The sequence below is a fragment of the Parasteatoda tepidariorum genome, chromosome 9, assembly GCF_982258835.1.
Source record: "Parasteatoda tepidariorum strain Cologne lab strain chromosome 9, Ptep-v5.0, whole genome shotgun sequence".
Lineage (NCBI taxonomy): Eukaryota > Metazoa > Arthropoda > Arachnida > Araneae > Theridiidae > Parasteatoda > Parasteatoda tepidariorum.
In genome coordinates this window covers 100,805,700-100,859,458 of record NC_141763.1, presented here as the reverse complement: position 1 = coordinate 100,859,458, position 53,759 = coordinate 100,805,700, and the positions used below count along the sequence as shown (strand labels likewise).

At 30.0% G+C, this 53,759-nt stretch overlaps 2 protein-coding genes across 3 annotated transcripts; both read right to left on the bottom strand.

Moving 5' to 3' along the window:
* Positions 1 to 6,636: 6,636 nt before the first annotated feature.
* On the bottom strand, positions 6,637 to 24,977 carry LOC107454280 (SPRY domain-containing SOCS box protein 3). Of its 2 annotated transcripts, XM_087152507.1 has the most exons (4): positions 24,726 to 24,977; positions 16,077 to 16,269; positions 9,589 to 9,831; positions 6,637 to 7,769 (listed from the first exon to the last, which is right to left on the bottom strand). In XM_087152507.1, exons 2-4 carry the CDS (start codon positions 16,099 to 16,101, stop codon positions 7,192 to 7,194), a joined length of 846 nt encoding a protein of 281 aa, XP_087008633.1. In that variant the 5' UTR covers positions 16,102 to 16,269; positions 24,726 to 24,977; the 3' UTR covers positions 6,637 to 7,191. The 2 variants fall into 2 exon arrangements, with proteins under 2 accessions (XP_087008633.1, XP_015926901.1); XM_016071415.4 differs by lacking the exons at positions 16,077 to 16,269; positions 24,726 to 24,977 and adding an exon at positions 11,552 to 12,095.
* Positions 24,978 to 34,061: 9,084 nt separating this feature from the next.
* LOC107454267 (ninjurin-2-like) lies at positions 34,062 to 52,770 on the bottom strand. The gene is made up of 4 exons (XM_016071393.4): positions 52,669 to 52,770; positions 42,289 to 42,450; positions 39,165 to 39,344; positions 34,062 to 34,459 (listed from the first exon to the last, which is right to left on the bottom strand). Exons 2-4 carry the CDS (start codon positions 42,433 to 42,435, stop codon positions 34,202 to 34,204), a joined length of 585 nt encoding a protein of 194 aa, XP_015926879.1. The 5' UTR covers positions 42,436 to 42,450; positions 52,669 to 52,770; the 3' UTR covers positions 34,062 to 34,201.
* Between the last annotated feature and the right edge of the window lie 989 nt (positions 52,771 to 53,759).

Genomic DNA, 53,759 nt, shown 5'->3' with positions numbered 1-53,759 from the left:
ATTGGGAAAAGAAAATCTTTACTGCTTGGCGAATTTTTTGGAATTAAAAGCAGAGGCTGTAGGTGTAGGGTTGTAGATCTTAGTTGCGCGCTGCACTACTTGTCAGCACGTGTTAAAATTTTCACTGCCGAAAGATTTTCCTCGTGCACGTTTTGTGTTGAATATTCGGCATGCATTTTTAAAGTAATTTCGTTAATCACATTTTTTAAGTAAGCATGAAGTTCTTAACAGAAAGAGATGACATTAGCGATCTAGAAAAAGACTGCAAGAATAAGTTTCGTTTTGAATGGTTAATTAAAAAAGACATTTTGGAAGAAGAAATCAACGTGTGGTGCCGCAAGATTGATACACCAGGTACATGTTTCTGTATTGCGTGCAATACATCAATCAAATATCACAATGAAGGGTTTAAATCCTTGATGAATCATTCTGGAACAGTTGGGCATAAGAAATGTCGTCAATCTGTTAAAAATTCCCAGATTTTAAATTCCCTTTATCCTGGATCAGAAAATCTGACTCATACTGATGAATCACGTACTGTTGATTTGGTCACTCGAAAATCTAGGGCTGAAGCTCTTGTTCTATCATTTTTGGCTGAACATTCAATTCCTTTTTCTTTAGCTCCACAAATTGTGGAGTTAACTAAAACGTTATCACGTGATACGATGGCCTTAAATGCATTAGACATCAGTAGAACAACAGCATCATATAAGCTAAAATATGGACTTGCGAAAACAATTAAAGAAAATCAGTATGAAGTTTTAAAGAATTCTTTTTTTTCTCTCAACATTGATGAAAGCACTAATAGAGCCTCTGAGAGTATTTTAGCTGTACTCGTTAGATACTTTGCTGAGGACCAGCACAAAGTGATTTTGCGACATTTAGCTTCAATTAAATTGCCTGCTTGTAATGCAGAATGCATTTATAATTCTATTGTTTCAATTTTCAGGGAAAATGGAGTGCCATTTTCAAATTTAATAAGTGAATTAATGGATTCCTGCAATACAATGCGTGGGGAAAAAAATGGTGTTGAAACGAAAATTAGATCATCAATGCTCCACATTTGTTGGACATAGATGGAGAAACATGCCATATTGCGAACAATTGCTCAAAACAATTTACTGGGCCATTTTTGAAGCATTTGGAAATTTTATGTGACAATATATATTTTGATCTGAAGAGTGCTGATAAAAGGGAATTATTTTTCCAAATTTGTTCATTTCTTCAGATGAAGTTACTGAAACCTTTAAATAGACCTGACCACAGATGGCTCTATATGCTTCAAGTGCTTGAACGTCTACAATATTTATGGGATGCTCTTTTAATATTTTATTTTTCGTGGGTTGGATTGGACAGAAAATTGTATGAAAGTGATATTAAGGAAGTTTTTTCTAGAAGACAACTTTCTAATGAAGAAATTAAAAGTCTTCAAGATATTCAATTACAACTGGAAAAGAAGCATCTCACTGATGATGGAAGAAATAGAAAAAAAAGAATCATTCAAAGACTTTTTGTTGAGCAGAGAAAGACATTATTACAAATTGGTATTTATCAAGCTGTTTTTCCCCATTTTAATAAATATGTTAAATTATTTCAATCAAATGAATGTCTATTACATGAACTACATGTTCAAATGTTTAATCTGACTAAGCAGTTCTTTGCTTTTTTTTTGAAGCATGAGCTTTTGTGCAACATTAAATGTTATCAGGATGTCTTAAAAATCGACCCCACAGATTCTAAAAATTATTTGCCTGACAGACTCATTTTCTCTGGAATGAATGCTGCAGATACCAGTAAGAAAACAGATTCTACTATTCAGGACTTCTTAAAGGTGTTGAAAAAAAGTTACTCTAACTGCGCATCTTATATGCAGAAGAAGTTACCGTTGAGTAATCATTTGTTAATTAAATTATCTGCTCTCAATCCTGTTCTGAGAGGAGAAACTACAACTTTTCTGGCACTGATGAAGCTGGCAGAATTTTTGCCAAATGTTATTTCAAAGCAAGAACTACTTAAGCTGGACTTAGAACTAAGGCAGTATCAGACTGATGATTCTTTGGCTTTTTTTGAAAGCAAGTCTATGATGGAGTATTGGTCAAAAGTGATTGAACTTAAAGAAGACAATGTAAAAAAATATCCTATTCTTTCAAAGATGATTAAAGCTCTTTTAACATGTTTTCACGGACCATCAGTTGAGAGTACCTTTAATTTGATGGGTGACATCATGTCTGAAAATAGAACTTCTCTTAATATTGAATCCATAGATTCTATTCAAACAACAAAATATTATCTTTCCTCTCTTAATGCCAGTACTTGTGAGGTTTTTGGCTCTAAAGATCCTGCTCATGAACCACTAAACCGTGAATTTGCTCATAATTTGATCTACAGTTGGTCGAATTACCAGCAGTCTCTTGCAAAAACTGTCCCTAATGCTACTACTATTCATGTATCTGAGAGCCATGTGGATTCTCCACCTTCCTGCACTGCTAAATCTTCTCCAGTTCAAAGTAAAAAGCACTGTGATTCTCAAAAAGAAGACAGAAAAAGAAAATTGGCTCTTGACTCTCAGAAAGAACATTTGTCTAAGACTAAACAAACAAAACTTTCATCTTTCTTTAAGAGATAGATATTAATTTAGAAATTTGATGTTTTTGTTTTTTATTTTGAATAGAATATTTAATTTTTACTTTAAATTAATTTTGAAATTTAAATTATCTGTCAGTTTGATTGCATAATATAATTAATCCATTTAATGAAATTTATGAACAGTTTTATAAATGATTAAAAATTATATGCATATTTTTGTTACAATTGAAATGTAGTTGTGTCAAGGGGATTGTAAACATGTAACTATTTAGAAATACATTGAGAACAAAATCTTAATTTCTAACTATTATTTAATAAATTTTATTAATTAATTTTAACATGCAGTTCCAATTATGTCTTTAAAACTGTATGTATTTCACTTATTATGTTTAAATTGGTTGAGTTTTTGCATATAAAGTTTTCAGGGTTTTTTACTTCATGTCACAATCACCCCTGGAAGAAGGGCTCATATGCGGGGAAGGGGACACGGAGGTTCCCTTAAGGGTCAGGATTGAAAATTATGTGCCCTTTTTTTAGGAGTTATAAAGTAGTTAAACAAAAGCTATATTATTTTTAAGAGCCATGTTTTGAGGCTTTGCTTGATTATTTGTTTATGAAAACGAAATGTCATATTTATGCTTGCCGCTTTTAGGTAATTATTTTGTTATTTATATTTTCTATTAAGCAAGTATCTCTTTAAACTTGATCAAAAACATTTTTAAAAGTTAATTTAAAATAATTGATCAGAAAATAGTTCATTTTCAATAACAAGTTAAGTGTTTTGAATTTTATGATATTGATTCATACAAGTTGCATTTTAAAATATTTAAAAAAATAATTAAGATCATATTTAATGTAATAATAAATTTAGAAAGTGATATTTTTTTGGTTTAATGCCTGGGGTATGTAATTTCTAAATTTGTTTTGTGAATATCTGCAAAACTTCTCAATTTTTTTTCGAAAAATATCAAGGAAATTAGGTTTTTCTAGAGAGTGGCAGTACTGAATATATTTTTATATACTTCTTATAAAATAAATACTTAGATAATTAAAAAACTATCTGATTTTCTCTATTTCAAATTCACAAGGAATGTGAAGGAAGTCAACTATAAAATTTTAACAATAGTAAGTGGAGAATTCTATGTTTGTTTAGATTACCCAATAATCCAAAATTTAAATGTTTTTACTCTATTGGTTGAGAAACACTTTTTAAATTTAAGGAACACAATTTCAAAAATTTATGTTTTTATTATTTATAAAAAAATACATCACTGTTGCAAAAAAGGAGACAATAAATAAAGGTGAAATGTCTTGTTGAACAAAAATTATACTATAATACAACAATTTTCATATTCTCTAAAACAAATAGAATAAATATGTACAGATATTCAATAGAAAAACATGTAAAATAAGTAACAAATATTTCATATCCATAGAAATTCAAATAAATAGATTTAATAAAGAATTCTATGACTAGACTTAATTTATTTAAATAATAATTATTAAAATTGCATTATTTTTTTTATAAAAATTTAATTTTTAGTTCTATTACTTATTTTTTATTTGATATTAAGTAAAAATGTTTCTATTTTCAAATATTTTGATTAATACCTCTGGTTCTTTAATTAAAAATTATTTATTTATTTCCTTCTGTGTAATAATCTTATATAGTATATGTATAATGATGAGTGTGCTTGGTTAATAGCCTGACCTGCCTATCTCTAGGTCAATTCTTTATGTGTTGATTTTAAATTCGCCGCACTTATGAAATAAGAAGCATCTAAAAAAAATGGTACGAACTAACCTCGATACTGTTTTGAGGCTAGATAAGCAACACTAATGACAAACTTTATATATAATTTGGCATCTGAACTTTCTATATATTAAGTAGATATGCAATAAATAGACAATCAATATACAAAAAATTTTCTATTTACACAGAGTACAAGGTACGAATACCTTTTTCTTTTGACTAGAAATACTCATCCAAAGAATACATATCATGTATTTTTTTTCTATATATATATTAATATAACATCTTAATTACATACATGTGTGATTTTACACAATTAGTGAGAAAAAATAGGTTAGGTTTAGGTTTTTACATTCGAACCATACGCAAAAATTATAAAATTGCATTGCAAATTTTTGCCTTGAAGCATCAAAACGTGACAATATCTATTTAAAAATAACTATCTCATTATCATTCTATTTACATCGATGTTGTATATATACACATTTATTTCAAGATTCATTTTGACAAAATGCTCAAAACACATGTCATTATTTTAGATTTTATTCAGATATATATATCTGAATGTGTAATGGTTTAATTAAAATAGTATGAGTCACGGTGCTAAATTTTATAACTTTATGTAATATGTTATAAAATTTAGCAAATTTAGATGTTGTATATATACACATTTATTTCAAGATTCATTTTGACAAAATACTCAAAGCACATGTCATTATTTTAGATTTTTATCTGCTATATATATATATGAATGTGTGATGGTTTCATTAAAATAGTATGAGTCACGGTGCTAAATTTTATAACAATTTACTCAATGTTTCTCAACAAATTAATGAGTAAGAACAGACACCTAAATTGGTTTCACTTAAAATTATGGCATATCACGAATAATAGTTTTCATCAGTATAAAGAACACTATCCATGCCAATATAGACACCAGATTGAGTGAATTAATTTTAGCACTGACAAGGTACCTGTGATCTTTGAGTTTCATTGGTTTTAGTCAACATGATATCACTCGCAGACATTACCTATCTCATAGGTAGCCAAGCTCTCGTTTAGAGTCCCATCTGAGACATTTCAGTATTAACCTCAGCGGAGCATGTTATGGGATGAAGCTTGTCTTGAACTCTGCAGATTACACTCCGTTGCAAATTAAGAAAAGACTATTGTGGTATAAGATTTTTAGTAATCATTCGCAACTGCATATAGTTCAGTTTCATTTCGTTATACAAATATGCTTTCAAAACAATGTAAAAGCTTTTAAATGTTAAACACGTCAGGTGGAAATTTGATTCGTGCTTACTTTTACAATATATATCATAGAATTATTTAAAAGGGTTACAGTTTCATAGTCTTATTGAAATCCCAGATTTGGCGACCTATTTCGATAAATAAGAGAGTACATTTCTTCTTGAGAAGGAAACAACTATATGATGTTGCAAGAGCATTGGATTTGATTTCACTACTAGAAATTACGCGTCTTGCCCTGTCCTTAATAAATCAAATGAAAGATAAAGAGTTTTTACTTTTGTTTTGCTGTAGAAGAAAATCGTCTGCAAGAAAGAATATTTTTTATTCTTTCGTCAGTTTCATTCAATGGAAAGGCGTATATTTGCTAAGATTTTTAAATATCATTTTCATTAATTCTTATTACTTTCTAGTTATTATTCAAGTTTTGTTATCCTCATTTCACACGATTTGAAAAAAGCAATCAAAAATAAAATAGGCTGTGCAATGTCGTTTCAAGAGTTGGCGATATCGATATTCGTTTGCGTTAGCAACTTGGTATCCATCTGGCGTGCACTTAAATGCAAATAGGATCTCTCCTTAGGGTTAATAGTTTTTTCTAAACTTGCAACAGAATATAGCTTTCTTTAAATTGCTTGATCTATTGACACTTTCTCTATTGTATATTATAAAAGTTTTTTCCCCGATTATTCTCAGTCTTGTTAATCTATTATGTGAACTAGTTGATGAAGCCGTTGGTCTTTTAAAAAAAAATTTTTTTGTTGAATTACTGATTGCGATGTGCATAAGCTTTCCTTAAAATTAAAGAATACCAATTATTACCGATTCTTGTAGCTAAATATTTATAAGCTTTTTTTTAAAAATACAGTGAGTTTTATAAGTAAATACTCATGTTTTTCATACGTGAATAAATTATTTTTTTAATTCTTTGGTTGAAAAAATTTTTTTATCACAACTGTTCACCTATTTGGAATAACCATAATTGATTAGGTCAGGATTATTATTTTAAGCAGTTATTTTCTACTTTATAAAAATCTTTCATATTATTTTATTTTGAAATGATACAGTAAAAACTTGAATACACACTTAATTTTAGTTTCTATACATTGACATAAAGTATGCATTTATATCTTTAACTAATATTTCTGACGTTAACAGTCATGTTAGACTAAATTTACTCAATTTTGCTAAAGAAAAAAAAGTGATATAGTAAATGTAAGAGTAGTTCCTATTGTACTTAGCTTAGTGAAAAGTACTTCTGATACATTCATTAATGAACTACACACACATAAAAACTGATGTATAGCAAGCTGTAAGTCAGTCATAATTTAAGAAAGAAACATTTTAAAACAAACATAAAAAAACTAAGTAATATATATGAAAGAAAACATCACATTGAGGTAGTTGAGATCATTTGGGAAGCTGATTGCCAAAACATTTTCTTAATCATTTTGACAAAATACTGATACAACATGTTTATAAATAAATATTTGTCCTTAGAAGTTTCGAATAGGACTAAATTGTAACGTTCAGCCATAACTCTCATTTTTTTCCCTATAAACTATCAAGGATGCACTTAAAAATTCACATAAAAAACCTCACTAGTAATAATTTTCAGCAGTGTACGGAACACTATCCATGCCAACATATCTACAGGTTCTAGACCTCGTACAATAATTGTTACGCTTCCGAGGTACTGGTGGTTTCTCCGGTTTATCCATAGGGGGTAATTCTTGCACACCTTCGGTTAAGTATGATTTTATAGATTTTGGCAAACACAATTCACTAACGTCATTCACTTCATTGAGAAGGGTAAGGATGGCTGATCGGCACCTATCCTGGAGATTGCCAAATTCTCTTTTGGTGTCTCCCAAAGACATCTCAGTCTTTGCTGCGGTAGAACATATGATGGGGTAGAGTTCGTCCTGCACCAGGTGGAGATCGTTGAATGCCACCCCTAGACAACAGCCATCTTTGTAATAGGAGAGTGTTCCTGTTATCCCATCGAAAAGAATGCCAACCCTTGTGGATTCGTTCTCTCGAAATGGCTTGGTGTATTGACGCCATTTTCCGTCGTGCCATAGAAGGCCTTTGTGCGACAATCCCCACCCCTCTTCATCTTCTCCCAACAAGTTGATGAAGGCGTTGGTGTGCAGCTTTGCTTTCTTTGTTCCAATACCTGGAAGATTTAAAAAGCATCTTAAAAATTGCTTATGAACAGAAAATTTATTGTGAGACGTGGTAGCTCAGGGGATAGAGCAATCGTCTCCCAATGAGGTCACCCGGGTTCGAGTCAAGCGATTCCCCACTCGGCTCGCATCGCGACCATAGTGCTAACGTAAAATATCCTCAGTGGTAAACGAATCATGGGTTAGTCACCCTTGCTGCCAGGTTAACTTTGGGAGATTTTCGGTTTTCCTTTCCATGTAACGTGCAAATGCAAGTTAATTCTATCAAAACGTCCTCCACGAAGTCAAAATTTCTCTCAATACTTGATCTAGGAATTCCCTTGTTTTCTGGATTGGGTTCAAAAGTACAAGACTACGGAGTCGTAAACTCAAAATTGGATCGAGTGTTCAAAGACGGTTATAAAATTTAATTTGTTGTTTTAGAGTTTATATCCATGTTCGTTACCGTGAACTCATGTTTGTAATGCATTATTTGAACCTTCTTTGACCTAATGCTCGCATTTTTTGATAATCAGTTTATTTCTACAATATATAAATGACAATTTTTCGTCACGCGAATGGACATGTGTTTGTGCGGCGTAACTGTAATATATAGTTTTTTTCTCCCTCTTTGCGTACAAATGAATTTCTATTAAAGAGTTTACTGTTTAAATAAGACTAATAGCTTTATAGCTATTACCATGCAGAAAAAGAACAACGGTTTTAATTAGTGCAACTATTTGATTTACAAACAGTTTCGATTGAGGGAAAATGTTATTGCTTTAAGAATACCCTTTACACAGAAATGGTACATTTTGGAGAACTACATGAGCTTATTTAATAAGTATCAAATTAATATTGTAGAGTAAATGTTCAGTTCATTTTATTCGGTAAAATGTGCTCGATTGAACCTAATGATAGGCTAAAATTTGTAAAAAAATTTTATTCGAACACATTTCAATGAATAAAAGGAAATCATTTCAAAATTATTTATTAGGTACTCAACAAATTTTTTTCATATATTAATAATAAAAAAAAAATTATAAACCCCCCCCCTTTTAACCAAAACAATTTTACAATAAAATGGAAGATCACATATAAATGGCAAATTTTTTTACTTATTTTATTCATTGAGTATTAATTTTTATGTTATAACCCGAATAATAGATAATATCGAATATGTACTGAGAACAAAACAGATTATTATACAATTTGCTAAAAATTTCCCCTGCTATGAAAATTCGCTGTCTTAGTTTATTGATACAATTTTCATAACTTATAATTATATTGATGTACTTAGTTTACTACAGAACAAAAAAATTAATTACAAAATGAATTCAGTCTTAGTATAAAAAGTCATATTTTATTTATTTATTTGCTGACTGAATTTTTTTTTAGCATCAATATCATTAATAATGTTTGTAGTTCATTCTCGAATTATTCTCTATATGCCGATCGCTTGCCAAATATCACTTTTGTGTCTTTTTAACTCAAATTAAGTTGTTTTGTGTTTTAGCACATAGCTTTCAACAAAACCGATAAATTTGTCATCATTTTTAAAAGCATCAAACAAGGTTCGCTTCATATTGCCGATAAATCAAAAAAAAAAAAAAATCACGATCATTTTGCCTACACGATTTTTTTCGCAGACGGCAACTTTTTTTAAAACAACTGCAGGCCACGCATTGATCACAAATAAACACGGAATAAGTTTTTTTTTAAGAAAGAAAGTGCAAAAATTAATGCCAAAATTAAATAAAATTTTATGTAACATATTTAGTTTGTTAATTTCCAGTATTTTGGAATAAAAATAGTAAGATGTGTACATACCAAACATCATACTGGTTCCGAAAATCCTTTGACTGATATTAATTTCCCAATAGTACCGTCCTCCATTTAATATTCTTGTGCCTCTTACTCCAGCTGTACCATTGCTCCAATTAGGGTGAAATTGAGCGGTCTTGAAATTATCACCGTACAAAAGAACTTCATGTGATTTATCTTTCTTATTCCAAGTCCAATAATCACTACAAAAATTACTTAAGACAGGAGGTTCTTCTGTAATCGACATGGCTGTAAAAAGAAATTATATAAGCATTATTCAAACATTAAGAATAAACAATAATGCTTTTTAACATTATGATATAAGTTAATTTCTTATTCGAAATGTATTGTACTTTAATAGCTTCATTAATTTTTAAAATAAGGTGTTATACCTATAGTGATTTGCCATTTTAATTCGTATAAATTATTTTCTATAACAAAACTATTTTTTTAAAATAGAGTAGAAAGTGGAAACACTACTTATTACTAAAAAATATCAGAAACAGTAGCTAAGAAATTGTTCTCATATGCTTACCTGGTTCAAGCTAAATAATTTCCGAAAAGTTTAAATTCAAAAACAAACCATTAACAGTTATTATAAGTAATTCACCATCAATAGCAATTATAGTAAATATATATATTTTTTTTAAATTCGAGCAATAGTTCTATGATAAGAATTACACAGAAGAAATACCAGTAATAAATTCTACTCTAGTAAAAAATGAAAACAATTATTTCTAACATCGTCTGAAATTTTCAATGTAAGAAATAAAGATAAAAAACGGTATTTTGTTAACAGAAAACAGGGTAAAAAAAATAGTAATGCAAGTTATATGAACACTTTATTACTTTATTAAATAATTTTTAAAATTCTGTTTTCAACAATCGTGATAATCGACAACACGTATGATACGCATGTCATGAATAAAGAAGAATGTCTACAAAAAGATATCAAAGTCAATGATTTTTGTCAAACGATTTTTTTCTCTACTTTTTTATGGAAACAAAATCGTCTGTACTGGATTTCTTAATGAAAAATAACTCCCACTCAGATTTTTGGAGGGCAGACAGACAATGATAATTTTAAGATTTAGTTGCACTTAAATCTCATATCGTTATTATTAGCTATTACTGCAACTTTAAATTTCCCAAAATGGCGGAAATTTCCCTCACAAAAAAAAAAGTCATCTGCTTTTTGTTCTATAATTTGAGAAAGAGAGAAGTTTGAAGAAAGACGACAGTATCAATAACAACATCTTAAATATTTACGACTTCAATAACTCAAAAAGATGGAAAATTAATCGGTTCGTGAGGTTTTTCGTCATTATTTTTAGCATTATCGTGTCAGGACTACTTATTAAGCAGAATGCATGCTTGAGTTTTAAAAAAATTATCTACAGTACTTTAAATGACTGTTAATAAAACAATTATTCTTAGTGATTAATATGAACATTGATTATCATTATTAATTTGTTTTATTAAAATAAAATTAGTTATGTTGAGCATTAAATTCAGCGGGAATGTAAGTAATTTAATAATAATTATTATAATGATGTCTCTATTGTCAATGATTTTGCAGCGATACTATGATTTTTCCCTTTAAATGTTTTAAAATTTTTAATTTTCTGTCAATATAATTTTTATCTTGAACCGTATATTAATCTCTTTGGTATGACGTAATCTCTGTCGAATTTTTATCATCTCTATTTTACATCGAAATTCGTTTAGGGTGTGATAATAATGAGCTCTTTGTAAAGTGCTTTCGTACTTTTAAATAATATTAACAACAAAAATAATTTGAATAACTTCATAAGAATAATTACACCTAAGGAGTTGTAAAATAGGTAAATATGAGGTTGAAAATAAAGCAACTGTTGTAGTTCAAATATTATTATTAAAAGTAGAACAAACTGCAATTTAAAAATAAAAAAACGAGTGCACTTAAAAATTGAAAGAAATTTTGACTTACTTTTTTCTGGTTCTTTTATCATATTCTGCAACAAGATTTAATGAGAAATTTTCTAACACTTGAAAATCCATATGATGTTTGTTTTTTAAACATTATTAGATTATTTTAATTGACATTAACAGAACGTATTTATTCTCAATAAATATAAACAAGAGGATTTTATAACAAATAAAATTTCACTTAACAAGTTGGCAACATAACAAGAAGCGCACGCGACTGATTCTAACGGCTCTACATGATTGAATGAGTACTATTAAATCTGATCCTGTATGCTACATTTCAAAAAAAAAAAAATTCTGTATAAAAAGTTAAAAAAAAAAACATCTGCTGGAAAAACGGGAAGGGTACCCTTTGTTGGCTTACAAGAGAATATAGTTAACGGGAGAGGGGGCTTTTTGCAAAATAAATGTATAGTTTTGAGGCGCGTGCCACTTCCCCCTACCCTTTTCAAGTGCCATACCGGCTGCTCGCTCATTGGCCAGCTGGCGCGTGGACGATTGTGACAGACGGCGCGTGCGATTTCCGTGACGTCACACCACCACCTGATTGCTTTTTGGGGATGCCCTTATATCATAGAGATATCCTGGCGACCCGCACTTTTTGCAAGTTAACGCCAACAGATGCTTTTATTTGATGTTGGAAATAGTACCTTTTTGGATGCTTTATCGCCCCATATATCTTCTTCAGATAACACCTTGACGTTTATTATTTTAGAATGTGACATTTGTTGTTAATAGGAGCACTATTTAACTCCTGAATTTCTGTTACGATATTACATTTTTGACTTAAATTAAATGGTATCGTGAATTCAACCATTTTTTAAAACTCACGAAATTGTGATCAAAACGTTTGGCATTTCGAATGGGTCTCTTATTAGTAAATGTAATTTACAGTAAAATAATCTAATTAATTATTTAATAAAACGATTTCTTTAATATTTTTCTTTACTATGACGACTGTTTGCTAATGTTTTTTAAACGAAATAATTATTTAGTTATTTTTTCCACTCAATATTTATAATTAGTTTAATTTATTTTAATTAATTATTTAACAAAGCGTGTTCTTTAATATTTTTATTCACTATGACGACTGTTTGCTAATGTTTTTTAAACGAAATAATTGTTTAGTTATTTTTTTCACGCAATTTTAATAATTAGTATGATTTATACGTAGTTGTTTGTTGTTAAAATTATTTCATTTTAAAAATCGCATTACGGCTCTCGGGGCTTCGGTAAAATATACCAAGAATGATTTTTAACAGAGCGAGTGAATAAAGGATAGCGAGAACACGTGGTAGGAAAAATAAGTTAGTGAATCAGCTTATCAGTTTATAGTTTATAAATGAATAAATATATTTATAAAATATAAAATTTTTATTTATTTATTTATTGTTATTATTATTATTATTTTTTTTTATTTTTTTGCTGCGATTGACGAGATGCAAGAGTATAAAATCAAACGCGATATATATATATTGTATATATATTAAAAAACCGGGAAACAACAAAAATGAAAAGATAATATTTCTTCAAAAGCTCACACGATTATATACAAAAGGAATGCTTTCTAATATTGTATCAGTAGAGCCATATCATAATATATCAATACAATAGTGTGAGGAGCACTCAAAATAATTGAAACAAAATCCAACACATTAAGTGAAAAATATACTACACAAAAAACAGGAAATAAAATGTAAAGAAAACATGAAATGAAATCTATAAAGCGAGAAGCGAATTCAGATGAATTTACATGTACTGGATTCTTTCAAGAAAGATTTAGAATATTTTCGTAATAAGATTGCCACATTACAAAATATGGAAAGAGAAGCGCAAATGGAGTTAAAAGCGTAAATAGAAATATTTTGTTTTATGTTGCGTTCCTATTCCAGTAAGGAAGGGCCCGAAAATGGATGTGTACAAAATAATAATATTATACTGGAAAATTTAAAGAAGTTTATAGTTAAAATATGGTTGATATTTAATTATACAATTTTAGAAAATTAACATTAACGTAATTCTAGCAGAGAAACTTGATTTGCCTGTTTTGCATAGATTTTAAGCCACGGATTTACCCGAATTAGATTTACACGCGGTAAAAATATAAATTAGCAAAGAAGTTTTTAGTAAATTTATTAATAACAACATTACAATTAGCTCAATGATTTCATATAGAATTTAGTTACTTTAATTTAGTATCCATTGTTTTTTATCAAATTTTCAAGGAGAAAATCAATTTTGAGAGAGAAGAATCAATTTTGAAATTTTATCAAATTTTGAAAGATAAAATTTTTTATGAAATTTTGTCAATAATCAACACAAAATCTATTAAAATTCGTAATGAAATATGTTCTTTTATTTTATAAATAATAAAAATAAAAAAAAACATTGCGTTCAATTGGTTTTTAAAGTGAGTTTAAATTTACTTGATTAAACATAAAAAGTGTTATTAAAATTAATAGCAAAAATCTTCATTTCCTTGTTTTTATTTTTTATTAGTTGTTGAAATATATTTGAAAAACATTAAAAAATGGGGGCAATAATACGAATGAAAGTTTTGCAAAGGGTCTGGAAAACTTTTTCTAATGACCGTGAAAACTATACTACAACTGTTTTGTAGCTTGTCGCACTTAATTACTTTCAGAACAAATCAAACAAACATTTAGAACAAAACCACGATACTTAATCTCAAACTAAAATCGAAAAGGAGTAAAAAACTAACTTTCCATTTCGTTCATCGCCAAGTTACAATGTAAACACGAGCCATAAATCCCCCGAATCACTATCATTGGCGGTGAAATGTGGGAGCATCTGCCCAAATCTAATTTGCAACCCCCATGTTCTTGCATCCCGATCCACACGCGCCGGTAGGGGAGGGGGAGAGACAATCTCCATCCTTCCCGCATCCCGTGTTTCCGTTCTCGATGCACTCATTTTATTTATTTTATATTTTATTTTATTGTTATTTTTTTAGCGAGGAAGCCCCAGTTCAAGAAATCACGGGTCGCCTCATTGAAATGGCTTCTTCAGTTACTACGTTTGCTATGATACGGTACAGAAAAACCTTTTTTTAATGCTTCTTTTTAACCTTTAAAAAACGGACATCCTCTTGAGTTACTCTCTTTTATTCTTAAGCTTTATATATATATATATATATAAATATATATATATATATATATATATATATATATATATATATATATATATATATATATATATATATATATATATATATATATATATATATATATATAATATATATATATATATATATATATATATATATATATATATATATATATATATATATATATATATATATATATATATATATATATATATATATATATATATATATATATATATATATATATATATATATATACAGGGGTCTGTTTAGAAGAAATTTGGGTCCGTTGACGGACCCTTCACAAAATGATTTTTCTTTTAATCGGACCCTTCACAAATTTGTTTATCTTCATTATTATTTTGTTAATCGAATAAACCCTTTCCAGGGCAGAAAACAAGAAAGATGGGTGTAAACGAATTAAGTTTTGTCTTCGGCAGACGATTCTTCCATTATTCGTCTGAAATTATTATTCTGCGTTCAGCAGTATAGGCTAAATACCAAATATTTGTATGTTGCATCTCTAATTTCGAAGGAGCAATTGTTGTTTTTTTTTTTTAAAATTTAATTTTTTAATTACAATTTTACAGTGTTGAGCATAATCTTGTATGTCTATACAATTTAAAAACTCCTTGAAAAAATTTTTTTTTGCAATAACGGACCCTATTTGCACAAATTCATAAAAGCGGACCCTGGTTGAAAGAATGTGAGTAATTTTTTCACAATTTCACGAAAAACGGACCTGTTACAAAATGTCTGGACAGACCCCTGATATATATATATATATATATATATATATATATATATATATATATATATATATATATATATATATATATATATATATATATATATATATATATATATATATATATATATATATATATTCAATCAGGGCTCCTGTCTACTTGGATAATTTTCACTCAACCTCATGTTATGTATGCGAAATCAAGAGAATGTCGACTTTCCCACACACATGAATGTCAACAATCATAGAGTCGCTTTGGTGAATGTCCGAAATATTTGTTATATCCGATTTGATATTAATTTATTCGTTGATATTATTATATTTATGATGAATTAGGAGAAACATCGGTGTTCGGAGTGCATACCGGGCACTGAACCTTAAAAAAACACTGATGTAGGGCATACCGGGCAGTGGCATAGGATTCCGTAGCTGAAAAAATTAGGAGTCGGTCACTCTCACCATGTGCAAAAAAAACTTGCGGTCCGTCACTGGATTTCGTGACGACAACTATAACTAAACTATATTCCTTTCAGGGAGAATTCGAATGTGAATTCTTGGATAAACATTTTTATTCTAAGTAATAAAACCTATTTTTTTAGTCAACTTCTTGTGTTTTAAATATAACTAGAGAGGGGGGAAAATGATACTGACCTTTTTTATTCTGTATGATTGACATTTGATTCTTCCATATACTGTTACTAAATCTATTATTTCACTAAATCATCCAAAATCATCTATTTTCAAAATCCGTAAAAGTAGTCGATTCTGGGGAAGCTTTATTGTTTGTAACTGATTTCCGTCTAGTCTGTATTTCTCCAATCATTATTACAGTATTCGAATCAACCTGTAAAAATAAAGCATTTCTATTTATTTTTTTCACAATAAATCATGTTTTCTCTTATTAACTCTCAGTAGAGTTGCAAGTTTTATTTAATTTTATAACTTGAACATACTACGATCGATGATCACCGGGGTCGAGCAATATCGCCCGCCAAACACTGTGCAAAGCGTTGAGGTATCGGGTTTGAATCCCACCCTGCTGTCCTTCTATTTGACAAGGCACACAAACCTGCAAATGTATGTAAATCCAGTTAACTAGTGATCACCTTATCATTTTGAATTCAACCCGCAAGATGAGGGAACTGTTTGGAATAAAAAATTCTTTATTTAGGGTGACCTGGGGTAATTCCTGATCAAAAAACGCAAACATTTATTTTGTGAAAAAACTATTCAAAATACAATTTTAATATTTGCTGGAAGTTTGAGGCTATATGAGATGAGTTCAATGCCACCTTCTTTTGTTTGAAAATCTAATTAGAATTTAAAAGATTTTAAATTTTTAGTGATCAGGAATTACCCCTGGTCTTGATCATTTCTGGGGTAATTCCTGATCACTTCTGGGGTAATTACTGATCACCAGTTTTTATTGTAAAGGGGCTGTTTAAAAATAATTATATAACTGTAATTAACAAATAAGACATCAAGATCAAACAAATAAACCAAAAAGATATGTTTAAGCAACTAATAAAATGATTTATTTAAAAGCAAGAAGAACGATTAACATTTTAAATTTTCAAAAATCTTTGCATTGTGCCATACATTTTAGGCAATCAGCCAACTCATTCTCATGTTCTTCTGAAATATAAGAGAGTTTTTCCATGGGTCACTTTTGCTGGATTTTTTAACTTCATTAAAGGAAAGTGTAAAGTTAAGTAAGGTATGTCAACAGCTCTGGCAGCAGCTCTCACACTGAAATTTTCATTTTCAATCATTAAAAGAAATTCATTACTTTTGTTTTCTAGAAACTTAGTATCCTTTTTAGGCTTATAATTTCTCACCATATTTATACTAGGCTAATTTATAAACTTAAAAATTATTCTAACGATGTACACACATAAAATTAAGATAGAAGCAAGGTAAGATAAGCCAGAAATGGTGCAAATCAGAATACAGTCTTGTATACAGTTAAAAACAAATTTTGTGATGACAGTTAAAATATATTTTATAGTTGTTCCACTTAATGAATATGAACTGTTATTTAAGAAAAGACAATTAGGTATTTATAAGCTATTTTATATACTATTTATAAGAAGAAATGACAATGATCAGGAATTACCCCATTGATCAATAATTACCCCATCTGTAGGGGGCAACATTTGATATAGTTTCCTATAATCAATTATAATGTTTACAGTAGATGTGAAACAATTAAACAAAAGCTTACACTACTTTTATATCAAAGAAAAAGAAAGTGACTCAAAATATTTATTATTAAGAGAAGGAGGGAGATCTTTGTAGAAATGTGTACATTTTGAAACCCATCTTTGAAATGGAAAATACAGAAAGCAGTTTAAAAGATACTTATTTTGTAAGATTAAACAAAAAATTATTCTTAAGTAAATGTAGTTATACTTTAGTAAAGTGTACAAGCATTCTTGTCCATGTCTTAAATTTAAAAAAGAATAATTTTTTTAAAATGAAACTTACGTGATCATTATTTACCCCAGAAACAGAGTGATCGTGAATTACCCCGGGTCACCCTAAAGGAAAACTAATGAGGCGTTTTAAAGATATTCTTTGTTTCTCTCTAATTGACCACGGATTTGGCCGAAAAGGATTTGCACATGGAAAAATTATTCAAATTAACAAATAAATTATTTAGTAAGTAATTTTGGCAACGGATTTACCCGAAATGGATTTGCACGTGGGAAAATTATATAAATTAAATTAAATTTCTTTGTTAATTTATATAATTTTCCCATGTGCAAATCCATTTCGGGTAAATCCGTTGCCAAAATTACTTACTAAATAATTTATTTGTTAATTTGAATAATTTTTCCATGTGCAAATCCATTTCGGGTCAATCCGTGGCTAAAATTATTTACTAAAAATTTCTTTATTAATTTATACAATTTTTCCATGTGCAAATCTATTTCGGGCAATTCCGTGGTTAAAATTATCTACTAAAAATTTTTTCTTTGTTAATCTATATAATTTTTCCATTAGCAAATCCATTTCGGGCAAATCCGTGGCTAAAATTATTTACTAAAAATTTCTTTATTAATTTATACAATTTTTCCATGTGCAAATCCATTTCGGGCAAATCCGTGGCTAAAATTATCCACCAAAAAAATTTTTCTTTGTTAATTTATATGATCTTTCCATGTGCAAATCCATTTCGGGCAAATTCGTGGCTAAAATTATGTGCAAAACAGGCAATTTATGTTTCTATTTTCTATTTTTTTCTTAAATAAATATTTATTTTCTAAAATTATTTATGGTCAACTTCTTTAAATAATCCAGGATAATATTACCTTGCGCACATCCATTTCGGGCCCATCCTTGGTAACTAACTAACAAATCAAAAGCACTTCAGCAATGCAGTAAGAACGGCACTTTAAAACAAAACTCCTCTAGTTACGCTCAATTTGCGCTTTTGTTTTCATATTTTGCAATCTGGCAATCTTGTTACGAAAATGTTTTTTAAATCATTCTTGAAAAATTTCCCGTTCATGTAAGTACATTTGAATTCGCTACTCGCTTTATAGATGAAACTATGTTTTCCCTGTTCTTCTATGTTTTATTCTGTTTTTTCTTTTTATTATATTTTCTGTTTTTGCGTGTTATTTTTACTTTTTGTGTTCTATCTTATTTGTTGTAATTTTTGTAAAAAAATTTTTGAGTGCTCCTCACACTATTGTATTAATATATTTTGCTTTGGCTATATTGATACAATATGAAAAAGCACTCTTTTTCGCGGATATAATCGTGTGGGCTGGTGAAAAGAGTATATCTTTTATTTTCCGGTTCTCTAAAAAGAAAAAAAAAAGAAAATTATCCTTTTTTTTTTTCTTCAGTTGTTTGTTATTTTTTCTTTTTTTTCTTCCCCCCCCCCCGCCTTTCCCCCCCAAATGTCAGTAATTTTCCTTTGATTTATCTTCATTTTGAACCTATAAATATATATATATATATATATATATATATATATATATATATATATAGAGAGAGAGAGAGAGAGAGAAAGAAAAGAAGAAAAATTATTCAAATAAAATATATTTATAAAATATTTTTTTTTTAAAAAAATAATTCAAAAAGCCGGAAAACAAAACAATGAAAAAATATAATGGCTTCAGCAGAGCACACGATTAAATCATCAAAAAGGAGTGCTTTCTAATATTGTATCAATATAGTCAAAGCAAAATTAATCAATACAATAGTGTGAGGAGCACTCAAAAAATTTTAACGAAAATCGAACACATTAAGTAAAAAATATTATACGAAATAAAACACACCAACAGAAAATACAGAACGAAGCATAAAACGAAATCTATAAAGTGAGTAGCCAATTCAAATGAACTTACACATACGGAATTTTTCAAGAATGATTTAAAATATTTTCGCAATAAGATTGCCAGATTAAAAAATATGAATACAGAAGGACAAATAGAGTTAGAAGAGTAAATAACTGATTCTTTTATGGCGCGTTCTTACTGCATTACTAAAGCACGTTGGATTTGTTAGTTACCTTCAATTTGCCAGAAAATGGATGTGAGCAAGATAATAATATTATACAGGATAATTTAAATTTCATAGTTATTAAGGTTGATATTTAATAATACAATTTTAATGATTTTAGAAAATTAACACTTATCAATGTATTAAAGTTTCATCAATATTTTCGACAGTGTCACTGCTCTATCAACCACGTAGATGCTTCTCTATTCTATAAAATAAATTCGATATCCTGTATGGGGGTTGAAGGTAAATTAGAATGCGAGGGACATGATTTGGACAAGGTTGCGGAGACGATTTGATGGCTGCACATGTCGGCATTGATCGATTTGGGAATGTTTAGTGAGTCACGCTATGACGCACTCCAGTTATTCTTTCATTCACGAACGGAAACTGAATCCGTTAGTTAATCATTAGCACAGCCTGTGTTAAAAATTAAACGTAAAACGTTATTAAAGAAATCAGTTTTTTTTATTCAAATGAAATATTAAAAACTATTTTTAGGTCTTTTCCTTTCCTTAAAGAACAAAAAAATAGTTCGACCGAAACAGCTAAAAATTGGAACATTTAATTAAAATTATAGGATTGCATAATAAGTATTATAGTTAGTTTGTATTTTCTCTAGATGTGCATAATTAGTATGATTTTCTACTATTGAAACGTCACTAAAGAAATCACTGCAATTACTATTCAGATGAAATAGTTAAAAAATCCTTTTACGACGCATTTCTTTTTTTCTTTTCTTCTTTTTTTTATAATTTCGCTCGAATCAGCTTAGACTTTGAACATTTAATTAAAATTATATGATTGCACAATATATATTATAATTTGTTAGTATTTTCTCTAGATGTGCAATAATTACTATGATTTTCTCCCGTTTACTAACTATGATGCATAGTATCGATGCATAGATCTTTTAACTAATTATTATCTATGCATCGATTAAGAGTAACCATTGATTTATTAATTTATTCATTCACATATCGATTAAAGCGTTGAAGTAATTTAAAAATAAAAAAAAAGAATAAGAATTAAATTGTAGAGTGCAAGTGACGCGATAGGTTCGATTGCGGCTATCACACGTTCTGTCTGCTAAGATCTTGAATCCTGTAAGTCGGCAATTTTCATTTTTCTTTTCCTTTATCTTTTTTTTTTTCTTTCGAAATGATGAAAATGGTGTCTTAATACTTTAAACTGATATGAAAGTTTTAATTAATATTATTCATAAATTTTGTCAAAATAATCAAATTTGCTGAAAAAGTACTTTTTTTCTAGAAACGTATTCTAATGACATAAAATTATATTTAAAACAGATTAAAATTGAATTTAAAAAAAATCAAAGTTAGACAAAAACTATAAATGGTGATGGAACACTATTAATCGCCATAAAATGTTTAATCGATTAATAGTACTAAATGTTAATCAAATGATAGTATTAAATGTTAATCAATTGATAGTTTTAAATGTTAATCGATTAATAGTTAAATAATTTAATCGATTAATACCCAGCTGAGTTAATGTGTTGATGTGTCAAGCAAAGTAGGAAAATAAACTAGAAATTTAAATGGAATTTCTTAAATTTCATTTGACAAACATTGACGAAGCATATATTGATATAATGTTCTTAGTTTATTGAATTAGTTTATGGAATTGATATAATGCTCTTAGTTTATTGAATTAGTTTATGGAATTGATATAATGCTCTTAGTTTATTGAATTAGTTTAAGGAATTGATATAATGCTCTCAGTTTATTGAATTAGTTTATGGAATTGATATAATGCTCTCAGTTTATTGAATTAGTTTATGGAATTGATATAATGCTCTTAGTTTATTGAATTAGTTTATGGAATTGATATAATGCTCTTAGTTTATTGAATTAGTTTATGGAATTGATATAATGCTCTTAGTTTAGTGTATAATTATCAGATAAGTTGTTTTCATTTTATTAGTTTTCTAAGAGTAGGAATAAAAACTATTAATCTATTGAACTATTATGTGAAAATATTTCCAGTGGTAGACGCATTAGAAGTCAGTTTTCTGGCCTTTGAGAGAAAATGTTAATTTCTATTGAGAAACGCAATTTTTCAGATGAAAATATGTAGCTTAGAAGATAGTAAAATCATAAATGCGATTTAATTAGGGGTTTTTAATAAAAAACTCAATTAGTGTAACTTAATTAACTTTTTTTGGTTATTTTTAATTATTACATGAAAACTAATACATTTTACTTTTTATAATTTTTTTAAAAATATTGTAAGATATCTTTGCAGTAGATTTCTTTTAGGAATTATATTTATTGTTTCAGTTTCATCGTCCGACTGCTATAAAATGTATAATTTTTATGAAACTATAATTCAGTAAAGTTACTTTGAAGTATTTTAGTTACCATTTTTTAATTCTAACACACCAGCATCAATTATAACTACATTGCAAAATATTTATTATTGATTTGCGAAAAGTTTGTGAATTTTTTAAATATACTTGTTTAGTATAACTGTGTTACACAGTAAGTATACAGTTGACCCTATATATACACACTATATATATATATATATATATATATATATATATATATACAGTACCCCTATATATACACACTATATATATATATATACAGTACCCCTACATATACAGTAAGTATATATAGGGTGTAAAATTGGTTTGAAATGGTCAAATAGTTCGAGAAATGCACATCTTACGAAAAGTGAAAGTAGTCACATTCAATTTTTTTAAATACTGTAAAATGGTTCCAAACTTGATCTTTCAACCGGGGGTGGCTTCACGGGGGTGGTGGTTTGAAATCCTAAATATGAACCCTATTTTTTTTTTTTTTTTTTTTTTTTTTTTTGTAACCGTCGTTGAACAGCCGACCCAATTTTATGGGTTTACGACTACTAATGTTCAACTCCGTAGCCTTGTATTTTTGAACGCAATATAAAAGACAAAGAAACTCCTGGATCGAGTATTGGGAAAAATTTGCCTTCTTGGAGGACTTTTTGAGGGAGCTAACCCGCATGTTACACGGAGAGGAAGACCACGAGAACCTCCTACGGTCAGTCTGACGGTGAGGGGATTCTAACCCATGATCCGTCTACCACTGAGGATATTTCACGTCAGCATTGTGGTCGGTGCAAGCCGGATGCGGAATTCGTATCGACTGGGATTCGAACCCGGTTCGAATGCATTGGAAGTCGAACGCTCTATCCCGTGAGCTATCGCGGTGGCTCAATCCTATTTAAAAGTAGAAATTTATATTTAAGATTTTAAAGATGTCCGGTCAAGCCCAGTGTCTGTGTGTGTGTGGGGGGGGGGTTAAGAGATCGAGTTTGATAGCATTGGACAGCTTTTAGAAAATATTGAATGTCCGATTGTTTTCACTTTTTGGCACCGATTCTTGAAATATTTGAATTTTTCTTTTCATTCATATTCAAAAATTTGACAATGATTGATTTTGCTAATTAAATAAATTTCTATGATGGATAACTGTTTCTTTTAGATCTAAGTAACTGCAAATTTGAAAAATTATTGTTTGGAAGTGAGTTGTGTTTCAAAGATTTTGTCTTTAAAGCAGAAAAAGACGAGACATTGGTGTTTCATGCTGTAATTCATTACCAGAAATTATTAAAATGCTAAATACAATATTTTTCACTTATTTTGACCTAAATTAGTACTAAAAAAATGAAAAAAAGTATGAAAAATATATTCAATAAAAATTCTGCGTTAAAGGAAAAGGGTTAAAGAATGCTTGAGAACTATTAATATCGTAAACTTCATTTGAATACACGTGGGAATTATAAAAATTATACAGCTATCTTATAACTAAAATATAGTTTATCATATTATCAATATCATACATAAATAGATAAAATACTAAAAATTATGAGGAGAATCATCTTATAATTAGGTCTAATTAAAAAAAATACGTGAAAACTATTTATATGATATATTTTAGTTGAATATACGTGGGAATTATAAATACACAGTTATTTGTATTATCATACAGTTACTTGTATTATCAATATTACATAGAAACTATCAATATCATACATAAATAGACAAAATATTAAAAAGTAGGAGAGAAAATTATTATATAATTAGGCCTAATTTAAAAAATAAGTGAGATCTTTTAATGTGACATACTTTAGTTGAATATGCGTGGGAATTATAAATATAATACAGTTATTTATATATCATATAATTTCTTGTATTATCAATATCACATAGAAATTGTCAATATCATACATAGATAGATTAAATTTTAAAAAATATGTGCGAGAATCATCATATAATTAAGTATAAATTTAAAAAAAATACGCGAGAACTATTAATATACTTTAGTTGAATATATGTGAGAATTATAAATATTATACAGTTATCTTATAACTATCATATGATTACTTGTTTTATCAATAATCACAATATCATACATAATTATACAAAATTTTAAAGAATAAACAATTCAAAGAAACCAATCACTTGAATGTCATTTTTGCTCTCTTCTCAGATCATGCCGATTAGTTCGGAGTTTTATATTATTAGTAAAAACCCATGATGAAATTATTACTAAAAATTAGAATGAAATAATTTTACCGAATTATGATAAATTATTTTTATAAGCATTTAATTATTATAGCATTTTTATTCAAGCAACCAAACAGAGCCCTTGAATTACCAATGGCGTCTCTTTAACAGTTTCTTCCCTGCCATACAGCATGCAGTAACTCACTTTCCGATAACTCTACAAATCATCTTTACTCTTGTAATTCGAAAAAATTTTAATAACTTACCTGGAACTCTTATAGTAAGGGATTTAAACTCCTATGAAATTTTCTGTTGTATTCGAAATTCGATTTAAGCATGGAATCTTCTTTCTGTTTCTGTCATTCAGCATTGGCTGCTGGTGGAGTTGGCTGAAATCGGGCGGTAACGGCTATGCCGCCAAGGAATTATTGGATGCGGACCCCCCTCTGTTGCTATAGCAACGATTGTGGACGTTAAATAAAACTGTAATATCCAAAACTATGAACCCTTCGTAATCTATGGAAAATACTCTGAAGTTATGAAAGTAAAAAAAGTGGGGGGAAATATAATGTGTCACGCACACAGTTCTAAATCTATTCAACTTAAACCATTTTTTTCCCTCTTTTTTTATTCGTTCGTAAATTGTAAACATATAAAATCGTTTGCTATGTCTGCTGCGTTTTTTGATTAAAAAAAATATTAAAACGATAATTCAGTTCTTAATTTTTTTTAATGAAATGAAGTTGCAATAATTTTTTATAAATGAATTTTAATTTTCATGAAATTTTTATTCGATTTTTTTATTTATTGGAGTCTTTATTATCTTTTTGGTAATCCATTCAAATTTTCCAGAATTAAATATTGACTGGGATGATTTTCCATGGTTTTTCATAAGTACTTGTTAATTGTTTACATTTTTACTTTTTAATACAAATTTTAATTCGATTGGTTTCTTTTTTATATTTTCCGTCACCCTTTCTTCATTCCATTCAAATTTTTTTCACAAGAAAACGAACTCTATTTTCTGTTGGGACGAATTCCCATGATTTTTAACAAATAAATTTTAAACCTTTTTTTTAAAACCAAATTTCCAATCTATTGTGTTATTTTTTATTCTATTTTTCGATCCCTTTTGATTTCATTCAATTTTGTTTTATAATTGATCAAATTAAATTTTGCAGTTGAAATAATTTCCCGTGAGTTTTCATAAATAAATTTTGATTAATAAACCTTTATGTTTTGTTTTAATTTCTATTCTATTGATTTTATATCCCCTTTTCCTTTTTTTTGTATTTCATTCATACTATGCATTATTTTACCAATTCTGCTTTCAATTGACCTATCATTTTACAAACAATTTTCGTAAATAGGTTTCTTTTTTCACAATTCACGATTTCTCATAAATAAATTTTAACTGCTTAATTTTTTAAATTTCCACTGTATTGTTTGTCAATTTCATTCTCATTGTTCTCTTTTTTAAATTTCATTTAACAAATAATTATAAAAAAATTATATTTTCCGTGAAAATATCTCTTGTTTTATCGCGTTTAGTAAGTTTTAAATCGTGTACAATTTTTTTTTTTTAAATTCTTACTTAATTAACGATTATGAAAAATGGCTAATTTCGATTTTAAAGATCAAAGTTGTATAAGTATCGATATTTTTTGATTAATGAAAGTTAGTGGCATCTTTCAATTAAATACGAAAGTTGTTTACTTATGTAAAAATAAAGAAAATGAAAGTAACCAGATGGAATTGAGAGACACTTTATTTTAAGAATATGAGAATTTGAGTGCATTATTCAAAAGAAATTCATATGAATTTTTTGAATATAATATTTATAATATTAATAGAATATCTTGAAGTTTGCACAGAAGTTTTTGTGAGCATTTAAATATTTATGAAAAAATTATATTAAGCAAACATACTTAAAAGTTATGCTATTAAATTTTGCTTGGTAAATAGAGGCCTAACTGATTTTTTAAAGAGAAGTTTTAAAGTGTTATTTTTGTATAAAATGCAAGTTTATGATTTTAGAATGATTTTAGTTTACGTAGTCAGACGGCAATATGGGTAGTAAATCATACGAAAAGAAAATGAAAAGATCGAATATGTTTTTTAGTTAGTGGGTCGTTCACAAATGATGTTACGCTGGAGGGGAAGGAGGGACACCTGAAATTGGGACAGTTCAAGACTGGGAAGAGGGAGGGGGTAAAGTTTGACACTGAAAAAGTTGTAGTCAAATATTTTTTATATTTTAACTTTATTTGTATTATTTTCATCCAGACAAATATGTACATGTAATCAGAATTATTCACAAATGATATGCATAGTTTAAAAATGAAATTTGTAATACTGTCTGTAACTAAAGTAATATAGTGTGACACGTGATAAAGTGATTAGTGAAGTGTGAAAATATATAATAAAAGGGAGGAGTCAAAAATATTGAAAAAGGGTGACATCATTTATTCTCGACCCCTGAAGCATGAGTTGGCGGGGATTATTAGGCAAGAGCAGACGATCTATGGATCAGACTGCGAGACTCATAACTGTTAAATCCACCCTCCATCAAATAAAAAGCGTGATTCGAATTTATTAGTGTAGCATATTCTCGATATAAATCGCGTGACAAAGGGTGGAATATTTTTTTTTTGTGTGGAATTTTTTATATTATTCCTGGAATTTCCAAAATATTACTTCCACAGAAATAATTATTTCATTATTTTTCAGAGAGAACAATACTGTTTAGAGGTGTAGGTTAAGGATTTTTAAATGACTGCTGAAATACGATAATTATTGAATACGATACTAAACGGTATTTAAGTTAACGATAACCATCCAATACGGTTTATCGAATACAATACTGTCGTGAGTGTTGATAATTTTCATTTAGATATCGAAAATGTCAATATCAGCGTATGAAGCCATTGTAAATTAGATAAAAATATGTTGTGAACGATGCGACCTAACGTCGTATCGGAATATTAAAGTTCTAATGTCGCCTAAAAGTTCTGTTAAGTGTTAATTTTGATTGAAATAAGAGTTAAGACAGGTAAAAAGCTTACATAAATTATTCAACAACATTAGAATGCCATTTGCTCCGAATTCAAAAGCTAATGTTAGCAGATTTCTTATAGAAAGTGCGAATGTTAGAATCTACTTGAGTTGAAACGTTAAGGAACAAAGGGACTGACCACGAATGACGTTACGCTTTTATTCTAATATTTTTGTCCTACACTTTGGTCCCAAAGCGTCACACTTCGCCACCCCCTACCCTGCCCCCCTCGTCACATCATATCAAACTGTATTACATACAATACAATACAGGTTAGAACCAAAGCACTGCGCAACAGATCATATTTCAAATTTTAATTTTCAACTTTATGTGTATCAATTTCATACGTCACATCAATCAAGATAAAAATTTTACAATTATATACTTCATCTACAGAGGTGGACAAAATATTGGAAGCACTTTTATACAAAATAATTTTAACTAGGAGGCTTCGCCCCCTGCTCGCTGGCGCTCACCAACCCCCGGAACTGCTTTCGCAGTTCATTTCGGATTGCTTCGCAATCCAATGCTCGCTTTGTTCGCTCATTGGATACGTTCTTAACGTCTAGCTTTTGTATACTTTTTTGAACACTGAAGTTCCGAAAACTTTTCACTGTAGAAAATTCTAAACCTGTGCATTTCAATATTAATTTGAAATTGCAAACAGTTCACATATTTTTTTTAATCACACTATTCTAAATTTCAGTTGTTGAGAAAAGTAACTGTTGTAAGTTTTGTTTTAAAGTCTTTCCCACCAGAGGGCTAAAACCATTTATTGTAAAACAATATGAAATGGTACTGAACGCCGGATGTAAAGCATCGGCTTCGATGAAGATAATTTTGTGAGAATTTGCTTGATAATTCGGTGAGAATTCACACGATTAGACATATGATGCTCTCTACGTGCTCTTGCGCGCCGAAGCCTATCAATTAAAAAGTATTAGCGTTTTATATAACATGGATTAGCCATATGATGCTCACTACGTGCTCTTGCGCGCCGAATCCAATCAATTAAAAATGAAAACTGTTGCCAGCGCGAGAAAAGAAATATCATCGGTTTTATTGATACATACATACGTACGTATTAGCGTTTTATATAATATAGATATTTCTCCGGAAATGCTTAAAGAATTTTGGGTACTAATGTTCACCTCCGTAGCCTGAATTTTGAACCCAATCCAGAAGTCGAGGAAACTCCTGGATCTAATACTGGGAGAAATTGGCGTTTAGTGGAGGATTTTTTGATGGAACTAACCCGCATTTGCGTTGCATGGAGAGGAAAATCTCCCACAGTTAGCCTGATGGCAAGGGGACTATAACCCATGATCCGTATACCAGGGAGGATAGTTTGCGTCTGCACTGTTCTCGTTGCGAGCTGGGAGCAGAATTCGAATCGAACAGTCATCGCTGGGATTCGAACCCGCTTCATCTCATTAGAAAGCGAATGCTCTATCCCCTGAGCCACCGCGATTCAAACTGTAGAATTATTTTTTGTTATGTATGAAACTTAGAGTACTAGTGTGACAATGAGTTTTAATTTTGGAGAGAGATTCACCATTAGATTGAAAGTTGTAAAAAATTTTAAAAACTCATTTTAACACATTTCTTAAAATTAGTTCGTCATTCAAAGACTGCTTTTATTTTACTCTTGGAAAGAAAAAAAAACTTAGAATATGACCCTGCTATCTAAAATCGTTTTCTCGGACAGCTATGCTATTTTTTTTATTATCTCAAAGTGCTATTGTTTGAAATCAGATAGATAAACATTGGCGTAAATAGCATCCCGGTAATCCCTACGATGCGGAGGGTGCACGATGTTTGACGGCGCGCTCTCCAGAAAGAAAAAAACACTATGAGTTTAAATTAAAATATCCTTTATTTATAAAATATTTTTAGCACCACCCATTATAAGTAATAATTTATCTTAATTAAACTGTGAATGAAATTATCATAAGATAGCGATGATTATTTCGATATTATAACTTATATATCGGCTTTCAATTTAGTACCTTAATTCTACCTTTTCATCGCAATTAGTATTTTCATTTTCTTCAATTGAAATGAAATTAATAATTATAATTATCCGAATATTTCTTCACCACAGCTTCTTTGTTTCCTATTATAATTTTAAGTTTTTTAAGGTAAGTCTAAGATCGGACGCACCTAAGCCTTTGTACATAAAAACAACTACTAGACTACTGTGCATAGAAACTCTTTTTTAAAGTATCCGACTAGTTTTCGAGAGCTTTTTTAAAAATATTAACATAAAATTTCAAAAAACTAGTTTATTTGTTTTATTATGCGAAAAAACATATAAAACTAGCAAAAAATATATTATTATCATTCTTTCTTTTTTTTTAATAAATGGCCATTTTTAGGTAAAAATAAGGTTTTCTTTCTTTTGCATATACGCTAAAAAAAATTTAATTATACTTCTTTCTCTTAGTTCAAGACATGCGTGCTATAATCATAAGCACTCATGAGAAATTGTAGACAACTATTTCGAAAACAACTTGAGAGATATCGTGTCTAAGATGCTGTAAAATGTGAACAAAAATCTGATTTTGAGATAAACGCATTTAAAAACTTAAAATCACTAGTCTATCCTGTGATATAACCTAGCACAAAAACTTTTATAACTTTGTAAATAAATAGAGTAAAAACAAAGGTAAATTATTTCCAGAAAGCTTAAATTATCGGAATTCTAAATTCATAATAAACACAATTTCAAACACTTTGCCCAAAACCATACTTTTGCACTACTTAGATAATTTAAAAAATAAAAAAAAAAACATTCTGCAGCAGCTATTTGTAAGTTGTGCTAAACATAAACGTTAAGAGCATTTTTTATAGAAAATCTGAATGGTACAGTTTATATAAATCATAACATTATAGAGATACCTGAAATGTGAAATAAACCTTTATCATAAATAAATCTGATTTGTTTAATTTATCACCGATATAAACATCTGCCGCCAACCATTATTAGAGTGTGTGAAACAGATGGTAAGAATGAAATTGAACTGATAGTGTGTGTACTTCTGTGCAGTGTCGAATGTGTTGTGTTTCACGGTATGCGGGTTCGAACTATACAGCAGGTGGGGGGCAGACACCATGATTAGTGATCATGGCAGAATTGTCCATTCCCCCCTCCCTTCCCTTTCTTTTTGTGAATGTTTGAAAATCATTATCATCCTATGTATCGAGCAGCATGACGGTGGCAATGTTTATTTAATTATGGATGAAACGAAATTCCGATTTAGACACTCTCCCATCGAACACAGACGAACATTTTTGTAATCATTAAAACTCGTAAATTGCACATTACGTAACTTATCTGCAACGCTGTCTTTCGAAGCTCTGTCGCCAAGGAAAATTAAAAAAAAGCCACAGTTTAAGCGTCTTACACTTGAAGCAATGAGATAATTTTAGTGCGATTGCGATGATCTTCCCGTGAAGAATTATCTAAGCTTCAGAACAGACAAATAACTTAAACATTTTAAAAGTTATTGAAGTATCTTAAAAGTCACCAATTTGGCGACATTTTTCCACCAGATGAAAATTATCAAAATCCTTGCCTTCTTCTCAGTTTTAGCGAATTTTTATGAGCCCAAGCAATGCAGCATTGGAGTAAATGTTTAAATATTAAGAAATTAGACCACAAACGCTTTTCATTTTTACAAAACTGTGGCTTTTCTCCATATTGACGTTTTGCGCCATTTTCAAAACAAGCGTAGATAGATCAGACTTAAGAAAAGATAAACTTAACCTAACAGTTCACAGCAGTTCTAAAAATGGAATTATTATTCGCAAAAAAGCATCATTTAATATCACAGCCTTAAAGTTAAGAATCCCAAATTTAATAAATAAATTATTTTAAAGTTTTTATTTTGGAAATGGAACAAAATTCAAATCTCGTGTCGATTCAAAATTTAAATCGGACATATTTTTATATTATATTATCATACCTTTATTATCATAATATTATATTATCATACTTTTATTATCATAATATAATATTATCATACTTTTCTTTTAACTAGAAGAAATAATAAAAAATACATCAATTTGATTCACAAGATTAAAGCAATTTAAGCATTTCATTTTATGTTTCAATAATACATCACTTAAATCTATAACTCATTTAAAAAACGAGGTCAATAAAAATGATCATGATAAAGGCCTCTCAAGAGTTACATCTTAATGCTAAAAATTTTTTAAGAAATTATTATAAATTACTATTATTTTATAAAATAACATTATTCCGCACTATATAGTTTACTGCTGACTTAGCATTTTCAGGATTGCTGAAGTCACACAGAAAAAATTATTTTTTGGCAATTTTTTTTTTTTTTTTTTTTACCGAAAATGCTCGACTTTGCGCATGTCGTGAGGTTACCAAAGCAAGGGAGCCATATGATGGCACGTCTTCAGATCATCCTCAGGGATGTTTCCCAAACGTCGCCAATAGCCCATTGTGCAGAAAGAATGATGGCTTCAAAGGTTTAATCAAATTGTTTCAAATATACTAAAAACTCTTTTCAATTTTAAAAACACCAATCACAATTTTACGAAAGACAGCAAGAGCATACATCGAGTGCTAAAGCACGATTCGAACCCATTACCGCTACTGAGAGAATAATGGAATAGCAATACTTCACGGTATTGTTGGCGTCGACATTACTACAGGGTGATTGTTCTTCTGGCAAACGCTCAGATGAGTAAAGGTAATGGGTTCAATATCTTTTGTGCTGTTTTTTTCTCATTTTTATGTTATCTGTTCTACATTGTGACAAGAGGTGAGCAATTATTTGGATTAAGAATATGATCCTGTATATGTATTTGAACCGAATTTATTTATTTTTTGTTGCACATTCATGCTTACGCTTTGAGTCGAACCCGCTACCTGCATTTTATATAGCATTTGGCGGTAAGACAAGACTGGTGTTAAAATAATTTTAAAAAATCATTCCTATTCCAAAAATTTAGTATTTTTTTACTGTCACACATATGCAGGCTTGTTTGCTCATTATTTATTTTTATTACGATTTATTATAAATCCTTGTCAAGTTGAATAACAGAGCTCACAAGGTTGAGATAAACATTGTTATTGTGCGATTCGAACCCCCTACCTCTTTGTTACAGAGCGTTGCAGTTCATTAACGTCCCACTAGAGCTGCACAACGGGCTATTGGCAACGGTCTGGGAATACTGAGGATGATCCGAAGACGCGCCATCACAATTTTGATCCTCTGCAGAAGGGATGACACCGCCGCTTCGGTAGCCCGGCGACCGAAAAATTAAGCCAAAACATCGCATTGGGAAATAAATATCAAATTCCATTTGTAGTCGCAGAAATTTAACATATTCGTTAATTAAAAGAACACAGCTAGCTTTTCATTCATCGTTAAAATTTGAAACTTTTTTAAATCAAAAATTGAAAGTAACCTTAGACTTTTGTACAATAGCAAACGTATATATTTCATAATTTTAAATGTTGGTAAATGTTAATTTACAGCTTACATAGGAAGCTAGCCTTAATCGATGTCCCGCCCCCATAGGGGTCATCCAGATATTACTTGGTGACTATCGTTACTGTAATCCTCGAACCAGCGGTGCATGGACACCCGAGGGTCCATGTCTCCGACTCACGCACGACAAAAAAAGCAACGCAACTCGTGGACAGAGGATGTCGAATGGGAAAACCCAAGTCGGTGCGGCGTTGCCAACGCAGCTGCAGACAACTCACTAAGCTTACATAGGAAAACAATCCGACGAAAAACAAAGTTATCAAGTGTTTACTGCAGTGGTAAAATTACTGATTTTTGTTTTAAATGACCTAATTTTGCCACATTCGCTACTAAACAGCATGGTAGTGAAAATCATATTTTATTGTTAATTTGGCCGAAAAGTCCATCAAAGCGCTTTGGTACTAAATGACCTTGGTTTTTGGCGTTCCCATAGAGAAAGAAACACGGTAAATTTTGATCATATTTTTTTCTCTGTGCGTATACGGAGAAAGAAATTCTGCTAAAATATTACTGTATGCTGAAATTTCTGGTTAAAAAAAAAACACTTCTGGTTAATAAAACTAAAACATGCAGTATTTAAACCATTCATTTAGTAATTTTTCCTTTCATAGGGTAACGGTTAACTGGGAATTCAGGTTTTCAAAATTATAGGTTTTTGCCTCACATTTAGTAAAAAATGCAACTAAATGGTATATTTAATGGAATAAATGGTTTTGATGCCTCTTAGGTATCCTGATAAATTTTTTAAATTTCATAATTTATAATAGAACCAATTTTTCCGTTAAATTATCTAAAATCATTACCAAAGCGTTTCGGTAAAAATTACCGAGTCTTCTGGTGTTCTCATAGTCAGAAGTATTATTTTATAATGCTTTGATAGCTGTGGCGATAGTTTTTTCTCAGTGCAAGTTAAGAAAATATAACCCTTTTACCACAAGAGACGCTTAAAATGAAAATAGTTTGAATAGCAAAGAAATAAATAACACCAACAAAAAAATAGCTCGAAAACACTGCAAACATTTTTAATTCAGAATTAAAGTCTATAAAATGCTTTGTATGGTTATGCAGTTTAAAAAAGCAATAAAAAATTCTTTCGCAGGAAAGGTACACTTATTTATAAATGGATGCAAAAAAGACAAAAAAAAAAAAACATGGTTTATATATCTTCATTCATGTAATGCCATGTGTGATTAACGTAACTAAGCCAGGCAGATCCTTTTGTATTGGCATAAGCAAAAGCTCCAAGACATCTTGCCATAACTGTTCCTTTCGGTCCAAAGGTGTGAATAAACAAGTTGATGATAGTTATGATTGCAACCAATCCCATTGTTGTATGGTTAAGAACGTTGGAATAAACTTCTTTTTCTTTACTTATTTGACAGCCCATAAGAAACAGTGTTAGACCGACTAGCAACTGAAATATTAATTTCATAATACATTTCTAATAGACATATGCAGTGATTTGTCAATGCAATTCATTGTTTTAAACGCAAACCAATAGAGTCAATTCAGAAGGAGGGAAAATAAAGCAATATTAAAAGAGTAGTCTTATAAATTCGAGAAAAAATTTTCAGGAATAACTCAAATATACCGGTTTAAAATTATATGTGTTTTCCCTTCAATAAATCGAAAAAAAATTAGAAAATAATGCATTTATAATTTTTTTCGACTTCAAGATATAAAATTTTCAGTAAGTTATCTTTTTTTAAAATTAGTAATGTAAAACTGTGTGAGAGGAGCAACATTGTAAAAAATTACGGTGAAAAGTAATAGCCCCCTGAATGCCGCATCCGTATAATATTTTACCGTAAAATTTTACGGAACTCAGGATGCAAGTACTTTTTACCGCGATTTGTTCAAGATTTTTTTTCACTGTAGGCCTAAAAAGTAAAAATGGACAAGTAAGACTATACCGTGCATAAGATTTGACACGAAAAAAAAAAAATAGCTTTTAACGAACATTTTTTTTTTTAAAAAATTTCTTTTATTTTATAACCGTCGTTGAACAGCCGATCCAATTTTTTGGTTTAAGACTACTAATGTTCAACTCTGTAGCCTTGTCATTTTGAACCCAATCCAGAAGACAAGGGAACTCCTGGATCAAGTATTGGGAGATATTAGCCTTCGTGGAGGACTTTATGCTAACCCGCATTTGCATGGTGTGGAAAACCACGAAAACTTCCATGATTAGCCTGACAGCAAGGGGACTCTGACCCGTGCTACGTTTACCACTGAGGATATTTTGCGTCAGGACTGTGGTCGGTGTGAGCCGGGTGCGGAATTCGTATCGACCAGCTATCTCTTGGATTGGATCTCGGTTCACCTACCTCTTCGGAAGTTCACCTACCTCATCGGAAGGTGAACCGGGATCCAATCCCAGAGATGGCTGGTCGATACGAATTCCGCACCCGGCTCACACCGACCACAGTCCTGACGCAAAATATCCTCAGTGGTAAACGTAACATGGGTCAGAGTCCCCGCTCTATTTCCTGATCCACCATGTCCAATTTTTTGTAGAAATTTCTTTATTTATACTTTACTTTCTTCGAATCTTATTTGTCAATAAAATGATGCCACTAGTTCCAAACCACTACCACCGTAATTATACTTGATTAATTATATCACAGTAATTACATTAGCTGCATAAGAATATATATATTTTTCAAAATATTAATCACTTATACTCCTATACAATTAAAATACTTTCTTTTTTTTTAATAATTTTTTGTTGTTATTCTACATTATATGAAATTAACCTCATTTTAAAAATTCAATTATTCTAGAATGTAATTTCATTTATTAAATTAATAATTCAGCACTTACACTCCCTCTATATCAGTGGTTAGCAACTGGCGGTGAAGCCTTTTTTGGTGGCCAGTGAACTAAAATATATTGTTGTTGTTTTTTTGCGGACAATTTTCGTAAAAAATCTGTATGGGTTTAAAATACTTTTCATTCGTTTAAAGAAATCTAATTTCTTCGTTTCTGTGAAATTTAACATACCAACGGTGCAAAAAAAATTATTTCTCCGGTTCTGCATCCAAGAAAATATTTATTCAAATACAAAAATAATCGTGTATGTTGCTCTTTTTCATTTCGTTATTTTTTATTTATTTATTTATTTTGTGAATATAATTTAGCATGTGCATAGCAGAAATTTTCTCGAAGAAATTCTCCCATTTAACTTTTTGAAAACACTCATTTCGGACGAAATTATTTACATTTGTAAATTTTAAAACGCATACAAGAGGGAATGAATATCATGTTTTATCTAAATTCCTTGAATTGCTATAATTCCTAATAAGTCGAAAAAAATGGTAATTTATCACAGAGTTAAATTTAAAAGAAAAAAAAAAATCTTGTCACTAAGTTTCTGACTAAAAGAAGATTCAAAAGGATACGTAACAAGCGTTAGTTGTTATAGTACTTGTTATGTTGCTTTTTAATATTAAAAAAAAATGGTAAAAATCTGACAGTAATATTTAATGTTCCTTCAAACATAAAAGAGTCCTATATAAAATTTTTATAAAATTGCTGCCCGCCATTTAAATTGTGTTTTTAATTGCGGCCCCCGCCTCATGTAAGTTGGAAACCCCTGTTCTATATAATTTAAATATAGTTTCTACGTATTTTAATAACTTTTAGTTGATACTCTATATTATATGAAATTTGCCTCATTTTGTAATTCTTATTATTCTGAAATGCAATTCCAATTATTAGGGAATTTTAATGAAGAAAGATATAATTCTATTTGATTCAGTTAAATAAAATAAATATTTTATACAACTAGTTATGAAGACCAGATAAAAAATCTTCTGTATTCTGTAACTAGTTTTTTTTTATTAAATGAGATTTTTAGAGAGTTTAAAATACTAAAATAAAACAATTGTAATTCTGAAAAAAAATTATAGGTTTCATGTTACATACACATCTACAATTCCCTTTCAACTAATTTCTTTAAAATACTACTAAATGTTTTATTATTTATATTTTTGTGCTAATTGAAAATATCTACTAATGCTCACGTTATAAAGTATCTTTGAAAAAAAGATATATTTCAAGGGAACGTCACAATGTTCAAACATAGATGGCAGCACCACAAATTTGCTTGACACAAAAAGTATCATGTTTCCTACTTTTCTCGATAGATGGCACTACCAGATACAACGCCCATTCATTAGAGTAAACGAAACTCCTGTCATAACCTAACTCTAATGTTCAATTAAATTTCGTGTGTATGGTTTTGTAACAATGCTAGTCATAAAAGATGCATAACAGTATAGTTCTGAACTCATGTTTTCTTTTTTTTTAACCTCACCAATTATAAACTGTTTCAAAATCGTAAAATTAAAAATGTTACTAACCGTAAACTTTATGGTAAATTAAACGGACAGACTGCTGCCGCTTATTTTACCTTAGTTTTTGGATGAAAATTCTGACATGAGAAATTACGCATTGTTTGTTCTGTTAATTCAATAAGTTTTGTTTGAATTGATTCAGAATACCACAATACATCTAACTAATTCAAACAAATACATAAAAGAACTGGTAGTCTCGGTTAGTGATCGGAAAAACTACATTATTTTTGTAGTTTACTACAACTACTTGGATACAAATGTAGTTACCTGTAACTTCTTTTAAATGTAGTGACTAAAAATTACTTTAGATTTGCAGTTACTACTTTAAGGAGACGAGCTTACAATAAATAAAATGTAACTGAATAATTAAGAAATATTTATTCGTGTTTATATGAGCCAGTTTGTTATTCTAAAACAGTGGTTACCAACTGGCTGCCCGCGAGCCACATCCGGTCCGTCAAGTCTTTTTTCGTGGCCCGCGTGCTAAAATATATCAGTTGTCATTTTTTGCGGACAATTTTCGTAAAAAACCTATATGGGTTTAAAGTACTTTTCCTTGTTTAAAAAAAGACTTTATTTTTTCGTTTCTGTGAAATTTAACATGCCAACGGTGCAAAAAATTTATTTCGCAGGTAAAAATCCACTTCCAATTTTAATTTGTAATTCAATACTTTTGTTTTGTACAACTTGATAAAAATCTGACAGTCATATTTAATGTTCCTTCAAACATAAAAAAGTTCTATAAAACATTCTTTTCGAATTTGTTCATCAATTTTTTATGCCTTTCCGGACAGCGAAGAAATGCGAAAATTATCGAAACTTTTTAATTGTTTAATGATCTTCTTTTATTTCCTCTAAGAAACTATGCGCAGTCCTCAAAAAAGTAGACGGATGACCCTGAATAACTTTTGATTTAATCATCGGATTTTCATGTTCATGTAAATTAATAAGTGCAGGCGATATTTTAAGTTAGGAAATCAGACGCATAAACGTTCCTTCTCCGAATAAACATACCTTTTTTTCGACGTATTCAGATTTCTAACACCCAAAATATAGGGGGTAGCCGCAATCTGGGAAATTGGGTTCCAATAGTTTTGTCAGGAGAACGCTCTAAAGTTTCGAACCCTTAATGTTAATTTTACTTTTTGCGTAATTCGCTATATCTCGAGAACTTTTTAAGCCAAATGAAAAATTTTTACACACAATTATAAAATTCGTTTATCCAAAGATAAATCCATGCAAAAAAAAAAAATTTAGAAAATATTTATTATATTTTATTATTATATTTAAGAATGGTCGAAAAAAGTTTGAATTCCAAAGTATGCAATTCTTTGAATCATTTTATAGAGTGTACCTTTAAACGACAAGATATAAAATGTGAGCTTAATCGGTAGAATAGTTTCTGAGAAATGGAATTTTAAGTGTCAGACTTTTTGAAAATCAATTCGAATCGCTGTGGGGAACTTGGAGGTGTTAAGAACAATCATTTTGCACCACATCTCTGTCTTATTCTGCAAAAAAAAAAAAATTTTTGTAAATAGTCTCGATTTCCTCTTTTTTGCCCCCTGCAATAAATGAAATTGCAACTTCCAATGTGCATTTTTTTTCTGAATTCACTTTTGACTTTGAATCTAAAAATATATATATCAAAGGTGATGATTACTGTGAATAATTATGAAACAAAATGAAACAAAAACTAAACAAACAAATGAACCATATATGAAACAAAAATCTGAATTATAAGTCGGAAATCAAACTCACTTGTAATACAAGCGACGCAATAATGAGTCCCAGGACTTCATTATAATAGATGTGTAAGTTTCCCAATTCCAAGACAAACTTTAGTTGCTCGCAATTGGCTGAAAACAATGCAATATCTAAGAATCCTCCAGCAATACTGATCCTTCTTGTTATTAAGGGATTAGGAACTACTTCTTTTTTCTATAAATAGACAAAGAGTAAATCATTTAAAGTTTATTCAAAAGTAGAACAAACTAAACTAGTTTTATGTGTTTTTCACAAAAAGAAGATAGATGATCTTAATTTAACGAGTTCGTTATATAAGAGAACGTTTTAATAAAATTTAATGTCATTGATACTACAAAGCATTTAGTAACTACGCATTTATCCGTAAAATAAAGGTTTCGCATTATTTGTAAATAAAGGTTATTTTTCAGATTTGTATTGAAGATCCCTTTAAATTTTTGAAAAACCAAGTTTTAAACATTGCTATTTTTCCAATTTAGGAACGACAGTTCTCGAGATAAAAAGAAAAAAAGAATTAAGCATTTGAAAATGTACCTCAATTATTCATTTTTATTGTTACAACAAAAAAAAAACATGCGTATACGTGTGTATGGTATTTTGCGTAATATATTGCGAACCGAAAAATATTTGATGCGTATCAGTTATTTAATCAACGCAAATAGACCCATTTCTTAAAATTTTATTTCAAGATATAAAAAGAGAAAATTCAGTCAACACAAAGCATGCTGTATTTAAGTCCTTTAAATTAATATAATATGAGGTAGTTTCAGTCTTCAATAGTTTGACTTAATTTTTCTATTGAGTTATTTTTCGTCCTATTCTTCAATTAGAAAAAACATAATTTAACTATTGCATTAAATTCGTTTAGGAATTACAGTAAATTTATTAACACACATAACAATGATTTAAATTAATAAATTTGAAAGCAATTTCCAGGATGATTCAAGGGTGACATATAGGTATTCTGGTGAGCTGAAGTTTAAAAAATGAATAATTAAAACTGATCGACGCAATAAATAGAATGTGTGGTCACAAAACATTTGGAAAAAAGAGGAAAGTATTTAAAATGTTTTATCAAACAATGCTTTAGTGTCATTCTTGTCACTAAAATAACACCAAAATGACGTGGGAAAAAGCAGGGCTAAGGAGAATAGAAGGGCTGGTTCACTCCTTTGAAGTAGCTCTCGCCGCGCCAATCCTCCGATTTTCTCTAGTGACGTCACTTTGGCGCAAAGCTCGCACTTTTACTTCAAGAACGGAGCTTTCGGCCTTACTAGCTCTAACTAATATTGGAGCATTTCTTTTTGCGACATATTCTAAGACATTTGTTATTTTCTATAATGACTTTCCTCAGTTTTTGCAGCGAATTTACAAGAATTTAAAACTATTATCAAAATGCCAGTTTGCGCGATTGCAACTTGAAAAAATTTTGATAGAAAAACAAAAGGAAAAAATATAATTTTCCGCGTGTTCCCTAAAGTAAATGAACAACTATGGAAAGAATGGATTCCGAAATGACACAGTTAATATAAAACAGCAATACGTTTATTCTGTCGTTAAGAACTTTTATTAAAATTCATTATCTAAATAGAAACCGCCTCGTTACTTTAAAAAGAAAGGCAGGTGAAAAAAATGGATGAAGTCAAAGAAAATTAAAATGTAAATAAAAAGTATAAATAAAATATATAGTATATAGTTGGAATTCTCCTAATTTCATAACATATTTTTTAATGTAGTTATTCTTAATATTTATGATTTTTTTTTAAAAAATTATACTCTCTTAAATTTAAATATCTATAAATTATACCATCGTAAATTTAAATATCTATAAACAATTGTAAAATTTCTAATGTCATTATGAACCTAAATTATTATTTTGTTTCAGTAATTATCGTTTAAGGTTGATGTTTCCTAATGATAAGGTAGGAACAAATTGCTATTAACGGCATATTTTAAAATCGGGGATTCTAAATTTAACTCAACTTATTGTTATAAAAGAATATGTAGATAAAAAAGTGTCGATATATACTTTCATTTTTCTTAATAATTAAAGTTAAAACTGAACTTTTTAAAATAAAGTATTTATAGTGTCATTTTCGTCAACTAGTAAAATATTTTTATAAGTTTAAAATGGTATTTTTTTAATATACCGGCCAAGAAAGCTTTTTTAAACTAAGTTCATGAATGGAAATAATGTGTTAATTACGTAAAGTTTGAAAGCTAATAACCAGAAAAAGTCTAACTTATTTTTACAAAGAGAAAGATGCAAAGTTATCATAATATCTTTGCGTGCGATCTTCCGAGATCTATGGACACAGTGACGTCATGAGGAGGGAAATCGTAGCTTCAGTTGTAAGAGCGGAGTGAACCAACACCTCCTAGAATAAGGAAGGCCTCAGCACGGATCAAATTAGTAGTCCGATGTGACGAAGTTAACTGCGCAGTTGATGAAAAATAAGAAAGATGTCATTACGTTCGGGGTACTAAGCTGCGCAGTGGTTGAAAATACGAAATAAGTCACTACGTTTGGACTACTAAAGGATATTTATGGTAACCCGTGCAGTGGCCTACTCTTTTCTAGGAGGTGTTGAGTGAACTAGCCCTTCTATTCTCTTTAGCCCTGGGGAAAAAGCTGTTTATAAAGAGAGGATGAACACCCTTTAGAAAACTTTCAAAAACACTTGGAAGGTTGGATTTGGCGCTTTTTCTTTCTATATATAAAAACTGCAGTTCACACACGCAAAATTTCCTTCTTGATTGCTGTCTTTTTTTAAATTAGATTTTAATGAAATTCTTGTATCTTATAAAATATGCTGTTTACAAATGTTTATAATTTTAATAATTTTGTTTTAATTACCGGCATTTTTTTAATTATATGGTATATTGTTTACATAATTACAATAATTAAACCTTATAAAAATAATCTTTCTTCATGGAGAAAAAAAAATTTAAAATAGTTTTTTTTTTCTTTTTTAGATTTCAAGATTATTTTCACGAGTAAATGAAATCGGGAGAAAAACAGGAATTAAATATTAATGGAATTAGCGTATTAAAAGTATACTAAATGTATTGTAATGGAATTGTGCCAGAATAATAATTATAATAAAGCAAAGATAACCTTTTTTTCATCGGTGCTCGATGGTAGAAATGGTGTTTGAAGTGAACAAACTAAACATACATCGTCGTTTTTCGTTTTTTCTTCTGCGGTCTTCTTTTCAAAATTCTCCAAATGAATATCATTTTGATTACAGCTGTTACGATTCATACCTTTTGATAACACCTGAAATAATCATCGAAATAATTAAATAATTAATATTTGTTTTTAGAATTATATATACATATATAAGTTCAAAATGAAGATAAAACAATGGAAAATAACAGACATATGAAAAAAGGGGGAAAAGAAAAATAATAATAATAAGAATAAAAATAGCAAAAAGCTTGAAAAAGTAATTTTTTTTTAAAAAAAAAGGTATGAAAATTTTCTAAAAATCCGGAAAATAAAAGATATAATCTTTTCATCAGCCCACACGATTATATCCGCAAAATGAGTGCTTTCTAATATTGTATCAATTTAGCCAAAGCAAAATATATCAATACAATAGTGTGAGGAGCACTTATTTTTATTACAATGAAACTTATTTTTGTTAATTTTCTTCGTGTTTTTTTTTGTTGCTTTTTTTTTGTTTTCGGATTTATTTTGCTTTATATATATATATATATATATATATATATATATATATATATATATATATATATATATATATATATATATATATATATATATATATATATATATATATATATATATATATATATATATATATATATATATATATATAAATGTTACGGCCAAAGCCCGAAGTCCGAATTTTATTTTTATTTCGGGAATTGGCCGGCCAGATCTCGAAGTGGCCAAGGATGGCTGGCCGACGTCCGAAATTGTTCTTGATTTCGGGAATTGTCTGGCCAGATCGCGAATTGGCCGACTTCGGGCTTTGGCCGCAACATATATATGTATATATATATATATATATATATATATCCACTAGGGCAAATTTCTCCCAATATTTGTTCCTGGAGTTCCTTTGTTTTCTGGATTGGGTTCAAAATGACAAATGACTACGGAATTGAACATTAGTAGTCGTGAACCCAGAATCAGGTTGGCTGTTCGGCGACGGTTATGAAATAAAATAAATAAACTGGTGTTCAACTGCAGTTCGAGAATCTGGGATTTCTGGTGTAATGAAACAATCTTTTACATTACTTAATACAAAGTAGCCATTTTAGATGTTCTAAAAATTATGATTGCAGCAACACATAAGAGTCATTATGATGCAAAGAAGAGTCTTAAGATGCTTACGTACATAATAATTCACAAAATAAAATTAGTTTGTAAATCGAAGGTATGCATAGCACAGACAAAATATTAAAATGAAGCAGACTTAGAAGCGAATTATACATTATAAACGTATTTAATACAGTAAACAGAGATATCAAAGTATAAATAAGGTCATTATTACACAACTAAATTTTAAAAAATGCATATTTTTAACGATGAACTTTTGTTTCTGTAGTTGAATAATATCATGGATGGCAACAACAAACTGAAGCAAACTTATTCATTTGTAAACAATCAACTGACGATATCTAAAGGGCACCAACACTGACGTTCTAGGAAGCGAAATTAATTCCTTTTTGGTGTGAATAAACGTGAACTTGTTGTAAGATGTTTTCATTATAACTGTTGGGATTTATTTATGAATTTTATATGAAAGCTCGATTAGGTGTCAACTTGAAACAAAGTGTTCCTACACACAATTTTCTGAGTTGTTGTTGTTGTTGTCGTTGGCCATTGAGACAGAGGGTGTGTAATTGTTCCAGTTTTCCAATGGCGCAATCTATGGTCAAGAATTCGACTCCTGCCACACCCATACGTCACGCTTGTTTATAGGGGTGACCCATTCATGCATCTATTCCTTCATCCACAGATCGTAATTCTGACCGATCAATCTCCAAATCAGTACCCCAGAGGTATTGATTTGTAAAAAGAATTTGGGGGACTTTGTGACCAGACAGATTAAGCGTGCACCAGTCACCATTTACTACACGGGGAGTTTTCGGCCGGCAGGGATCGAGCTCACGACCTCTTGGACATGGGCCCAACTTCTGGGTTGATCAACAACAAATTTAGAAAGTTTAACACCTCTGTTTATCGAGTGCATGATCAGCTATTAGAAAATGAGCAGCCGACACGGAGCATGTCTTTACAACACATCTTTAAACAACTTGTGACATTTTATAATGAAATTATAAAAGACATACCTCCCGCACACCTTTTGTCAATAAAAAATGTATTTCGTGTGTTTAATTATGCAAATTACGTTTTCCCGTTTCCTGTAGCATCTTCAACACTCGACTAAGAGAAAAGATACAAAGGAGAGAAGAAAAGAAAGTACTTGTCAGGTTTAAAAAGAAATATTCATTTAATTAAAACTGCAAAATATTTCGTATTTAGAAGCTTTTGATTAAATGTTAATTCCACTTTGAAGAGGAGCCGAAAATCAACTTGCAAAAAAAAAAAGAAAATAATTGAATATGGTATATAAAATTTTTTATTCTATATTCAAAAAATTAAAGATAAATTTTTGTTTTTAAAACTTTCCGTTTTATTTCAATAGCGTGACCTTTTCTTTTTTTTTCTTTCTTTTTTATCAATTTCTTGCTTTGCCTACAAATTTCTAGCAAAACAGGTGCTTAACTCATATAGTTACACTTAAACTTTTTTCGTGATTGGTAAAGAAATATTTAATCATATAACTTATATCTTACATTAAATTAAATTAAATTATTTAAATTAACCAAATTAAATAATATATACTTTATTTTTAAAGCTTTCTGTTTCATTATAAAGATTTCCAGAATAGCAATTGCTTAGATATTAATTGATAATAAATATACTAAAATATATAAATGTATATCTGATGTTTGAGTAAACATCATAAACTTGTCGAAATCTCAGAAGTTTGTATTTCTGGACGATGTGCAAATTTGTTTTTCCTGGCTGTTTCATTTTCTTATTCGATTGTTTCTCTGTCAACTACAGATGAGGATAATGGACACTCTATACTGACGTCACTGTGGTTACTTGAGTCAGCTTTTTGACGTCACAATCTAATAAATGCACTTGTGTTACGAGTAAATATTGAAAAGTACATGAATTTCGCTTTAACCTTCATATTTAATTGATTTTTTTTAAATATATATGAATGAATTAATTAAAGAATCTGAAGTTATTTATACGTAAGTTTATTTTAGAAGAAGCCCTGAAGTAGAAGTATCGGAATCAGTTTCCTTATTAAGTGTTCTGTGGAAAAATTTTGCTCGGATTGAATTTTATTCTAATAAATAATATACGAAAATGCTTAATGAGGAAATTTCTTAACCCGGTTTAAATTTTATTCGAATTAATAATTATAAAATTGAAAATTGTAGAAAATTTTTTCTAAAAAAATTATAAATTTTATTCTAATAATTAATTGACACGGTTTCAAAAGATACCTTTGGAAGGAATCGCTATTGATGATTATTTATAATCCCCTTTTTGGAACTTCTACCCTTTTAGGAACTTCTACCCATTTTAAAATAAAAATAATAATAGAGCGATTCATTACTGAAATTCATGAAACTACTGCTGCGGAAGCCGCAGTGGTTTCATGAGGAAGTCACAACATCTGCAAATTGCTTTTGTGCTTTAAAATGAAAAAAAAAGAATTTATTTCAATATTATCAAATGCATATTTATACTTTTTATAAATATGTTTTTTTTTCTTGATTTCCTTAATTTTACACAATTTATACATTCTTCTTCTCTTGAAAAGAGCAATAGATTTTTTAACACAAACATTTCTTTTAAAATATTTGTGAATTGACATAACACCGCTGAAGTAAAAATACTTGATTACTGGCTAGTCATTTGAAGTCCTTAGAGCGGAACTTGCGACCACACTATCTGAAAGAGCAATCTTTTATTAAGAAAATCTTAACCAAATAATCACGAAAGTGTTTAAAATAACAATAAAGATATTTTCCGCCCGATTGACTTAACTCTACTCCACATGGCAAATAATGACACTGTTAGAAAAATGATTAAATAGTAATTTGTTTAACTGTTATTTTACAATATTCACACAAAAAAGTCAAATAGCCGTAAATAAAATGGTTTTCAAGCTCTTAACCGTGAGAAAAAAGTTGATTACCTGCTTTCACCTATCACGGTTAAACAATTAGAATTTTATTGCTCCAACTGGGTCCACGTAATGAGTTAGTATCTCTTGGTTTCTTGCAGCCTATTATGACCGGGAGATCTCATGAGAACGAGAGTTCGAGTGACACCACAATATCTTCTCTTGATAAATAACTTTAATGCCTGTTACCTAACGAAAAACCCATCTCCAATGTCCAGTTAAATATCGTTTTCACAGTTCTGAAACCATATTAGTTGCAAACGGTTTTAAAACTGTAAAATTAAAAAATTGTTTTTTTTTTTAACCGTAAACTTTATGGTTAATTGAATGAACAGACAGCTGCCGGTTATTTTACCGTAAATTTAAAATGAAAATTCTAACGGTATTCATCAGTATTACGGCAAATTTATTTACGAAGTAATTTAAAAACTTAAGTTTGAAGAAAGTGAATTCACAGACACATTTAGAGTAAGCCACCACAACTCTGAAGAAGAAAAATCGAAATCCAAACAAATCATGAGACACCTTCAAGACTCTGTTTGTATAAGGATATTTTGAAAATATTTTTTCAACGTATAAAATTCATGACCACTTTTCTCTAAATTTTAATGCACCAATGAAAATTATCGTGTGAGATTTAGAGCAAAAGGGGAAAATCCAAATTGAAAGGGAGAATGATTAAACTTTTCCCCTAAGAGGGAAAACGTACGAGAACTGTTTTATTTTTACTGTAGTATTAGGTGTGCCCAATGTGGTGACTGCAAAGAAATGTTACTTATTTTGTTTAATTAAATTTATCGTTAAATTTTGCTCACCCGTCTAATTATTGTTTACATCAAAACCCTTATTCACAATTTAAGATCCGTTCTGGCGTCATCGTTGATTTATTTTGTTTGCGGGAAAAATAGTCTGATGCCATCTTGTTTCGTTTTGAAAATACGGTAAGAGCACCATTTTGTGTTATATGACTCCCAATTTGCTTAAGTTTCAATTTATGAGAAAATTCTTTTCCAAAAATACATACTATTTTACTGATAATTAAAAAATTGTTTTGTATGTTGTCAGAATTATTTTGTTCCGACCGGAACAGATCGTAGAATATGTCATTGTTATTCTATTTAGTATTTGCTAGAATATATATGCTCAATGGTGTATAAAATAAGAACATAGTAAAGATTTTTTTTTTATTTTCTTTGTTCCATCAGAAAAAATTTTAAGTAATGTGTTGTTTTATGTAGAAGTAGTAATTTGAAATAGTGATTTGGATTGAGAAACTTGATGATCACTGATCAACTGAAAAGACGGGTCCCTGGAGAAATAAGAGATCATTTCGTGGACAGCTGGTGCAAGTTTAAAACCCCTGGTGATTTGGCTGACACACTTGATGAGTATGAAAATGCGAGAACAAGTTCAAAGAAAGTAACTACAACTGACATAAAACCCAGATCAGCAAACCATTTTAAGCCAGATATCAGAGAAACTAATTTCAAATTTAGATCAGAATCTGATCAAACTGGTGCAAGATTTAGAACACCAAATACTCTAAGAGATTCTGGAACTAAATTTCGTAGACCCATTTGCTTTACCTGTGGAAAAATAGGACATACTTCTAGATTCTGTCCCAAAAATACAAAAAAGCAACTTAGACCTGGCGCTAGGGCCAATCTTGTGAAAACTGACGAACCGGAAAAGAACTCATCTAAAGAAGTCGTGACAGCCAAAGTATCAGTCCCAGTTTTAACTCCAATAGAACTCAAGGAATGACTTGAAGGTTGTGAATATTAAGTGTGGAAGCAAAACTCTGAGAGCAATTGTAGACACTGGAGCCCAGATTTCAGTGATACGTAAAGACTTGATTGATTTAGACTGTGGGGAAGGTGAAGGTACTATTCAAATCGTTTCTGCATTTGATGAAAGTGAGATAGCTGCATTGAAATTGTTCAGTCTTAAAATAGATGATAATATGCACAGTTCCATGCTTATTACTTGTGCAGTATCTAAGAAACTCGTCAACGACATGACTTGTAGTAGTGCCTATGAACTCTTATAACGAAATATCCAATTGTATAATTTCCATCAGGGCATTTCTAAAATTGGACACTCTGTCGACAAGAAGGACGAATCAACTCATGAAAATTCTGAAAAGTACGAAGTTGGACTTATTACCCATAGATCTATATCTTGTCAGACTCAGGAAACGGAAAATAATGATAAAGTCGAGAATTATGATTTAGGCGACAATCTTAGTAATCGTAATAAAAATCGTAAAGATTTCATCCGTCTACAAGAAGAAGACAGCAGCCTTAAAGAAGCATGGGAATTTGGAAAGAAAAAGAAAAATTCATTTAGTATTGAGAATGGAATTTTGACACATTCTGAATGGGTTTGTGGAGAACTCATCACACAAGTAGTATTACCTGAACACAAGCGCAGAGAGGTATTGCGAATGGCCCATGATGTCTCTTTATCAGGTCATCTGGGGGAAAAGAAAAGAAAACAGAGGATTAAATATTTCTTTCATTGACCCACTTTGAAAACTGATGTAAAAAGCTATTGCGAGAGCTGTAAGGAATGTCAAGTAAGACGGACTGTAGCATATAGAGATCGTGTACCCATACAGCCAATTGTTCGTCCTGAAAATCCTTTCGATGTTTGGAGTGTTGATTGTATAGGACCTCTGGAGCCAAAATCCAAAAAAGTTCTCACTTATATTATTTGTGCGGTTGATCTTTGCACAAGATGGGCCGAGGCAATTCCTGTCAAAAACATTAAAGCGAAAACAACGTGCGAAGTTCTCATGAAAATATTCACACAATCAGGGTTTCCAAAAATCATTTGTACAGACCAAAGGACAAATTTTACTGCCGAGTTAACAGAAGCGTTTGCTAACATTTTGAGAATATCTCCCAGGGTTTGCTACTCCCGGACACCCTGAAAGTATGGGAGCCGTGGAACGTTGGAATCGGACTTTAAAAGACATGTTAAATAGGAGCATCCAAGAAAATGGCAGTGATTGGGACTTACACCTCCAATATCTGATGTTTGCTTATAGAGAAGTACCACACAATACCACTGGTGTTTCACCATATCAGCTAGTGTATGGATGATTACCCAATGGTCCTTTGAAAGTTATGAAGGATGTTTGGACGGGTGAAGCGGAAATTCCAACTGGTGTTTCAAAATCTGATGAAAAATACCTTGAAGATTTAACAGAAAAAGTAAGTCAAGCGCATGATTTTGCGAGAAAAAATCTGGGAAAACTCAAGCTGAATATTGTAATAGATATAATTCGAGGTCAAAGGAAAAGCAGTTTAAAATTGTAGATCAGGTCTTGATCCTCATTCCCTCATCATCTCATAAACTGCTGAAAACGTGGATGGGTCCAGCAACGATTGTTAAGTTGCCAAGACAACTCATTGCACGGGTAAAAATGGAAGACGGAAGCACCAGAGAACTACCTTTTAACAAACTCCGACCGTATGTAGCGAGAGTTGGTCAAATTGGTTTGATTTTTGACCAAGATCATGAATTTGGAGATTTGCATTATGCACCTATCGACATTATAAAATTGACTAAAGATGATATTAAGAAACATGTACTTAAAAATTCTGTAAATTTAAATTATTCGCAAAAACAGAAGCTAGTTAACATACCGCAATCTTTTGCAGAAGTTTTTGATTCCATCCCGGGATTAGCAAATGTGAATGGACATTGACTGTCTGTAACTCCGGATTTAATTCCGAAAAAAATGAAACCATATCGAATACCCATTGCTCTACAAGAGGAGGTAGATCGACAAATTCAAGAACTACTTCGGCTAGGACTGATAGAACCGATTGAAAGTGATTGTGGTCATCCCATCGCATGCGTATCCAAGAAAGATGGTAGCGTCAGACTGTGCGTCGATTACAGATTGCTAAATAGTTTTACAGTTACTGATGCCTATCCTATGCAAAATGCCAGAGATCTCTTGTTTGAAATTGGTAAGACAAATTACATAAGCGTACTGGACTTGACTAAGTGTTATTGGCAAATCCCTATGAAGAAGGAAGCTAAACATCTTACTGCATTTGTAACTCATTCTGGACATTACGAATGGAAGGTGCTACCCTTCGGTATGAAAAACGTTGGAAATACTTTTCAAAAATCGATGGACAAAGCCCTGTTGCCTCATCGGAAATACTGTCGATCATATATTGACGATGTTGCAATATTTTCCGACACTTGGGAGGATCACCTCTATCATTTTGACCAAGTGTTCAGAACCTTAAACGAAGTAGGGCTAAGAGTGAATCTTAAAAAATGTGACTTTGGAAAAAGCTCTTTGAAATTTTTAGGTCATATTATCGGATCCGGACAACATTCCCCGAAAAGGTGGAATCAATACGAAAATTAAGCCGACCATCCACTATGAAGGAAGTCAAAAGTCTTCTTTGTTTGGCTAGCTACTACAGAGATTATATTCCGAACTTTTCAGATATAATGCTACCTCTGACCAACCTTACAAAGAAAAACATTCCAAACAACATTCCTTGGGACGACTCAGCTGAACAATCGTTTTCTAAGATCAAAGAGATATTAATTGAAATGCCTTCCTTGTACACTCCCAATATGGAACGACCACTTCAACTTTTTACTGATGCTAGTGCAACTGCAGTAGGAGCCTGTTTATCACAAACTGATAAACATGGGAAAGAAATGCCAATTGCATTCTTCAGCAAAAAATTATCGGAAAGCGAAAAGAAATGGTCCACTATAGAACGAGAGGCGTTTTCAGTGTTGGAAGCACTAAAACGCTTCGACAAATAGTTTTTTCTTAGATTGTGATTTTATTTACTACTTATTTAAATACATCAACATACCATGACATCAAAAGTGTGCGATATTTTTATCACTTTAACAATTGCAGTCTGAAACAAAAGGTCTTATAAAATTCTACAATTTCTCTCAACGATCTACATTTCCGTTTTTTTTTATTTGTTTATTTTCTTATATCAATTAATTTATTACTTATTTCTGTCTTCAGAAAAAATTATCTTCCATTTGGCAAAATCATAAAATTGCTTCAAAACTCCTTCGCTCTTTTTAAACTAGAAATAATACCGAAAAATATAATATCGAAAAAATATGCCGGAATTGAATTGTTTTCCCATACCATGTTATCTGGCCTTTTTTTAATCTGTTTTAATTTTATTTTATAAATAATTTGATCTATGCTTTATCCATTTTTCCAATTTTCCATAGTAAATAAATAAAAATTATCAATCCTCATTAATAAAAAAGGACTCAATCATCGACCTCGGAACAAAAATTTCTAAAAATCATTTTATCGAATGATATCAATGAAAAATGTAAACATGCGGAAATAAGGCATCCTCAAACCAAAAAACATTTTTAGGAGAATGCAAAAATAAAAGAAATACAAAATAGCGTATTATTAGACATAATATTTTTATACAATAAGAAACATTAATTTAAAGGAGTTTTATAACCTTCGTTGAACAGCCGATACAATTTTGGACTTACGACGGCTAATTACGTAACCTTGTCATTTTAAGACCAATCCAGAAGACAAGGGGACTCTTCAATCACGTGCTGGGCCTTCGTGGAGGGCTTTTTGATAGAATGAACCCGCATTTGCGTTGAATGGCGAGGAAAGTCGCGAAAACCTCCCATGGATAGCCAGACGGCAAGGGAATTCTAAGCCATGATCTGTTTATCGCTGAGGATATTTTACGTCAGCACTGTGGTCGGTGCGAACTGGATGCGGAATTCGTATCGACCAGCCATCGCTGGGATTGGAACCTGGTTCACCTCTGGAAGGCAAACGCTCTAGCCCCTGAACCATCACGGATCAATTTAAAAGGATTTTTTTTATAATTTTATAACCGTAAGTGAAACGCGGACAGAATTTTTTTTTAAGTTTACGACAGCTAATTTTAAACTCAGTAGCCTTGTAATTTTGAACCCAATCCATGAAGTTTTAAACAACTAATTTAGAATAAAGAGAATTTACTTTTTAACTAAATATTAACTAAAAATGTTCGGAATATGCTCATTTTTGAGATACCTGTTTTTAATACGATTTTTAAAATGCGTCACTTCTATTAAATACATTAAAACGTGTTCTTTCTGCCTTTATATAACTCAAATGTCATCTTAAAAATAAATTTAAAAAATTCTCACAAATCAGTATTTATCTGTCGAGTTTTCAATAAGACTATAAAAATTTCAAAAAATTCACTACTTACTATAAATATAAAGAAGCAAACAAATTTTCTTCAAAGGACAACAAGTGCTATATTACAAAACATTCAAGCTCAATGACCTTTTTCCACTGCTATTGGTGGAATTTAATTCAGGAAGTATAAATTTCATTTTGTTCCTCTCAAAATACTAAAGTAGAACAAATTTCCGGGCACAGCTTTTACGAAATAAGACTCAATTCTATCTATATTTTTTACTCAATTCTTTTTGCGTACTATTCATTGAAAATCTTTAATTTGCATCCTATTTTATTACTTTCCATTCAATAATTTCTTTTCACCCAAAGATTTATTTCTTTAAATAACATGTTCACCTGATATGTTATTATTTTCCATTCAATGATTTCTCTACACATAAGGAACTTAATTCTTCAAATAACATGTTCACCTGATATGTTATTATTTTCCATTCAATGATTTCTCTACACATAAAGAACTTAATTCTTTAAATAACATGTTCACCTGATATGTTATTATTTTCCATTCAATGATTTCTCTACACATAAAGAACTTAATTCTTTAAATAACATGTTTACCGTATATGTTATTATTTTCCATTCAATGATTTCTCTACACATAAAGAACTTAATTCTTTAAATAACATGTTTGCCTGATATGTTATTATTTTCCATTCAATGATTTCTCTACACATAAGGAACTTAATTCTTTAAATAACATGTTTACCATATATGTTATTATTTTCATTCAGTGATTTCTCTACACATAAAGAACTTAATTCTTTAAATAACATGTTCACCGGATATGTTATTATTTTCCATTCAATGATTTCTCTACACATAAAGAACTTAATTCTTTAAATAACATGTTTACCGGATATGTCATTATTTTCCATTCAATGATTTATCTACACATAAGGAACTTAATTCTTTAAATAACATGTTTACCGTATAATATTAATAATATTAGTAAAATAATAATTAGTCACTACATTTTTAAAAAAATCAATGCATTACAATTTTTTTTACTGCAACCTTAAAAACATTTTTTAGCATCAGTTGTACTGTTTCCGTCCTACACAAAGTTGTTTGAAAAGATATTTTTTATTTATCGATTCC

Coding starts and splice junctions, on each gene's coding strand:
- LOC107454280 (XM_087152507.1), bottom strand. CDS start 16,101: ATGTCAATCATACAGAATAAAAAAG. Junction 9,832..16,076: donor AATCATACAGAATAAAAAAG/GTCAGTATCATT, acceptor TTCTTTTTACAG/CCATGTCGATTACAGAAGAA. Junction 7,770..9,588: donor CGGAACCAGTATGATGTTTG/GTATGTACACAT, acceptor TAAATCTTCCAG/GTATTGGAACAAAGAAAGCA.
- LOC107454267 (XM_016071393.4), bottom strand. CDS start 42,435: ATGAATCGTAACAGCTGTAATCAAAATGATATTCATTTGGAGAATTTT. Junction 39,345..42,288: donor CGAGCACCGATGAAAAAAAG/GTTATCTTTGCT, acceptor GTCTATTTATAG/AAAAAAGAAGTAGTTCCTAA. Junction 34,460..39,164: donor TTGCGTCGCTTGTATTACAA/GTGAGTTTGATT, acceptor TTAATATTTCAG/TTGCTAGTCGGTCTAACACT.